We start from the raw sequence: 60,948 nt of genomic DNA, 5'->3' as shown, positions 1-60,948 counted from the left end.
ACAATGAACTTCATTTGTGGCTGTCCCTTCTTACAAGCTATGGAGATTCAGGAATAAAGAAACATCTAACATTACAAATAGAGAAAAGTGAGTAGTGATCATAGCTACAAACTTTCTTCCTTATGGGAGATAGTGTCCCTGCATGTTGGCTATTTAAAAAAAATTTTTTTGGTCAGGCCTAGGGCTTGGGACTCAGGGCCAGAGCACTGTCCCTGGCTTCTTTTTGCTCAACTAGCACTCTACCTCTTTAGCCACAGTGCCATTTGTGGCTTTTTATGTGTATGTGGTGCTGAGGATTAGAACCCAGGGCTTCATGCATGCTAGGCAAGCGCTCTACCACTAAGCCACATTCCCAGCCCCTACTGTATGTATTTTGTCTAGTTGTTTCACTTGAGCAGCCACCTTTCTACCTCTTACTGAGGACCAGGAACTGATGACAGGACTCAGGAGTCTGCCCCTCAAGAGCTTCCAGTTTGGAAGGGGGTGGGGGAGGAGAGAAGCAAAATTAGTAACAAGAAAATAGCCAAATACTGCATAGGTGCTATACCTAGCACTGGTTTTTTACTTTTTTATTCTCAAGATGATGTACAGAGGGGTTATAGTTACATACTTAAGGTAGTGAATACATTTTTGTCATACTTGTTAGCCCCTTCATTTTTTTAACCTTCCCAATGATGGACATTGTTGTTCTAGTCTACTATGCTTATATTATCAATAAAACAATTCCTTCCAGGCTGAGTGATATGTACATTTCTTTCCTTTTGCTTACTGTAATCTGTTCCTTCTTTCTCTCATTCCTCCCCACCCCTCCCCTCTTGAGTTGCTGAGTTTGCTTTCATCAATGTCCATTGCAACTTTTGGGGCCCCTCTACTGTATTTTTTTTCACCTGCTTTCCACGCATTCTGTGCCTTCCAGCTTCCCTCAGATGTGCACATGTATACACCATATGTGAAGTAAAGAATACAGGGTCCTCTAAATACTATAACGCTATTTAGGAGGAGGTCCTTTGCTTCCTTATCTTTGGAATTCAGTCTGGATATTATTTTAGGTACATATGAAGTAGTGTTTGGGTTTTACTTTTTGGTGCCTTTCTCCCAAGACCTTTTGTGGTCTTGCTGTGAATTGGTATCTTGGGTCCTGTTTTCTTTGTCATGTCTCTATTATTTAACTCTAATACCTGCATGTCAGGGAGACCATGCACTATTTGTCTCTCTATTCTTGGCTTGTCTTTCTCAACATGATTTGTTCTAGTTCTATCCATTTCCCTACAAATGCAATTATTTTTTTTATCATTTCTAATAGCTGTGTAGAATTCCACTGTATTCAGGTACCACATTTTTTTGATCCATTCACTTGTAGTGGGGCATCTGGGCTGTTTCCATTTCTTGGCTATTGTGAATAAATGGGCTAGCACTATTTTGGCCCTATTTTGTTTGAGTGCTTGCATGTTATTGCTGCTCTGACAGTCCTGTGAATTGTCTCATTTTACAGAGGAGGAAATAAGCACAGGCAAGTTGTGAACTAATGAGCATTGAGGGTATGTACAGTTTCAGGTAGAGTGGTGAGAGAAGATACTGGGCCACATCAGGTATGCTTTAGTTCTGTGATGAAGCTGAGACCTCTTAGCCTACATATATAGAGAGCCAATGAAGGGTATGTAACCAATTTAGACAATAAGCAAAGTAGAACATCTAAACCTGAAACTGATGTATTTTGTTGTGCCCTTCCCAAGCTGGCTTTCATGTGTAGGGTCTCACCCTACTTTGGACCTTGATAGGCTCCTATGAAATATCCATGAGATAGACTATTGTAGGCTGAACCTTTGTAGCATGCTCTTATGAAATAGGGCTCCATTTGCAGAAATGCATTTTACTCTGTAAAGTGCCAAGGCTAATAAAAATTAAAACCAAGGTGTCACAAGATAGTAAGCATAAAAAGGAAGGGCGTAATTGAATACCATTTGTACTTTGGGATATTGTTGGATTCAAGCAATCAACATTTACTGAACATCTCCCACTTTATTAGATTATATTTGTTCTTTGCTGGTGATGCCTCCCTCCCAAGCCTGGCGCAGGTCAGCTGGCTGACTTGCTGTTTTTGTATTGGCCTAGGAGGGTGTCACAGTTTTAAATGACTGAAAAATACCAAAAGAACATTTCAGGATTAATACATGAAATTTCAGTGCCTAGTGGAATCATACTGAACACAGCTACACTCACCCATGTAGGAGTTGTCTCTGGATGCTACTGCTCTACAACCAGAGTGGAGCATCTGCTCTTTTATGCAAGCAAATCTGGTGAATTAATCTCCTGCTCTAAAGAGTTCTAGGGGCTGGGGATATAGCCTAGTGGCAAGAGAGCCTGCCTTGGATACACGAGGCCCTAGGTTCGATTCCCCAGCACCACATATACAGCAAAATGGCCAGAAGGGGCGCTGTGGCTCAAGTGGCAGAGTGCTAGCCTTGAGCGGGAAGAAGCTAGGGACAGTGCTCAGGCCCTGAGTCCAAGGCCCAGGACTGGCCAAAAAAAAAAAAAAAAAAAAAAAGAGTTCTAAACACTGAAACTCAGTCATCTTTAAAAAGTTCAATGGCAATTAGATGGAAATTAGATTTAATGCCCTGAAAATGGAATGCATCTGCAAGACATAATTCTGGCTCTTTCTTGTGGCTGGAAATCAGGGTCTGGGCACTGTCTCTGAGCTTTTTTGCTCAGGGGTAGTGCTCTACCACGAGCCCACAGCTCCACCTGAGCTTTCTGGTGGTAAATTGGAGATGAATCTCAGGACTTTACTGCCTGAGCTGGCTTCAAACTGTGATCACACTGCAACCTGAGTAGCCCCAAGTACTGTGTGTAAAATTTATGTAAATAAAAGGATAAATTGCCCAGGCATCCTGCATCATTTAAATCATCCAATACACACATCCACATGTGTTCTTTTTTATGTTAAGTGGAAATACTGTAAATCTCCTGTTGGTCATTTATACATCCTGTGGCTTTACTAAGTAATAGTATCTTTGTTAAAATCTATAGCTTGTTTTTAGATAAATTTCTAAAGGCAAAATTGCTAAGTTTAAAAAGCATGTGCAGGGGCTGGGAATATGGCCTAGTGGCAAGAGTGCTTGCCTCATATACATGAAGCCCTGGGTTCGATTCCTAAGCACCACATATATAGAAAAGGTCAGAAGTGGCACTGTGGCTTAAGAGGTAGAGTGCTAGCCTTGAGCAAAAAGAAGCCAGGGACAGTGCTCAGGTCCCGAGTCCAGACCCCAGGACTGGCAAAGAAAAAAGAAAAAAGAAAAAAGCATGTGCAAGGCCAGTCACCATAGTCTACAATTCCAGCTCCTTGGGAGCCACAGGTATTTACAACGCTGGTTATCTCAACCATGAGATATCACTGCTTTTTTGTTGTTGTTTGTTTTTGCCAGTCCTGGGGCTTGAACACAGGACTTCATGTATACAAGGCAAGCACTATACCACTAGGCCATATTCCCAGCCCCATCACTGCTTTTTAAGGGTTTACTTATTAGTTATACAAAGAAGTTTCAATTCCTTGAGTTAGGTTATGAGTACAATGCATCACCCCTTCCATCATTCCCCCATCCTATCCCTACACTCAAGTTCCAAAGTTCATTTTTTATACAATATACATCGAATATAATGACTGTATTTGCTCATCCTTCTTCCCTCCGTGTGTACCCCCTCTTGTTGCTCTCTCCCTCCAAACATGTTTCTAATTCCTGGAATCCATTTATTGAACAGTTCAACAGTCCTGTTTTTATCTCAACGAAGATGTAGTGAGCCTACAGAGAATCTAAGCTTTCTTTTGTCAAGACAAAAGTAGATACTTAAGATACAATTATGTTCATGCAGGAGCAGAGGATAAAAATCACCCATTCTGTGGAAGGCAGTAAGAAGACAGCGCTGAACTAAAGTTTGAAGTACGAGGTAAACACCTATGGGCCAACAGGAAGAGCTAGTACAAACGAGTGGAAACTTAGGGATAGAAAAGTCAGCCAGACTTAGTTCACAAAGGATTCACCAAGGAGCTTAGCAAGTAACAGATGGACAGTGGTCAACCATCGGGTTTGCCTGGGTTCATCCGGCATTGTGGAGGGCTAGAGAAAGGCGGGGCAGAGGTAAAACGAGCCCTACCCCAAGAACCCCCACAAGAGGCACGGGTTTGGGCGCGGCCCCGCTGCTAGGACTGGGATTAAGGCAGAGGCCCCGCGGGCAACCTCGATTGGGCCTTTCACGGCCTGAGGAGTGGGGCCACACGCAAGTCCAAGAAAGGAAGGACTTGGGCTGGGGATATGGCCTAGTGGCGAGAGAGCTTGCCTCGTATGCATGAGGCCCTGGGTTCGATTCCCCAGCACCACATATACAGAAAACGGCCAGAAGTGGCGCTGTGGCTCAAGTGGCAGAGTGCTAGCCTTGAGCAAAAAAGAAGCCAGGGACAGTGCTCAGGCCCTGAGTCCAAGGCCCAGGACTGGCCAAAAAAAATAAAAAGAAAGGAAGGACAGCAGGCGGGCTGGAGATGAGGATCTGCAGAGTGAAGAGTGCCCTGAAGAGGCGCGGACGCGGCTCAAATAGTAGTGACGTCGAGGAGCGCGCCTGCCTGCCGCTCCGTCCCGCAGTGAAGGGCACCATCTTCGTTTCCCATCCCAGAGACGCCGGGACCCCTCCCCCTCCGGCCTCCCGTTCCAGAGACCCCCCCCCAACTCTGGCCTCCCTCCCCGGCCTCCCGTCCCAGAGACCTCGAGGCCCCCACCCCCGGCCTCCTGTCCCAGCGACCCCGAAGCCCCCCGGCCTCCCGTCCCAGACTCCAGACTACAAACCTCCTGGGGATCGCTCCGCAGGAAGCTGAGCCTCCAGCACCACAGCACGCTCATTTGATCCCAACTACGCCCCGCGGCCCGGCGTCGCACATCGTGTCATCGCTGTGCGCCCTCCCGCTCCCTTTCAAGCCAGGCGCTGCGCTTGACGTCATCGCTGTGCGCTGTGCGCTCACTCGCTCCCTCTTGGGCCACGCCTCCTGGCTTGGCAAGGCGCCTCGTGCGGGGCACTGACGTCTTGACGTCATCGGCATACGTCTCCCCGCCCCCTGGGCGTTCAACACCTAGCGCGCTAGGCCCGCGCTTCTGTCCTGACGCTGAGGCGGCCCGCCGCGGTGTCTTGCAGTCATGTTCCCGGCCGTCCCTTCTCCGCGGACCCCGGGGCCCGGGTCCAGAAGAGCCCCCCTGGCCGGAGTTGGGCCGGCGTCCACGCCTCGCGCGGCCAGCAGGAGAGGCCTGCCCGTGGGGGCTGTCGTCGGCTCCCCGGCGCTCTTCTCGCCGGTAGGCCGGCGAAGCTCTCTGAGCTCCAGGTAGGTGGTCGCCTGGCCGGGCGCCCTGCGGGCTCGGGGCTGTAGCCGGAGAGTGGGGTGGTGTCTTCGGAAGACTGGAGGGCCGGGCAGCGCGGGCAGGCGTGCCTTTACTTTGACTGGGCTACCAGTTTGAGCACTCGCTGCAATTCCCGTGTCAGAAACTTCATTTCTGCCCTCAGGTTAAGCTTTCATCTAGGTGAGAGTGAACAGAACTAAGGGCATTTTAGTGCTGCTACCCTCATTCTGGTGTTCCAGTCTTAATAAATCGGCCACAGTTTACAGTGCCATCATGATCAGACATTTCTGGTGTTTTATGTTGTTGTCATCATTCTATCCAAACTATTTGACTATTTGGCATTTGATGGATGACTACCTTCCAGTGGCTTCGTGAACCCAACTGACCAAAATGAAAATGCATCGCAAAATGAGGCAGATGAGGAGTCTCTGAAGTGAATACCCTGTTCAGTATTTCTTTTTCCAGCTCAGTCTGTAAGATACCCAATGTATTTATTTGTGTGCAACACGAGGTATTAGCAAGCTTTAATTTCCATTTCATGCATGAAGAGCAGGACACGTTTCCCTCTTTTTATCTCTGTACTTTAACCCTGTTTTACTAAAATCATTGTGAAAACTTTAAAAAGTCTCAGCAACTGCACAGTTTCCTCCTTGTTTACTAGGTACAAATTCTCACTCATTCTTGAATTTTATAGTGCTGGGGATCAAACCCAGTGCCTTGTACATGCTAACCAAGCACTCTATCAGTAAGTTAAATTCTTAGCCTAGGTAGCAGTTCTTTTTTTGCTTTATTGTATTTTTTGCCAGTCTTGGAGCTTGGACTCAGGGCCTGAGCACTGTCCCTGGCTTCCTTTTTGCTCAAAGCTAGCACTCTACCACTTGAGCCACTGCACCACTTCTGGCTTTTTGTCTTTATGTGGTGCTGAGCAATGGAACCCAGGGCTTCATGCATGCAAGGCGAGCACTGTACTGTTAAGCCATATTCCTAGCCCCAGCAATTCTTGCTAGGAATTCTTATACCACCACAGTGTTAAACTAAAAATGTTGAACAAATGGGCCTAGAAGTTTTAACTCTGTAAAAGGAGGAGTACAGTTTGAACTGTTGCATAGCTGTCTTGGAGATGTTGCTGCAGTTACCCACTAGATGTCTTAAGTCATGTAAAGGTTTGAGTTTAATTTGTCACAGTTTATCTCATCTGCGAAAGCTATTGATTTTAGAGTTCTGAATACAGCATATTCCGGTCATTAATAGACACAAGAGAAAAAGTTCTTTGGTAAGTTTCTCATTGTGCTAGACTTCTTGTTCTGAGGACTTGAAAGGTGTCCACAGCATGAAATGATCCACTAAAACTGGAAGTAGAGTTGTGGCTCAAGTCATAGAATGTTAGGCCTGAGCAAAAAAGCTCAGGGACAGCGTTCAGGCCTTGAATTCAAGCCTAGGACTGGCACACACACACACACACACACACACACACACACACACACACACACACAACAAATCCCATAACCCCTGAATAATTGTTACTTGCTTAATGTCTGATACACAACTATTTTGCTACTGTTTATTGGTAATTATCTGGCTTTTGGCTAAAAAATGGGGAAAAGTCTGAAAAAACAGGTAAGAGCACCAATCCATATCACTGATGGAATTTTGCTTTTTCTCATGTATATAATCCAGAACTTCAGAAGCAGGTGACATTTGTTTCTTAGTAGTTTGTTCTGCTCATCTTTTACTAGTGAATTTTCTCTACAGGAAAACAGTAAGCATTGAGTCTTTGATTTTTTTTTGTTAAAATTTATGTATATAAATTATTCAGCTAGACAATGGTAGATCATGCCTGTAATCCTAGCTACTCTGAAGGCTGAGATCTGAGGACTGTGGTTCGAAGCCAGCCTGAGCAGGAAAGTCTGTAAGGCTCTTATCTCCACTTAACCGCCTAAAGGCCAGAAGTGTAACTGTGGCTCAAGTAGTGGAGCACCATCCTTGAGCCAAATAGCTCAGGGGCAGTGTTTGGGCCCTGAGTTCAAGCCCCAGGACCAGCACACACAAAAAAGATAAATACGAATAAAGGAGCCTCCCCCAAGGGAAAAGAAAGAAAAAATATTTAGTCCTTTAAAGAAGAAACAATTATAAGGGAATATACTATACCCATGTGTTTTGAAAAGTGCTCTTTAAAGTGCTGAGCCTGAGGCAAGGCTCAAGTGGTGAGCATCAGCTGTGATAGGGTGTGTGGGACCCCAGTGAGAGTGCGGTTGAGTTCAGGCTCCAGTACTGGCAGAAAATGCTGATTTCCTGAGAAGAGACATACATTTATACATTTCAGTTACCAAACATATGGTCTGGAGCCAGGTTGTCCTGAATCCTGTCAGGTTATTTTTTGTTGTTGTTCATGAAAAATACACTTAATTCACAATACACTTGATCTTTTTCCCCCCACTGGTATACCACCATCATCTTGTTACCAAAAATCTCCTTACAGTGTGATCATGTACATAAAGACTAAGGTAGTATAAAATATTAATGTCTGAGTGAAGTAATATGGTGTCTTTTCTTTAGAGGAACACCAACACGGACAGTCCCACACCAGTCCATAATGGAGTTTGTGAACTATGATGTAAAAACATTTGGATCATCTCTCCCTGTGAAAGTCATGGAAGCCCTAGCCATGGCTGAGGGTAGGTGGCATCTTTGCTCCCATTAGCAATTGAAACAAAACCTGGGTCTTGCATGGAGGTTGACGTTTGGTCTTTCTCTGAGATATCCTCACCTATGGAGAGGAGCAGGGAACCTGGCTAATTTTTCACTGCAAATGAGATGTAAATTCAAGAAGCAGAATGAATTATTCTAACACAGCAAATTAAGTTTTTAGTGGTTGTGTCATTTCTGCAAAATTCAGACCCGTTTCAAAAGTCAATGAAGATTATTTTTTTTAAAACTGGGTGCAGGGGGTCGGGGGAGTGTCGGCTCAAGGAGGCTGGGAAGGTGGCTTACTGGTAGAGTGCTTGCCTAGCAAGCATGAAGCCATAGGTTTGATTCCTCAGTACCACATAAACAGAAAAAGCCAGAAGTGGTGCTGTGGCACAAGTGGTAGAGTGCTAGCCTTGAGCAAAAGAAGCTCAAAGACAGAGCCCCAGCCCTGAGTTCAAGTCCCATGACTGGCAAAAAACAAGCCAAAACCTAGTGCTTTGTGTGGGGGTTTAATAATGCTGTAAGCGTGAGTAACTAGAAGGAGTGAGCTAACAATGGGAATGAATGTGGAAGAATGTAATTGAAGTAGTTTGTTTTTAATGTAGAAAAATTGAACAATGAAATCTATTTAAACTGTTTTAAGAAAGGAGAATAAGGGGAAGTGTTAAGGGAGAGAGATGATTTATATGTGTGTGAAAATGTCACAATGAAGCCCTCCCTTGTACAACTAACATGCTAATAAAGAAAAAAAGTAATGTAGTAAGGTGAAATTCTACCTTCATTTCTGTATTCCATGTAGTATTTTAGAGGCTGTGTGTACCAATTCGTACCACTTCGAACATTCTTCTGGAGAACTAGGCATAGGAGTTGGGGGTGGGGAGTGGACCACATAAGAGTTAGCATAGGGAGACTGGGAGTGTCCATTGCCCTCCATTGCTTTAGTGCTTTTGTTCTTTTATTAAGAGCTCTAGGCCTTTGTCCTTTTTTAGAACTTTTTTTTTCTTTTTTGCCAGTCCTGGGGCTTGAACTCATGGCCTGAGCACTGTCCGTGGCTTCTTTTTGCTCAAGGCTAAGCACTCTACTCCTTGAGCCACAGTGCCACGTCTGGCCTTTTCTGTTTATGTGGTGCTGAGGAATCAAACCCAGGACTTCATGCATGCTAGGCAAATACTCTACTACTAAGCCACAGTTTTTCATAGTTGCAATTTAAGATTAATTGCATGCCTCATTTTCCCCTTCAGTTGATGATCCGCTGTCTGTCTTTGTGGATGAAAGTGGATGGGCTTATCTGGTTTGCAAAGAGAAACTCCTCATTTGGAAGATTACTCCATCACCTGTGACTAAGGTAAAGGCTTTTTAGAGCTGGAAGGACATGCAGAGGAGTTGATGGAACATGCTAGTATGAATCTGCACATGCATTATCTGTGATGTCAGGTACTGAGTATACATACTGATTTTTATGCTGGTTTAAAAAAAAGTTCTTTCAATATTTTAAAAACTTAACATCTGTAATTTCTTCTCTTCCAAAAACTCCTGGGCATCAGACTAAGTGGTGTCACTGTCTTCATAGTAAATGATGATCCTCACATTTCTCACAAGCTGAAGTTCTCTTGGTTCTGTAGCTGGGCTTAATCTGCTCTAATATTTAGCATCATCTTCCTTACAGTTTAGTCTTTTCTGGAAAATGGGCTTAGTCTGCTCACTACAGTGCTCTGCTTCCTGTCATGTACCACTTTACTTAGGCACACAGGGTCCTAGTTGCCTTTGTGTGTGTATCCATGTACATGTGCATGTGTGTGCCCTGAGGACTAATTCAGAGCCTAGTACTTTCTAGGCAAGCATATTTCCACTGAGCTAAATCCCTAACCCCACACAGAGACTTTTTCCTGTGCCTTTACTGTGTTGGCACCTACCACAGGGCTTAATACTCATCGTATCTGTGGAAGTGATGCCCTTGAGGCAACCCTTTCATGATACTTTATTTTCTTATGTACTGCCTCTCTGATCATGGACCAACCCATTCTCCTAGACTAACCAGCCTCATCTCTCTCAAAGGCGCTGGGAAATCTGCAAGTGTAGGGCCCTCTGGTGCCCCTAAGCCCCCTTGGTACTTTTATTATCAGGGCAGTGAGAGCAGGGGACTGAGCAAGGCATGGATGGCTGGGCTGGTGGGTCTGGTTTATCTTGTGAAGTTCAACTGCCTCGGGTCCTGAGGGCCACTTTTGGTAACTGAGGCTCCAAAGAATGGCTTGTGGTATAGGGGAGGAAATATAATCTTGGCCTTCCAAGTGTTAATGTAAAAGAATTTTTGTTTGGTTCGTTCTGCAGCTGTCCGTTTGCAAGGAGCTTCAGCTACCGCTTAGTGATCTCCACTTGAACACTGACCTGGTAGCCCTGTCTTACTCTGCTGCTTCAGGTGAAACACATTCCATTCAGGTAGGTGGCTTAAAAACTTACTGAGACCTGAAACCTTGAAGCTACTACAGGAGCAAGTAGGAAAACCATTACAACTTAATTTTATAGGCAGGTGTTTTCTCAGTAGAATTCCAGGGACTCAACATATTGGAGAGAGAATGGAGAAATGAGACTGCACAGCAATGGACAGAGTTACCAATCTAAAAAGATAGCCTAAAGAATGGGAGGTCTGGGCTGGGAATGTGGCTTTGTGGCAGAGTGTTTGCCTAGCATGCTTGGACCCCTGGGTTTGATTCCTCAGTACCACATAAACAGGAAAAGGTGGAAATGACAATGGCTCAAGTGGTAGAGAGCTAGCCTTGAGCACAGAGAGGCTCAGGGACAGAGCCCAGGTCCTGAGTTCAAGCCCCAAGACCCACAAGAAAAAAAAGGGTGGGGGGATCTTTACTAGCTATATATCTGACAAGGGCCTAATATCTTGAATATACAAGGAGCTCAAGAAACTAAACTCTCAAAGAGGAAATAAATCAAATAATAGATGGGCAAAGGATCTAAATGGAGGCTTCTCTGAAGAAATAAGAATAGCCAATAAACAAAGAAATGTTTAGCATCTCTAAAGGAAATACAAATGAAAACAACATTGAGATCCATCTCACCTTAGTAAAATTGGCCATCATCAAGAATACAAATAACAATAAATGCTGGTGTGGATGTCAGGGAAAGGAACCTTATTACACTGTTGGTGAGAACATAAACTAGTGCAACTACTTTGGAAGCCAGTTTGGAGATTCCTCAAAAAAAATAAACATAGAACTACCCTATGACCCAGCAATAGCACTCTTGGGCATCCAGAATATTACAGGTGAGGATATGCTAAAGACACTTGCACATCCATATTCCTTGCTGTATTATTCATGATAGCCAAGCTGTGGAAGGAGCCCAGATGCCGTACAATGGGTGAATGGATCAACACAATTTGACACACACAATGGAATTTTTTGTGTTGTCCTGAGTTTGAACTCGGGGCCTAGGCACTGTCCCTGAGCTTTTGTGCTTAAGACTAGTTCTCTGCTGTTTGAGCCATAGCTCCACTTTGGCTCGTTTGGTAGTTAATTGGAGTTAAAGAGTCTCACAGGCTTTCCTGCTGGGGCTGGCTTCAAACTTGGATCCTCAGTCACACAAAACTGAACATGAATGTGATACCAAAGCTAGAAACAACATAGGATCCTTTGGCAAGCCACACTCAAGGCATGAGCAATTTCCAATAGTAAAATGAAATGGCCCTTAGATGCTACAACTACCTGGATGAGCCTCAGCTCAACACAGCAACGAAGCCTGACTGCTGTGCTTTTCTATGTGATCTCATTGTTCTGTATCCTATAACTGTGGGCACTGGATTGTTAGGATTAGGGCTTGGCAGGGCGCGAATGCCAAGGGACAGTACTAGGGTGTTTGGGGGTGGCAGAACTGTTCAGTACCATTGTGGTATGCAGTTAATTACAACCCACATGTTAAAATTCACAAAACCATGCAAAAGAAGGGAAGTCAATTACCCAATTAGATTATTTTAAAACTAAGAGTTCTTGTGTCTGTTCTCACCTGTTAGATTCTCAGGGTTAGGCCTTCTGTGGTTACTGACTGTACTGTGGTTTTGTTTTCAGGCTGTAGCTGTTATGGTTGCCACCAGAGAGGGATCTGTCCGCTATTGGCCAAGCCTTGCTGGGGAAGACACCTACACAGAGACCTGTGTGGATTTGGGAGGCGATAAGACATGCATGTTTCTGACAGCAGTACAAGTGTGTGGTGGAAATACTTTTGTTTCTATGGGAAAGCTATGGCTCTGGTTGGCAGTAAAATCAGAATGATTGAACAGGGGCTCTGGCCATGGAGGCCAGGGAAGGATGGACTATAAATTAAGAACAAGGAAGAGAAGAGTGAGGGCCTGTGATTGGAGCAGCTGGGTGAAAGGAGCTATGGGCTTCCCTCATAGGATTAAAGTGTCTTTGTCTGGTAGGAGTGAATGGTGTTAATCTCCTTAAGATTGCTTTAGAGAGTAGCTTAGAAATAGACATTGAAGAGCTGGGAATATGGCTTAGTGCTAAAGTGCTTGCCTCAAATAGATGAAGCCCTGGGTTCGATTCCTCAGCACCACATATATAGAAAAAGCCGGGAGTGGCGCTGTGGCTCAAGTGGCAGAGTGCTAGCCTTGAGCAAAAAGAAGCCAGGGACAGTGCTCAGGCCCTGAGTTCAAGCTCCAGGACTGGCCAAAAAAAAAAAAAGGAATAGACACTGAAGCATGCATGCAAGCATCTCTAATTTTACTAAAGAAATAAAACATACTTAATTTGTTGAACTGCAATATGTTCAACCTATAATTTTAAAAATCAGAAAAACAGGAAACTTGCAGGTTTTTTTAGTTATCTTATGTTAGTTATACACAACTTTTATATTAGTTATACAGAAATGGTTATGTGTTCTTAAATTATTTTAATAAAATAGTGGTTTTTTTATTCTTTTAGATTTGTATAGCATGGGAATATTTTTTTCTTTGTATTAAAAAGTTTTTTCCTAGTATGGATGTTGAATTTAGGACTTTGTACTTGCTAGGCAAGTGCTCTACCACTTGAGCCATGCCTCAAGTACTACAACCATTTTTTTGCTAGTTCCCTTTATCATAATGTTAATTGTTTTCCTGAACTAATCTCACGGTATTCATTTACAGGGAGGAAGTTTTATCTTGTCCTCAGTGGGATGCCAGCTGATTCGGTTGATACCAGAAAGCTCAGGGAAGATTCACCAACATGTCCTGCCTCAGGGACAAGGCATGCTCTCAGGAATTGGCCGCAGGGTTTCTTCCCTTTTTGGGATTTTGTCTCCGAGTAGTGACCTCATGGTAAGTCTATAAAATGTCTGGCTTATAGTAAAATACTTGGTTTCTAAGTAAAGTCAGTGAGTTGAAAGCTTCCGATGAAGTTGGCATTGTCTCCATATGAATCAGAGCTATCTAGAGTGTGTATTTTAAAGATTAATTTGACTTTTTAGCCTTGATGAGAAATATGTCCTTTCTTCCAAACCTGGAAATGGCTCATATTTACACTTGTTGACTGGACTGCTGTCCCACTCAGCCTGGGGGAGGGAGGATAATGGGAATAATGCTTTAGGGAGTGCCTTCTCTTGGAGCTGCTCTGCGTTTCTCTTCTCTTCTCATCATAATGACTGTCTATGAAGTATAGCACTGTGTCCAGTTTGCCGACAATGAAGCTTTTATGACACTGTTCTTTGGGTCTCCCTGTCTGCTACAGCGCCTCAGTCATTTGCCAAGTGCCTCTGTCTGTCATGGCTCATTTTTACCCCTGGCTGCCTGTTCCTGTCTATATGCCTCTCTGTACTCTGCTATATCTTACCCAGGGTTCCATTCCAGTCCAGTTTGCTCACTGCCAGCCCTTCCTGCCCCATCATTGGCCAGAGTTTTGGAGACAGAAATAGAGACAAGAACTTCACTCAGAACTGTTATATTCATCCAGTTTAGATAACACATGTCTGCTTCATAAGTCAGTTCCTACTTTGTAAGTCAGCCATTAAACACTACATATGACAAATTTTACACATGCTGCCTCTTCCCCCAGACTTGTTTGAGAACAGGTCTGCTCAAAAGGCATGGGAAACACCCTGCTTGTTTACTGGGTTCATAGCCTTACATAAAATAATCCACTATATGTTTCTAATATTTTATTCTTTTTTTATTTCCTTATGTATTTATTTACTTTTTTTTTTTTTTTTGGCCAGTCCTGGGGCTTGGACTCAGGGCCTGAGCACTGTCCCTGGCTTCTTTTTGCTCAAGGCTAGCACTCTGCCACTTGGGCCACAGCGCCACTTCTGGCCATTTTCTGTATATGTGGTGCTGGGAAATCGAAACCAAGGCCTCATGTATATGAGGCAGGCACTCTTGCCACTAGGCCATATCCCCAGCCCTACTTATTTTTTTTATTGGCACTAGAGAATGAACCCAGATCCATGTGCATACTAGGAAAGCACCTTATATCCCAGTTACTTTCTCCCCCCCTTTATCTTTTTTATTAGAAGTACATGGGAGTTGTTGGGTTGTTTTTGTTTTTGTTTTTGCCAGTCCTGGAGCTTGGACTCAGGGCCTGAGCACTCTCCCTGGCTTGATTTTGCTCAAGGCTAACATTCTTATCATTTAAGCCACGGTGCCACTTCCGGCCTTTTTCTGCTTATGTGGTGATGAGGAATTGAACCTAGGGCTTCATGCATGCAAGGCAAGCACTCTTATCGCTAAACCACATTCCCAGTCCTGCCTTCTTAAGTTTTAAAGAAAGAACCCTTATTGTTTTTCCAGTTTAACAGGACTTGTTCCCTAGAGGCGGACCTGGTAACTTGCCCATCTCCCAGCTCTGTTCTTCCTGGTCTTTTTGTGCTCTGTTTCTTTCTGTTTGTGGAGGTCCTACTTTGTTTTCAAGGTCTTCCTTCAAATCTTGACTGAGGAATGCTGGTGGGATGAAAATTTAATAGCCATAAAGCATAAAATTCATGAATCCAGCTGGAATCCTGTTTATACATGTATTCCCCTTCACTGCAGTTGGCTGGTGTTCTTTGGGACAAAGGAAATTCAAGCTTCTATAGTTTGACAAACTCAAACATCAGTAAATGGGAACTGGATGACTCCTCAGAGAAACAAGCTCACAGTTGGGATGTACATCGAGCTCTGAAGGAAAACATCACTGATGCTATTTGGGTGAGGACCAATAATGTTTGTGTCTGTGGTTCATGTTTATGGTGTGTGATGGTTTATGGTATTCCTTTCTTATTTTTGTTTTGTTTGTTTGCTTATTTGTTTTGTTTTCATATAGTCTTGCTGTGTAGCCCAGTCTAGGCTCACATTTCTCCTGCCTCTGCCTCCTGAGTGCTGAGTTACTGGTATTATGCTACCACACCAGTCCTTCTGCTCTGTCTATCTGAACACATTTCTATATAATCTGGCAGGGCAAAGCCATCAAATAAGCCAAAGTAGTAGGATGTCCAATCTCAACCTGTATTGGAACTTACTGATTAGTTACTTGATGAAATTATTTTTCAAGTGTACATTCCTCTCAACAGCTGCTGCCACAGCTGTGGTGGTGGCACTTGACTGGGTGCTAGGGATACAGAGGTAAAAAGGTCGCACTTGTCCTAGGGATCTTATGTTTTTATATTTCCATCCAGGGATCTGAAAGTAACTATGAAGCTATTAAAGAAGGAGTCAACATTCGATATTTGGACTTGAAGCAAAACTGGTAAGCCGTTAATTTGTTGTAAGGAAATTAGATAACAGACTAGAGGTATATGGTTCAGCAGTGGAATGCCTAGCTAGTAAGTGTGAGGCCCAGATTTCAAACGCCAATCCTGTAAAACATGTATAAATAGGGCTGGGGATATAGCCTAGTGGCAAGAATGCCTGCCTCGGATACACGAGGCCCTAGGTTCGATTCCCCAGCACCACATATACAGAAAACGGCCAGAAGCGGCGCTGTGGCTCAAGTGGCAGAGTGCTAGCCTTGAGCGGGAAGAAGCCAGGGACGGTGCTCGGGCCCTGAGCCCAAGGCCCAGGACTGGCCAAAAAAAAAATATATATATATATAAATAATACTAAGTCATAACAACTTACTTGAGAAGTCAGTTGCACTAGCTGTTCTAGTGCCATTCTCAGCCTTCTGCTCAGCCTCCTGCATGGTCTTGCTGTTACCTAAATACTAATTCATCCAGGAACCTAAGGCTTTCCCAGTTGAAAGCAGTATGTTCTTACCAGGGTGTCTTTCTGTTAGAACTGTTGCTTGTCTACTCTCAGCTAGAGCAGTTCTTCCCTCACTTTGTCTTCAGGTGACACTAAGACTCTGCCCTTTTGCTGTCCTCGTGAGTATCCCAAGCTGTGGTCTGTGTCTTCTTGTGGTGACATTGGATACTTGTGTTCTGGTGCTGAGGGAGCTCTGATGGCCTAGCTAATGGCTAAGTTGAGCAGGCAAGGAATAGGACTAAGCTTTGTCTTGGTATTACAATTAGAACTTAGTCATAGTTTATGCTCCCAGTGAATTCCTCTTACAAACCATTCTCTAGCTGGTTGTGGTGGCTCACACCTATACTCTAGCCCCTGGGAGGCCAAAGCAGAAGTTGACTCTATTTCATATGTTTCAGAGCAGTCTTTACTGTGTTCCTATTTAGTGTAGCAGAACCAATTCTGCATGCAGGGATAATGCAGTAGTTACCCTTCTGTGTGAGTTTCTCTTTCTGCTGTTGAAGCTCTTGATGTGCTCCTCCCTCACTCACAGCTGGCACTACCATTTGAGCCCCGTCTCCAGTCCATCATGCCCCTTCCTACAGTCTGAAAGCCTTCTAAAAGCTACCAGAGAGGTGAAATAATAGTATTTATTTCCCACAAGCATTTTGGCTACATACAGTTTACATGTTTTCACATATCGTTAGTGGACTTTTGGATATAGAGGCCTACTGCTTCACAGTGAATTTTCAGATTTGGAGGTAGGTTGAAAATCGGGGACAGAACAAAATGTGCTTAGGAATTGCTGTTCTGGGGCTTGGCTCCCCAAGCATGCACTTTTTCTTTTTCTTGGTAAGAAAACAGTATAATTTAATGACTCTGAAAAGAGTTGGTCACAAGTTCTGCTTAGGATAGGTGAAAGTTTAAAACATGGTTTAGGGGGCTGGGGATATGGCCTAGTGGCAAGAGTGTTTGCCTTGTATACATGAGGCCCTGGGTTCGATTCCTCAGCACCACATATACAGAAAATGGCCAGAAGTGGCGCTGTGGCTTAAGTGGCAGAGTGCTAGCCTTGAGCAAAAAAGAAGCCAGGGACAGTGCTCAGGCCCTGAGTTCACGGCCTAGGACTGGCCAAAAACAAAACAAAACAAAACAAAAAACATGGTTTAGGGTAACAAAAAAATACAAAAACATGTTTGCCAACTGTAAAGAATGAATACATACACTCTTTTTCTAGCCCTTTCCCTTCTTAGATTTGGGTATAGTATGAACAAATTAACCAAATGTTCCATATGCTTTCTTCTGACCACTCCTTGCTAGGCAAGCGCTCTACTACTTCAGACATACCCTTAGCCTTAGTTCTCATCTTCTTTCTTCACATACTTCTTTTCTGGTACTGTCATATAGCACTTTTTCTTAAACTTTCTCTACCTGTGCTCATATGAATCTGCTCTCTCAGGTTGTCAAAGTCTGTGATCAGACATATGGAGAATTTGCCCCATGCATGAGTGTCTTCTGCTTAGGAGGAAATCCTGTCCTCCTGCAGTGTTACCTACAATCTGACAACCTGAATCTGTATTTTAGTGTGCAGGCTATCACTTCTTTTACTACATACTGATAAATTCCAGATAGGTATTTTCATTTTAAATGCAAGCTTTAGCCTTTGGACTTTTTTAATCTTAAAATTTTCACCTTTATTACTTCTCAGAATGTTACTGTATTTGACTAAAATAGCTTCATGACTTTCAAATAAGGCTTTTTTTTTTTTTTCTTAAATGAAGATGTCAAGGAAAACTGGTCCTAACCTCACTGTAAGGATGCTATTTGTTAGTCATGTCTCTGCTTGGTGGCATGGTGATATGGCCCATACAGTGTCCTCATGCAGTGCCTTCATAGACACTTCAGGACTGGTGCCCAACACTCCACATGGGAAGGGAAACCCCAGGGTTCTTTCCTCTGAGACCCCAGTCCAGCATTTCTTGTGCATAATGTTCTTAGGGGCCCTTTCAGACACTAGCAATACATTCCAAATTGGAGAAAAAAAAAATCTTGAATTCTCTTGAATTACAGGCTTGAGTCTGGCTTCTTTCTTAGTGCATTTGAAGTTGACCATGATTTTCTTTTCATTGCCAAATAGTAGTTTATTTTGTGTGTACCCCAGGCTTATTTACCTACTCAGCAGTTGAAAGACATTGGGTTAGCCTGGCACCCGTGCCTCACACCTGTCATCCTTCAGGAGACTGAAGTCTGAGGATTGTGGGTAGAAAGCCAGCCCAGGCAGGAAAGCCCATGAGACTTGTATCTCCAATTAACCCACAAAACACCAGAAGTACCTTATCTTTCCTACTTGCTCAGTATGTCAGCGTAGCTATTTTTGCCAGTGTGTGTTCATAATTCTCCTACTTTATGACTTTATTTCAGGATATGCTGTTGAGAACTAGTAGCCAAAAGTATTTAAATGGGTTTGCAATTGCAGTTTTCTTACATTATTAGGATGTCTCATTTTTCCTTTCGTTGAGTGTATAGATTTTGAATGTAAACTGTATGGTCTGTCAATCACAATATTAAACCAAATAACCTGTGTAAAACTGGTTAAGACAGGGCTGGGGATATGGCCTAGTGGCAAGAGTACTTGCCTCGTATACATGAGGCCCTGGGTTCAATTCCCCAGCACCACATATACAGAAAATGGCCAGAAGGGGCGCTGTGACTCAAGTGGCAGAGTGCTAGCCTTGAGCAAAAAGAAGCCAGGGACAGTGCTTAGGCCCTGAGTCCAAGGCCCAGGACTGGCCAAAAAAAAAAAAAAAAAAAACTGGTTAAGACAAAACAACTCATCCAGGGAATCCCTTAAAACAGTTTTGCTGATTATAGCAACCTGTGTGGACAATCATTACTAAATAAACGTTATGTCTTTGTAACAAGAAAAAAAAAACCACCAGAAGTAGAAGTGGTACAGTGCTAACCTTGACCACAAAAGCTCAGGGACTGAGCCTAAGTACTGAGCTCAAACCCCAGGACCAGGACACAAAAAAAGATACTGCGGGGCTGGGGAATATGGCCTACTGGTAGAGTGCTTGCCTCACATACATGAAGCCCTGGGTTCGATTCCTCAGCACCACATATATGGAAAAAGCCGAAGTGGCGCTGTGGGTCCAGTGGTGTAGTGCTAGCCTTGAGCAAAAAAAAGAAGCCAAGGATGGTGCTCAGGCCCTGAGTTCAAGCCCCAAGACTGGCCAAAAAAGAAATGGGGTTGTTTCAGTTTAGTCAAGCCACTGTAAATATTTGCACACGTGTTTTTATGAACAGTTTTTGCCTCCACTGTGTTAATATTTAGGAGTAAGATTGTTAGCATATGTAGTGAGTGTGTTTTTAAGTTTATAAGGATTTCCAGGCTGTTTCCAAAGAGGCTGTGGCCTTCTTTGTTTTGTTTTTGACTAGTGATGGGCTCCTGGTCTTGGCAGCAGCTTGGCACCCAGCTGACAGTCCCTGCCTCATCTACTATTCCCTGATAACAGTAGAAGATAATGGCTCCCAAAAGTCGGATGCAATCACTGTAGAAGTCACCCAGTATAACCCTCCTTTCCAGGTAAATTAAATCACAAAAAGGCAGCAACACATTGACTTTGTATAGCCGTTACACACTCTTGGAGGTCACATTCTTTGAGGTTCATCTGCAGGGCTTGGAAATACTTCCAGGCTGGAGGTTCAGTTTTGAGCCCTGCATATTACAGAAAAAGGGTTGTATTTGTAGACACTGGTGCTGGGAACTCCTCAAAGGTACACTAAGCTGAGAGGCAGGTTCACTGAGGTTGAGCTATGGACCGCAGTTGAATATGCTGCTAAGGACCCAGGTTCATGAGGGAGGCCAGGGTGTTCAGTCAGTCATGATCGCGTTTAGCCTTGTATTACAGCGCCTGAACAATTGTGTTGAATCTTTTTTCTTAGTATGACTTCCTTAAGCCTCCCAGCCCTCAAACCATTTTTTGTCAATTCTTTTGGTATTAATTGCTTTCCTGAATTGCAGGGAGGAAGGACTAATATCTCCACTAGGAACTTCGGAGAGTAGGTTTCAGCATAGGAATTTGGGAGAGGCAGAAGTGTGCCTGTGCAATATTTCCAAGTCTCTTGTGTCTTACTTTACAAATCACCATATGGGTAGTGTTTAGGTTTTCAGGAGAATCAGTGACTTAGCATTTTATCATGTTTTATGGGATAGCTTCCTGACAAAATGTGATTATAAAATCATACAAGTATTTTTATTTCATTTCTCTTAAATATAATTTTAATTTAACTTTCAGTCAGAAGATCTCATTATGTGTCGGTTGATGGTCCCAAATTTTTCAAGCCAGGCAGCCTATCTGTACACTGAGAATTCTGTTTACGTATGTTCCACGGGGACTGGGAAGTCTTCTCTCCCCCCAGAGAAAATTGTCTTCACTGCACAAGGTATTGGTGCCACTTTTCAGAGGCATGATTGGTTAGTTATTCCTGTTAGTTTTGTTACCTTTCCATATGTGTTGCTTCAGACCTGCTTCTTCTGGGTATCGCTGTGATGTTTAATACCAAGGTGCAACTGCTGACATCACAGCCCATCTGGAAATCAAAGGGAATGAGATTCCCAAACATTTATACTTATAGGCAAAAATAGTAATATTTTTCCGAGGGTGAATGGCGAAGAAGAAAAGGAATGACACTGAGAGAAGTAATTGCTCATTGGTGAGGTTGACTTATTTCTTAACTAGTTGGTCTAGACCCCTAGCAAGAAGAACCCCGGATTCCTGGGTTTGGAGCTGGGTGGAAGAAAACTCTGAAGGAGTTCAGACAAGTCCAGCAGATGTTCTGCTCAGAGGTTTATCTGAGGGGCTATGCAGAGGACAGTCCAGGTGTGGCCACAGAAAGAAGCCTGGGGTCTCAAGGGTGGGAGAGAGAGAGGGAAAATATGTGTGATGGGCTTTAGACAGCATATTGTACTCTGTGTGTGCATTTGTGCATGTACAGGTGCCTTCTCAGTTGGTTAAAGTTTGTTGTGCTATTTATGTCTTTTTTTTTTTTTTCCATTCTAGGAGATGGCATTTTGGGTGCTGGCTCATATGGTGGTGTTCCTGTCCTTTTCTCTAGAAATAATGGTCTGGTGTCTATCACCTCAAGGGAAAGTGTGTCCCTGTTAGCAGAGGACTTGGAAGAGTCCTTGGCATCTTCTGTTGCTGGACCCAACAATGAGGTGATATGGTTGCATAAGATTGCTTAACTTTTTTTTGTCTCTGGACCTGGGCGCTATCTTTGAGCTCTTCAGCTCAAGGCTAGTGCTCTACCACTTTGATCAACAGCATCACTTCTGGTTTTCTGGTGGCTAGTTGGAGTTTTTGTTGTTGTTGTTGTTGTTGTAAATATACTGGTCCTGTGGCTTAAACTCAGGGCCTGAGACTGCTGTCCCTGAGTTCTTTTGCTCAAGGCTAGTGCTTTACCACTTGAGCTACAGCTTCCACTTTCAATTTTTTGCTGGTTACTTGGAGATGAGTTTGAACCACAATCTTCAGATCTGTTTTCTGGGTAGTTAAGAGTTACCAGGCATGAGCCACTGGCACCAGGCTGTTTGACTTTTTTATCAGAGCATTTTATTCATATATTTCACATAATCTGACAGTTGAAGAGATTTGAGATAAAACATCAATTCTAGTCAGGCACCAGTGACTCAATGCCTGTAATCCTAGCTACTCGGTAGACTGAAGTCTGAAGATACAGGTTCAAGCCAGCTTGGGTAAGAAAATCTATTCAAAATCTGTTTAAATGGAAAATACCTCAATATATTGACCCCAATGTATGTAGACTTTTTGTTTCATTTTTACAGAAAGTAAAAGGCATTTTGTTGTTTGATCGGGTTGGTGGGGGAGGGTATGCGCTAATGCAACTTAAACTGTGGGCCTCATGTTCTCAGTCAACTTTTTCTCATGCTGGCACCCTACCACTTCAGCCACACATCCATTTTTTTTCTGGTTTGGAGATGAGTCTCTCACATTTGTCTGTCCTAGCTGGCTTAGAACCCTCATCCTCAAATCTCAGCATCTTTTTTTTTTTTTTTTGCCAGTCCTGGGCCTTGGACTCAGGGCTTGAGCACTGTCCCTGGCTTCTTCCCGCTCAAGGCTAGCACTCTGCCACTTGAGCCACAGCGCCGCTTCTGGCCATTTTCTGTATATGTGGTGCTGGGGAATCGAACCCAGGGCCTCGTGTATCCGAGGCAGGCACTCTTGCCACTAGGCCATATCCCCAGCCCATGTGTTTGTTTTTTTGTGTAGTACTGAGGCTCTGAAATGGGGGCCTTGCATTTACTAGGCAGATGGCGCCATCCCTTGAAACTGTTTTGTGCTGGTTATTTTCAAATTAGGGTCTTGCGCCTTGCCTCAGCTGACCTGGACTGCAATCTTCCTATTTCCCAAGTTGCCAGAATGATAGGCACAGCTCTTTGGGCCCAGCCATATGCTTCCCTGTAGCTAGGGATGACAGGTGTGAGCCACCATGCCAGCCAAAGTAATGTGTTTAAAAGTTTGTTTTGTAATCATGAGGTTATTACAGTTCTGCTGTGTGTTCTAAAGCTATCTTAAAATGTTCTATTTATTTAAAAAAATTTTAAATCCATGTTTAATCTCATAGTCAGCCAGAATGCTTAGTAGTGCACATTATAATTAGCTGTATAATGGGAAACCTATGAAAAATTATATTGATCATGATGAAATAAATCCCTAAACAGTTTTACTCATGGTATAATCCCTGAGTTATTGCCTTATCTGTAGGACTTTGGTAATTTGTCTGCTACTTTGAAGAATGTCTGAGTATGTAAACAAAATCATGTAGGCCCTTTAGCTAACAGCTTGCATGGGTGTCTTATTCCTTCATGGGGTAGTGTAGTTCTTCAGCATTAGGAATATTCTGGAATATTCACTTCTAACCTTTAGCTTGTTTTTTTTGCAGAGTATAGTTTTTGAGACCTCCATGAAGAAGGAAACTATAGCACAGGAAGATAAGACAAAGCTACTGAAAGCTGCTTTTCTGCAGTACTGCAGGTACATAATATTTTGGATTGTTTGAGTTTAGTATCCTAGCTGCTCCAATCCTCAGGTCCTGACCCCATTAACTGGTGGCTGATGCGTAGTGGTTCCTTACTGAAGCGCCCTCATGGTTTAACTCTGCCTGGGTCAGGGGCACTGTTAGTGTGATTTTGTTTTTAATTAAGTAGTAGTCTTAGCCAGACATTGGTTATCATCCTAGCTACTTTGATCCTAGCTACTAGGAAGACTGAGATCCTGAGAATTATGGTTCAAAGCCAGCCTGGGCAGAAAGGTTCACAAGACTCCATCACCAGTTACTAAAGATGCTGAAAATAGAGGGATAGAGGTATGGATCAAGTAGCAGAGTGCCAGCCATGAGCATAAAATCTGAACAGGAAGTCTCAGCCCTGAGTTCAAAGCCCCAGTACTGGTACACATGCACACATACACGCATGTATGTTCACACACACACACACACAAACACAAGTAGTTGGCTGAGTGCTAGTGGCTTGTACCTGTAATCTTAGCTACTCAGGAGGCTGAAATGTGAGGATTGCAGTTTGAAGCCAGCCCAGGCAGAAAAGTTCCCATGAGACTCTTACTTGAAAACTGGAAATGAAGCTGTGGCTCCAAGTGGTAGAGAATGGTAGAGAATTCAAGCCCCACAACAGACCAAAAAAAAAAGTAGTATACTTTTTCCCCCTTCCCAGTTATAGGGTTTGAGATTAGGGTATCACGTTTACTCATTTTGCTAGCTGACTAGCATTCTACCACATGAGGTACACCTGACATCTAGTTGTTTGCTGGCTAATTGGTGATGAAGTCTTGTGAACTTTTCTGCCCTAGTTGGCTTCAAACTATGATTCTCTGGATCTCAGCTGCCTGAGTGGCTAGGATTACAAGTGTGAGCCACTCACTGGTACCCAATAAGCAGTAGTTTTTTTAACTTATACAGTCTTGGGGAAAAAAAGGATTTTTTTTCATATTGCACGTTTATGCTTTAATTTCCATTCTCAGGTTTGATTAATAATGTAGCAAGTCTCCATAGTTCTTAAGTTTGTTTCTTGTAGCTTCCATAACAGATTGCCATGAACTGAATTAGAACAACAGAATTTTGGAGACCAAAGCATGAACTAAGGGGGTCACCTCTCGGTGAGCCCCTGCTTGTCCTGGCTGCTTGTGGTTGCTGACAGCTCTTGCCAAGGCTTGCTTTGTAGATGGCTTGCTTCTGTTTCCATTGTCACATGACTTCTGCTTACTGTATCTGTCTTCACATGACCTTATTGGGATTGGACATCAGACTAAGGGCCCACTTGAATCCTTATCCTAACTAATTCTGTCTACAAAAGTCCTCATTCCCAGTGTTGCCTCCTAAGGCTCTAAATGGGCATAATTGTGGGTGAGTGTGGTAGCCTGTCAACTCAGTGCCGTTGGCTTAAGGTCTCCTTCGCGGAAGGGGCCTCACTCTGGGTCTGTAAGCAGTCTCTGAAGCAGTGTCACAGGGCCTCTAGCATGGCTGTGCTCTTCACTCCTAGGAGCCATATGCATTCCACTGCTGGGGAAACAGACTCTTTGTAGGAGGGTCATGCTGCTTCTGAAATGGATCCTCAACCCCAGGTTCTTCAGGAACCACCTAGCTGCCTTATCTACCGTCTGACCTACAACTGGAAAGATCTTTTGGAAAACTAGAACAGACTGTGATACCTGCTCCCCTAGTCTTTCTGTGGTCCTTAGGTTTGAATGCAAACCCAGGCCATGGCTTACAGGATGTTATGTGCTATGGTTTTGTGGCTTGTTTCTTCTGAATATGAGCCACACTTGTGCCCCTTGGCACTCTCCTTGTCCTCTAATGGCTCCATCTTGTTTCAGCTTTACAAGAGTCTTCTTTGTGAGGGCTTGCCTGTCTTTCATTTTGTTGCCCTTGAACTTCTCTTCTAGACTATCCATCCTGGACCATCTGTTCCTCTTTCATTGCTTCAGGTCTCCCAGAGGTACAGCTTCCTTACGAGCTGACAGGTGTAAATGAATACCTGCCACCATTCTCCCATCTTCTCTTGGTCTCTTTCTTCCAGATCAAGCCTTATGTACACAGCATTCTCCAAGGAGTTTCTGGCAATTTTTTTCCCCTTCTGTGTGCTCAGTAGCCCTCTGTTTATACCTGTCCTCATGCTTCTCACAGATGTACCCTTGCTTTCCAATTGTCTGAGACTTTATAAAGTCTAGGATTGACTTCAGTGTACTGCTCATTCTGTGTTCAGAGCCTAGCATGCTGTAATGACTCAATGTTTTGAATTCAGACTCCACAATAAATTGTGTGTGTGTGTGCGTGCATGCATGCGTGTGCCCGTGTGTGTGCCTGTGCCTGTGGCAATGCTGGGGCTTGAGCTCAGGACTTGGGCACTGTCCCTGAGTTTATTTTGTTCAAGGGTAGCACACTTGAGCCACAGCTCCACTTCTGGCTATTTTTGAGTAGTATAGTGGAGATAAGAGTCTCAGGAACCTTCTTGCCCAGGATGGCTTCAAACCTCAATCCTCAGATCTCAGCTTCCTGAGTAACTAGGATTACTGGTGTATGCCACTGATGCCTGGCCAATTTATCCTTTTATTTACATAAATTTTACACACAGTGCTTGGGGCTACAACTTAATACATGGGACCTTGATTTCATATTTTTTCTGTGGTGCGTTTTGAAATGTTTTGCCTCTTTTCATGCAGGAAAGATGTAGGTCGTGCTCAAATGATGGTTGATGAGATGTTTTCCTCTCGTTCTGACTTGGATTCTGATTCTGAACTAGACAGAGCTGTGACCCAAATCAGTGTGGACTTGGTGGATGACTACCCAGCTTCTGATCCACGCTGGGCCGAGTCTGTCCCGGAAGGTAATGAGACCTTGATTACCTATCTTCAGTGTAGTGTATCTGAGGTAATACTGAAGTGATCTAGTTTAAGTAGAGTATTTGGTTATGTGTTCAATGTATCTCTCAAAAAATATTTTTTAAGGGGCTGGGGATATAGCCTAGTGGCAAGAGTGCCTGCCTCGGATACACGAGGCCCTAGGTTCGATTCCCCAGCACCACATATACAGAAAAAACGGCCAGAAGCGGCGCTGTGGCTCAAGTGGCAGAGTGCTAGCCTTGAGCGGGAAGAAGCCAGGGACAGTGCTTAGGCCCTGAGTCCAAGGCCCAGGACTGGCCAAAAAAAAAAAAATATATATATATATATATATTTTTTTTTTTTTTTTAAGCTGGGAACTGGAGGCTGAGATCTGAGGGTCATGATTCAAAGCCAGCCCAGGCTGAAAAGTCTAAGAGACTCTTATCTCCAAGTAACCACAGAAAGCCAGAAGTGACACGGTGGCTCAAAGTGGCAGAATGCTAGTCTTGATCAGAAGAGCTCAGGGACAGCACCCAGGCCCAGAATTTCATACCCCACGACTGCCAAAAAAAAATTTTTTTTTACTTGCTTAAGTAATTGAATATTAATTAGTATTCTTAGTAGGTTTTGAAAAGAGCTGAAAACAGATAGTACTATATCTAGATAGTAAAGTAGAATCTGAAAGGATATGAAGGCAAGTCCTGATTATTTTTGGACAAATTGCTTTGCTTTCTGAGCATCTTAATTTTTTTGATTTTAAAACTGTTATTATAAAGGTGATGTACAAAGGGGTTACAGTTATATAACTCAGGTAATGAGTGCATTTCTTTTTGGACAATGTCACCCTTTCCCTGACTCCCAGTTTCTCCCTTCCATCCCTGCTTACAAGTTGTGTAGTTCATTGTCAACTCAGTACCACTGCCACATTTGTTCACCCTTTGTCCCTCCATTTCTGTACCCTCCCAAAGACAGATAAATGAACAAGACAAAAAAGAAAGCAAAAATAACAACGAAGAAAAACCCTTTTCCAATTTCCTGGTGGGCATCTTATTTCTAACTGGAACTTGGCCATATAAGTAGGCATTTGGCTTTACCTCAGCCTCAAATTAACTTATAATTTTGGCATTATGAGTGTGTGAATAGTAGGGGTTTTACATCATTTCTTAGGAGTGGGAGTAGAGTGAGCACATCTCATCATACTACCTATCCAAGGACACTGTCCCCTTAGGTTGCTCTACATTCTTATGCACCAGGGACTATCTCAGATGTTTATTTCTGCCCAGTGATACTGCTTCAGTAAGTATGCTGACCTCACTAGGGACATCAAGGGATTGTATGCCAGCCACCTGCTTTCTCTGACTGTCCTTTCTGAGGTTTTGAGTTCCAAATGGAATAGGGACTAAACTGACCATAGTATACTTTTTAAGTAAATGTAGTATGAATGTTATCCAAACTTTTTAGTCATGTATATAATTTTACTAGGGTTCATCTTCTGCTCTTTTCAGATCTTAGCACTATTCGCTAGCAGCAACTGTTATAAAAGCACTATTTTGAGTATGTGTCTCTTGCTGTGTTCAAACAGAGGCCCCCGGGCTCAGCAACACCTCGCTAATCATACTCCACCAACTAGAGGACAAAGTGAAAGCCCACTGCCTCCTAGTGGACTTCCTTCACCATGTAAGATCCTGTGTGGGGCTGTCTGTTTGTCTGGGGTGTTTTCTTATGGGGACATACTCGTGTTTTCCCTGTCTGCATTTACACCAAAGTAAATAGTTCAGAGTCTATGGAGAGGCTGCATGAAAATAAGATTTAGAGAGGAAAAATGGCATATGTCAGCATAAATGTCAATTTAGCTTATGCACTATCATATCCATGTGACTGGCTCTCTTTTAAAAATAGTACTTTGTGGGGCTGGGAATATGGCCTAGTGGCAAGAGTGCTTGCCTCGTATACATGAAGCCCTGGGTTGGATTCCTGAGCACCACAAGTGGCGCTGTGGCTCAAGTGGCAGAGTGCTAGCCTTGAGCAAAAAGAAGCCAGGAACAGTGCTCAAGCCCTGAGTCCAAGCCCAGAATTGGCAAAAACAAAAATAAAAATAGTACTTTGTTAACATTTTCTGTATACTTTTATGTAAAAAAAATTGATTTCCATGAGTTGCCCTTTATTGTTAGAAAAAAAGAACTGGCATTAACTAACCAAGGGGCAGGAGACCCTGGGTAGAAGGGGTTAGAAGCTATCCTCCTCCTGATGGGGGGAGGGAGAAATCACATCAAAAGAGAGGGTGTGGTACTAGGTGTGGTACTGTGTGCCATGTGCAGACACCAGGTATAATATTAGGTGGGAGGGGACTCTGCCACGTGCAGACACAGAGTGTAGTATTAGGTAGGGGCTGTGTGCCATGTGCAGACACACTGTTTATCAGAGGCCATAGTCATTGAGGGTATGAGCCGCTGCATCTCTGGCCTGGTTCCTCTGGTGTGAACACTGACAGTCTCTGCTGCTGGCAGCCTGTGGCTGCATCCAGAGACCTCATTCTGCTAGAGCCTTTCTACTTCTGCTTCCTTTCTTCTTTGTGGCTATGTCACTGCTTAGAGCAAGTTCACATTAATTATGGGGAATCTGCAAGGCTAGGTGCTTTGTCTAGAGAAATGCTTTTGTAGGAGCTCTTCTTTCTCTCGAGCCTGGTCATTTGCAGTGAGGATGCATTCATGTCCTGGAAGGTACAGGAAGAGATATGACTGCTTCAGAGCACAGTGGAGGAAGCAAAGGTGGGATTAGCTCAGCTGTCTTCCCTGTGTGGTATTTTATATGGAACTGCTATCTTCCCTCCTTCAAACCAGAAGGTGAATCCAGATAAAATCACAAGAGATTGTGTAACTTTAAAAAATCATCATGGGGCTGGGGATATAGCCTAGTGGCAAGAGTGCCTGCCTCAGATACACGAGGCCCTAGGTTCGATTCCCCAGCACCACATATACAGAAACCGGCCAGAAGCGGCGCTGTGGCTCAAGTGGCAGAGTGCTAGCCTTGAGCGGGAAGAAGCCAGGGACAGTGCTCAGGCCCTGAGTCCAAGGCCCAGGACTGGCCAAAAAAAAAAAAAAAAAATCATCAGATGAAAAAAAATTGTATGAATTAAGTAAGATAGATCAATTCAGTAAAGTATTCCAGAACTGTTAAAAAAGCATTGATTATTCAAATATTATGGAAAAAAATAAGAAACTGAAATGAAGCCAGCTTTCGAACAGTATGTATGCCATGCCTTTTTGTGTTTAATAAAAAGGTATCTGGTGGCTTGGAATGTGGCTTAGTGGTAGGGTGTTTGCCTAGCATGCCGGAAGCCCTGGGTTAGATTCCTCAGTACCACATAAACAGAAAAAGCAGAAAGTGGTGCTGTGGTTCAAGTGGTAGCATGCTAGCCTTGAACAAAAGAAGCTCAGGGACAGTGCCCAGGCCCTGACTTCAAGCCCCAGGACTGGTCACAAAAAAAGGTATCTGAAGCTGGCACTGATGGTTCATGTTTATAATCCTATTGAATAGGCTGGGATCTGAGGACTGAGGTGTGAGGCCACTTGGGGTAGAAAAGTCCCTGAGATTTTCCATTTGACGAGCAAAAAGCTGTAAGTGGAGGTATGGCTCAAATGGTAGAAGGCCAGCTTTGAGTAAAAAAGTCAAAGTAGAGTGTGAGCCCCTGAGTTTAAGTCCAGTTCTGGCACACACCAAAAAAAGGACAACCTGCTAGCATCTATACATGTAGTGAAATCAGGATGGTTACTCATTAATGAAAGAAATTATTTATTTCAGTATGGAAAATTATTCATCATTTGTGCCTGAGTGTTGGCAGTGTTTTATCAATTCAGATAGTTAGAACAACTAGACCTTAGTAACTTACCAAAAGTGGCCATTGGCAAGGAGAAGATACAAAGGGCTGAAGACTCCTTTGCCACAGTCTGTGTTCTGGAAACAGCACTTGAAGATGGAGGTGCTGAGTTGTTAGTTTTGATAACCACAGAGAGCAATTCAACACCACAGGTGAAGCCATGGATAGAAATTCTGGGATAAACCTGAGGTGTAATGCCCACCCTGTGTGTGAGCATGTGCACATCAGTGTGTGGGGAGCAGCCAGAAGAGTGGCATCTGGGGAAGCCGCTTCCCTGGGGTCACATGGCTGTGCTGGTCTGTACCTTGCTGCCTGTACTTTTTGAGAACATGTGCTTGTGTTTTTTGCAAGGTTGGCTTGTTTGAGCGTTTGGGCACTTCTCCGGTCAGAGGGACATTGATGGCAACCCGGCTACTGCTCTGTGAGCATGCAGAAAAGCTGTCAGCCGCCATTGCTCTTAAGAACCACCACTCGCGTCTGCCAGATCTCGTGAACACAGCAATTCTGATTGCCTTGAACAAAAGGGATTGTGAGGTCCCATCCAGCCTGACTCCTGCTGATGTTTTCTTTCGAGAGGTCAGATGAATTCTCATTCTTGCCCTCCTGTGCCTCTCTACAGTTACCTCCATATGGGTTCTCTTACTGTTTCTGCATTTATGAGGGTTCAAACCTAAGTCTTTATAGTAGTAGACAAGTGCTCTACTACTAAAGTTACATCCCTGGCCCGTCCATGTTTTCATGACCAAAAGATAGAAAAATTAGGAGTTACTCAAGAGAAAGCTAGCAAGTTGGGTCATTATTTTAATCCTAATTAGTGTATTAGTTTAAGGTCTTACATTTAATGTGACAGTCAATTGTAACTGCTATTTAAATAAGTTGTGTTGAGCACTAATAAATCGTAATGTATTAATATTCCAGTTATGTAGAATTTAAGTTTAAAAATCTACTTGATAATAATCCAGATTTGACCATTTATGAGACTTAGTTATTTGGGCATTCAAACTTACAAACTAGAAGATTCTGATTTTGTTGTTGTCTTGTTTTTACATTTATTTTTGCCATTAACTGTCTAATGGTCTAAGGATGTAGCTTAACAAAGTCGTCTCCATGGTTTGATGGTAAGAGTGACTCTGTCTGCCCTCAGGTGTCCCAAGTGGACACTATCTGTGAGTGTCTGCTGGAGCATGAAGAGCAGGTCCTGAGGGATGCACCACTGGACTCGGTCGAGTGGGCAGAGGTGGCAATCTCTGTCAATACCGTCCTTAAGGTACTACATGCCCCGGGCAGTTCCACACCCTAGCAGGGAGGGACAAGAACATATCTCCCTTCTCCCCACTCTATTAAGCCAGTGCAGTACAGGGTTTCATCATTTGTTAATTCCAAAAGCTAAAGAATAGCATTCATCTGAGCAGCTAACAAAGGCTTTGAATATCTGTCTTGTGTGTATTCATACGTGTCTGTAATCCTTAGTTTCTGTTAGGTAAGATAAACGTTTTATTTCAAGATGGATTTTATATCACTGAAAAGGTATAGTGTTAATGTAACTGTTCTCCTTTTTCTCTCTTCTTCTCCCTTCTTCCCTCCTCTTCTCTTCCCCTCTTTCAGTAAGGTGGGCCTGGGCTCAAACAATTCTCCTGCCTTAGCATCTTGAGTAGCTAAGAGCATGGCCTGGCTTCTATTTTTGATTGCACAAACCTTGCTAGTTATTAACTAAAGTACTTGATTTAATTTCACATATTAGACTTGATTATACTCAGTTTCTAAGCTAGTAATTGAATTGTGGAGTAAGCCCCTTTTCCCCCCAGAAATACCACATATTTTATATATAGTGCTGGAGTTTGAAGTCATGGCCTCATACTTGCTAGACAAGTGCTCTACCACTGACCTGTAGGCCCAATATTTTTCTTACTCAGAATCTTCAGTGATCATTGCTTCCGTGTGTGACAGTACCATTTGATTTTTCTAGGATATGCTGCAGGCTGCTACTCATTATCGCCAGAATAGAAATTCCATGTATAGGCGAGAGGAACCAGTAGGGAAAGAGCCTGAGTATGTTCCATGGACAGGTAAGACGCCAAACAGTTACTCATGTTTGGAAGCTGTTACTCCCCTTAGTACAGCTTAGTAAAGGTGTGTAAGTGAAATGAGAAGAAAACTTGAATACCCTCTCCAAAATGAGCAATTCTTGCCAAAATTGCTTTATTTTCTTAGATATAGTTATAGCCTTCCCTATAATTCATTTAAATCTACTGTCTTAGTGCAAATACTTGTTCATAGAAGCAAGTCCTGGCCTCTGAGGAATGAGTTGTATTTTATGTTACTACCATGGAGAATGTAGCATAACATTAAACAAACTTAGAAGCTGGGCACCAGTGACTCACACCTGTAATCTCAGCTGGTCAAGATGCTGAGATGTGAGGATCAGGCTTTGAAGCCAGCCTGAGCAGGAAAATCCGTGAGGCTCTTACTTCCAGTTAACCACCAGAAAACAAAGTGGCACTGTGGCTCAAAGTGGTAGAGCACTAGCCTTGAGCAAAAGAGCTCAGGGATAGCACCCCATGACTGACAAAAAACAAATTTAGGAAAAGAACATATGTTGGCCTGTCTTGAGGGAATCAGTACAGAGAAGACGGGGTTCACGCAGGCATAAGCCATTATAACTGAACACTGATTTGTTTTTCCAGAGTGGTAAAGCAGCATAATTTTTATGCAGTTTCTCTCTTCCCTGGCCATCACAGAACCCTTCCTTACCAAATTGCTTTACAGCCACAAGTGGTCCTGCCGGCATCCGAACAGCAGTTGTACGCCAGCATGGGGTCATCCTGAAAACAGTCTACCCACAGGCAGATAGCAATCTCCGAAACATCGTGACAGAGCAGCTGGTAGCATTGATAGATTGCTTCCTGGATGGTTATGTTTTACAGCTGAAATCTCTAGACAAACCCAGCAACCAAGAAAGATACAGCAATCTAGAAGTAGAGTACCTGCAGAAAAGATCAGATCTCCTCTCCCCTCTGCGTGAGTACATGGTAATCAGCAGGGGCTTTGGTGTTCTGGGAGTGAAAGGAATGGAAGAAGGGGCTGGATAGCTAGAAAATGGCAGTCAGTGTGAAATTATTAATCCAGCTGTAGCCACAAAGCAAAAAGTGAAGGAAATGCAGATAGCTTTTTCAGCTCATATAGTTGGTCTTTTCTTTACTTACCAGGCATAAATACTGTGTATGATTCTACAGTTGACTGAAAAATAAGTGGCATGTTGTATAAACAGCACAGTGTGGCCATTGAACACAGGGCATGTTTTGCTAGTACAAGAAGGAAGAGAATCACTGGGGAGATCAACAGAGTAGTGGGCTGTATTTGTACCCTTAACAGGTTGATGCAGATCATGAAACTAAATGCAATGATTAGGAAGGCTTTCATTCCTATTATTAGTTCAAGTAATATTTTCATTGTGTATTTAAGTTTTTGGAATTAAAGTTTACCCATCTGCTCTTGTTTCTGCAGTCACACTAGGCCAGTATCCATGGGCTGCCTCTCTAGCAGAGAAGTACTGTGATTTTGATATTCTTGTACAGATGTGTGAGCAGACAGACAATCAGGCCAGACTTCAGCGTTACATGACTCAGTTTGCTGACCAGGTAACAACACATGGGCTGCAGGCCACTGTGGAAAGGCTCTGTCCTTTCCAGAATGTCACTGGTGCTTGAGAGGGAGGACACAAATTTTTTTGCAGGAAAATGAGTTGCTGGTTTAAATGTTGTTTCTTTGTCATTTGGCAGAGTACTTTTTTTTTTTTCTTTTTGGCCAGTCCTGGGGCTTGGACTCAGGGCCTGAGCACTGTCCCTGGCTTCTTTTTTGCTCAAGGCTAGCACTCTGCCACTTGAGCCACAGCGCCACTTCTGGCCATTTTCTGTATATGTGGTGCTGGGGAATCGAACCCAGGGCCTCATGTATATGAGGCAGGCACTCTTGCCACTTGGCCATATCCCCAGCCCTGGCAGAGTACTTTTAAAAAAATTTTTTTCTTTATGTAGTTGAAGTGTTTTAATTCAATAAACCAGTTTATAAGCACAGTGCACCTTGATACCTTGATTACTGTCACCCTTCCACTGTTGTCTCTTACCTTTCCCGGTTCCACCCATGTCCTTAAGTTATGTGGCTCCATTTTTCATATTGGATATACATTGAATATAATGACTATATTCACTCACTTTTCCTCTCCACTCCTCTGCCTGACAAGCGGTTCTTCCTGTTAGCACTGCTGAGTAGTTCTCTGACCTTTGAAGTAGTTGGTCTTTCACTCAGTTGTAGTTGGAAGGAGGTCACTTAGTGCAGGGACATGAGTGACACCTGAGGCAGAGGACACTGCTTCTGGAGAGAATCTTGTGTCCATTACTTCTCAATCAGAGTCACCCCTCCATCATTTTAAGTGCTTTGTGACCAACAGGTTTGTTTGTTTGTTTGCTTGTTTTTGTCGGTCGTAGGGCTTGAACTCAGGGCTTGGATGCTGTCCCTGAGCTTTATTTGCTCAAGTCTCGCCCTCTATTTCTTTGAGCCACTGCACCACTTCTGGTTTTCTGGTGGTTAATTGGAAATAAGAATCTCATCAACTTTGCTTCCCGAGCTGCCATCAAACTGTGAGCCTCAGATCTCAGCCTCCTAAGTAGCTGGGATTACAGGCGTGAACAACTGCTACCTAACTTATGAGCAACAATTTTTTTTTGGGGGGGGGGTTACTTGTGGGGCTTGAACTCAGGGCCTAGGTACTGTCACTGAACTTTTGTGCTCAAGGCTAGCACTCTACCTACCACTTCAGCCACAGCTCCACTTCTGGCTTTTGGGTAATTGGAGATAAGAATCTCATAGGATTTCCTGTCTGGGATGCCTTTGAATTGTGATCCTCAGATCTCAGCCTCCTGAATAGTTAAGATTATAGGTGTGAGCCAGCAATCATGATTTTTAAAATTCTTTGTATATATTCAGTGTATTTTTTGCAATTTGTTTTCTTCTTTGTCATATTAAGTAAAGTTCTTTTGTGTTTTTTTATTGGTTGTTTGTTTGTTTGTTTTGCCAGTCCTGGGGCTTGAACTCAGGGCCTGGAGCACTGTCCCTGGCTTCTTTTTGCTCAAGGCTAGCACTCTAACCACTTGAGCCACAGCGCCACTTCTGGCTTTTACTATATATGTGGTGCTGAGGAATGGAACCCAGGGCTTCATGTATGCGAGGCAAGCACTCTACCACTAGGCCATATCCCCAGCCCTGAAGTTATTTTGTGCTGTCTTCACAATCTAGTCATTCTTGCGTTCTTTGGTTTCCTGCTTCTGTGTTGCTTATTAATGCAGGGTTTTTTTTGCTCTATATGTCATGTGATTTTTTTTCATTGAGTTTCAGACATTGTATATAAAAGGACAGTAAGGATGAGAATGAGAGCCGAGTGCCAGTGGCTCACACACCTGAAATCCTAGCTACTCAGGAAGCTGAGATCTGAGTGTTGCAGTTCAAAGCCAGCCTAGGCAGGAAAATCCATGAGACTCAGCAAAAGCTGGAAGTGTATGCTATGGCTCAAGTGGTAGAACTCTAATCTTGAACACAGGCTCAGGGACAGCACCCAAGGCCTGAGTTCAAGCCCCAGGTCTGGCAAAAAAAAAAAAAAAGACTGGGAAGGAATCTTCCTTATCTTCTGGGAGGGTCCCTCTGTTCCTGTCTCTAGGAGGGTCCTTGCAGACAATTTGGATGAGAAGCAGCTGGCCTATAACATCCAGAACCAAGGTGGCCACTCTGGGTCTCAGCGTTTCCCATAGCCAGTTCACTTCTCCCAGTTTTTTTGGAGAAACAACCATTTTCATAGCTGGACCCCTGCTTTAGTTCACTTGTCTGAAGCTACAAACCAGCTTCCCTTCTATTTGGCCTCTGTATCACTCCAAAATTCAGTACATGTCCTGTTGGAAAAGCCACACTGGTTGGCATTGGGGTGTCTGGATTCCAATGTGTGACATGAGCCCATGTGGCCATCTGCACAGCACTGCTCCTGGAGGCCTCCCACCTGGGGTGTAATTCTGTGCAGTCCATTAGAACTCCAGAACTGGGAAGAGTTGTTTGTAGGATATCTAGGTGGGAACCACTGAACAAAAGTGACATACTGTAGCTAGTATGCCTAAGGACAATGGGATCATTAAACAGCTGCATGTGACCGACCAGTGGGTCCTACACTGACCATTGTACATTAAGTTCTCCCAATACCACCAGCGAACAAGCGTCCTGCTCCACTGTCAAGTGAGATGATTAGAGGTGTGACTGTCACTGTCAGTGTGGACTAACATGTAACTATATGTGTTCTTAGAATAGGAAACTACAAGCTTACAAGAAGATACTTATTTTGAGGTCTTAGGAAAGTAGGATTTGACTATCAAAAAAAGCTTTTAAACATCTATTATTAGCTAGATATGGTTGTATATACCTGTAATCTCGGCTCTTAGAAGACTGAGATCAGATCATGACTGTGAGGCCAGCCTTTTGTTATAATAGTAAGACACTGTCCCCAAAAGAAAAGTAAAGAGGGGCTGGGATGTAGCTCAGTGGCAAAGAGCTTGCCTAGCAAGTGCAATGTCCTAGGTTCGATCCCCAGTACCAAAAAAGAAAAGATAAAAAAATGCAGTTAAAAAAACCCAACCAAAAAAAGAAAAGTAAAGAGAAACTCTATTAACTAAATACTAATGAATTTTTGGTTATGTTCTTTGTAGAATTTTTCAGACTTTCTCTTCCGTTGGTATCTGGAGAAAGGAAAGCGGGGTAAATTATTGTCTCAGCCCATTTCACAACATGGACAGTTGGCCAATTTTTTGCAAGCCCATGAACATCTCAGTTGGTTGCATGAAATTAATAGCCAAGAATTAGAAAAGGTAAGAAGGATTCAGTTGTATGAAGCAGATATATGCAGTTTATTTAGATATTTTAATTAGTTTGGTTCTTAGTTAAAATACTGTTTACAGCCATATAGGTGATAAGATGTTGATTTCTAAAATATGTAGGGAACTCAGCTAAATAGAAAGAAAACATTAATAAAAGTGAGCAGAAGACCTGAATTGGCACTATCTCAGAAGTTGCATAGATGGCCAGTAGGTTACTTGAAAGATGCTCAACATCATTAATGAGGAAAAAGCTAAATAACTCATACCAATCAAAATGTCTTTTATCAAAAAGACAGAGATAGCAATTGTTGGAAATGGAGCTATGGCTCAAGTGGTAGAGCACAGAAGCTGAGATAGCACTCAAGCTCTGAGTTCAAGCCCCAGGAGGACCAGCACCAAAAATAAATAAATAAATAAATAAATAAATAAAAAGTAAAAACTATAATAATAATGGACCTTTGAACTCTGTTGATAAGCGTATATTTTAGTACAGACATTGGGGAAAACTGGAGGTTCCTCAGAAAACTAGAAATAAAACTACAGCATCAGAAGAAAGATTTTACTTCTGTGTATCTAAACATTTTGAAATCAGCATGCTAAAAGTAACATCTACACTCTTATATCATTGCATTATTCACAATATCAAAGCTAAGGAATCCATTAAAGTACCCTTCAATAAGTGACTAAATATCTTTATATCCATTCACATAGTATATGTACATACCATGTATTTGTACATACATAACACACAAACACTATTCAGCCTTTCTAACAAAGAAACTTTGGTCATTTACAACAGCATGGCTCAACATAGAGTATTAATGCTAAGTAAATCAAACCAGGTACAGAAGAGCAAACCCAGTTTGAGCTCAATTGTATATGGGATATCAAACAGTTGCTTAGGAACAGAGTGGAAGGTTTCTAGGAATTAGGGTGAAGGAAATGGGAAGCAGTAGGTATAAGGGCTCAGAGCTTGAATTAGCCAGGAGTAGTAACACAGTAACACAGCATAGTAACTATTAATTGTTACTAATGGTGTAATCATGTATTTCAAACTTGCTCAAGGAGCAAATTTTCAAATATCCTCACCACTTAAAAAAATCCTTGAGGTGATCAGTTAATTAGCTTTATTTATTCCACATTGCATGCTATATATACTCCTATATATAGTAGTATAGGAGTATATTATATATATACTCAAGTATATGTAGTAGTAATTTGTCCACTTACAGTAAAATTTCAAATTTTTAAATGACATTTATATAGATGGTTAAAATGCATATCATGTATACTTGCTGTCCTCACAAAATTTAAACAGAGGATTCTTTATTTGTGATAATGGTATTTTTATTACTTCTAAAATAAAGAACTGTAGGCCTTTGGCTACTATTATAATAAAGCACAAATATTTAACTAATGTTTATGTAAAATTCTTTATTATGAGGACTATGTTCTGATAATAAACATTTTAAAGTAGTAGTAAAAACTGCAAACTAAGGTGTACTCTTGTTGGATATTAGGCTAGAACATTGCACAGGCCTTTCCCTGTGCAGTGTGTCTGGCTAAAGTTGTGTCCTATATTAGTGTTCTAGTACTGTTCTGGTTTGGGGTTTTTGTCTCTCATTGATAACGGCTTGATAAAAGGCAAGTTGGGATGTACTGTACCTTTATGTCAAGGTCGAGTTGGTGTCTAGGACAAACTCAATACGGTTTTCATGTCATGTTTTGTTTATTGCAGGCTCATGCAACACTTCTGGGCTTGGCAAATATGGAAACTCGTTACTTTGCAAAGAAAAAGACCCTTCTTGGCCTGAGTAAATTGGCTGCACTAGCTTCAGACCTATCAGAGGATATGTTGCAAGAGAAAATTGAAGGTAAAAAAAAAATAAGAAAGGATTTGAGTGAGGAGACATAAAAATCAGAATGGTTTTACTCAGCATCCACACAGTCACACAGTCAGATACTTGGGATTTTTTTCTTTTAAAGAGAAAATTATTGATATTTAAATGGTTTTCACTGGATGACCGGCATAATACATATGTTGCAGAGGAATCCTAGCCTTCCATAAGACCTTTTTATTTGTTTTTTGTTTTTTTTTTTTTTGGCCTGGGCCTTGGACTCAGGGCCTGAGCACTGTCCCTGGCTTCTTCCCGCTCAAGGCTAGCACTCTGCCACTTGAGCCACAGCGCCGCTTCCTGTATATGTGGTGCTGGGGAATCGAACCTAGGGCCTCGTGTATCCGAGGCAGGCACTCTTGCCACTAGGCTATATCCCCAGCCCCCCATAAGACCTTTTTAGAGATGGTTGTAATGGTGCAGTAATCCCGAAAGTAAAATCCTGGGATAAAAATGGTTTTATTTCTGAGAATCAAGAAGGAAGTTACAAGTACAGAAAGAAAAAGAAAACCGTATGTTACATATTTGAATTAGAAATAACCAGGTAGGAAGGACCGAGTTGGTTTTTGTTTTTAATGTACATTTTGGCTCTTTCTATTGAAAGGGCTGTGGGTTCTACATTTTGGTCTTTAACCATTTCCCTATAGAAGAGATTGAGGACTATTTAAAAAAAATGACCTAGGGAATCTTGGGCAAGAAAGTAGAATGTAAGAGCCCAAGTAACAGAATAATTTGGATGTCACAAAGAATGTTGGTGAAAGATTACATTTTTTGGCCCACAGAAGAAAAATCCATGGACTTACAGTGATGCTCCAGAGAGGAGGTGTCTTTGAAATGCTTCTTTAATGAGTGATAACTGAGAAATGTAATAATGACAAATCATTTCATAACCACAGTGAATAACTGGCTATCACAATATGCTAAAAATCAGCTATTTATACACCTAAAAATCAGCTATACATACACCTAAAATAACCATAAATATGCTGTTAATATAATCCACAGCCAAGAAAAATAAAGCTAATAAGTCAAAACTATTGTATAGGGATAGGACTATCTTTAGAGTGCTTTCTTTTATAATTTGTATTTGTTTTGTGTCAGCAAAAATGAGTGTCTCCTCCTCCTTTTCTCTGTCTTTAAATACCAGCAATGGCTGAGCAGGAGCGCTTCCTACTGCACCAGGAAACTCTACCTGAGCAGTTGCTCTCGGAGAAGCAACTGAGTCTCAGTGCGATGCCTGTGTTGACTGCACCACAGCTCATCAGCGTAGGTGTCTTGTCCCCACCCTGCTTCCCACACTAGAGCCAGCCAGCATCTCCTGGGACATGTGGCGTAGCTCCTAAGTGGAATCCTTTCCTTACCTCCCACTCTCCTGAGAACTTGCCCCTAGAAAGACAGGTTGGCAGCTGTTTGGGTGTAGACAGGTATTGGCAGGTAGCAGCTATCCAGCCTCAGGTTCCCCAGACCCTTCCATCTGGTCCTCTAAGGCACTCATCCTGGTAACAGATGTAGTTTGACTCTAATGTAGGACTTAAGTGTCTACGCGGGACCTTACGTTTAGAAAGTTTAGTATAAGGAGCAGATAGAATATATTTCCCAAATGTGACATTGCTTTTGGTTACAAAAATAGCTCCCTGGGGCTGGGAATATGGCCTAATGGCAAGAGTGCTTGTATGCATGAAGCCCTAGGTTCGATTCCCCAGCACCACGTATATAGAAAACGGCCAGAAGTGGCGCTGTGGCTCAAGTGGTAGAGTGCTAGCCTTGAGCAAAGAGAAGCCAGGGACAGTGCTCAGGCTCTGAGTCCAAGCCCCAGGACTGGGGGAAGGGAAAAAGATAGATAGATAGATAGATAGATAGATAGATAGATAGATAGATAGATAGATATCTCCCTATGTCTTAGAAGAAGACGTAATGACTCTTTCCTTCATAAATTTGTCTAGTTCTATAATTAATAATCTACCTTTCATAACTTGCCACAGCTATACATATGTGAAGAAAACAGAAGAGCTAATGAATATGATTTCAAGAAAGCTTTGGACTTGCTGGAATATATTGATGAGGCAAGTAAAGGAGGCCTGATATCTTGGGCACTGAACACATATGGAAAGAGGGAAAATACTTCAGTCAGTTGTAACATTTACTCATAAAGTATTGCTGTGTTGGCTGTCCACTGGCTCTTAGAAGGTAGGTAGCTTTTTAGAAAAGCTTCAGGATACTCAAATTCCTCATACCTCTCACACATGGAAAACCACAGCTTGGGGGGGGGGGGGATGGTGTGTGTGTGTGTGTGTGTGTGTGTGTGTGTGTGTGTGTGTGTGTGTGTGTTCCACAGCGCTCACCCTAAGACAAGCTGTCCTCCCAGCTTTCCAGAGACCACAGCACGTGTGTGTGTGTGTGTGTGTGTGTGTGTGTGTGTGTTCCACGGCGCTCACCCTAAGACAAGCTGTCCTCCCAGCTTTCCAGAGACCACAGCACGTGTGTGTGTGTGTGTGTGTGTGTGTGTGTGTGTGTTCCACGGCGCTCACCCTAAGACAAGCTGTCCTCCCAGCTTTCCAGAGACCACAGCACGTGTGTGTGTGTGTGTGTGTGTGTGTGTGTGTGTTCCACGGCGCTCACCCTAAGACAAGCTGTCCTCCCAGCTTTCCAGAGACCACAGCACATATTCTGTGGGATAGGCAATTTTCACCTGGCTGTGCAAATGGAAGTCATTTGCTAGAGTTTTTAAAAATTATGTTAACTTTGCAAATCTTTTTAAAAATCTACCTCTCAAAGTTCCTGCTGACGTCAAATTACCCAAGAGTACATCTTCAAGAAGGGGAAAACTTTTAATTTATGAGTTACAGCAAGGTAATATTGTTTATGCAGGGTTATGAAGTGATGTAGGTAAAATTTCAATTGTAGGGGCTGGGAATATACCCTTGTGGTAGAGTGCTCGCCTCGTATACATGAAACCCGGGGTTTGATTCCCCAGCACCACATATACAGAAAAAGCCGGAAGTGGCGCTATATCTCAAGTGGTAGAGTGCTAGCCTTGAGCAAAACGAAGCCAGGGACAGTGCTCAGGCCCTGAGTTCAAGCCCCAGGACTGGCAACAAAAAAAAAAAAATGTATTCCAATCAGTCTCCCCTCTCAATGGGTCTCCGTCCCCTATTCCCCCTTCCTAGGACAATTTCAACAAGTTTCGATGTTCTGTTTTCATACATGCACATAATCTGCTATCATATTTCTTGTTCAAAGTCAAGGTTTAACCAGAGTGTTTTGGTTTGCTGTGAAGGAGGAAGATGTAAATATAAATGATCTGAAACTGGAAATCCTTTGCCGAGCTCTACAGAGAGATAAGTAAGTTTTTTGTTTGGTTGGTTGGTTGTTTGGGGGTTTGGTTTTTTTTTGTTTTTTCCAATCCTGGGGCTTGAGCCTCAGGGCCTAAGCACTGTCCCTGGCTTTCTTTTGCTCACGGCTAGCACTCTGCTACTTGAGCCACAGTGCCACTTCTGTTTTCTGTGTTTATGTGGTGCTGAGGAATTGAACCCAGGACTTCATGCATACTAGGCAAGCACTCTACCACTAAGATACATTCCCATCTCCAAGTAAGTTTTCTTGATTGGATCTCAGGTGCAGTGTAGGTAGCTGGTCGCCAAGTCAGCTGTAATGTCATGTGACAGATAGGTGTACAGGTGTTTAGTTGTTTTCTGACATGAATGTTGTGGCTGTTGAGCTGGTGACCCTGTGTTTTTAAATGGGTAATTAAGATCTAGGACCATGCTTTGGGAGGGAGCAGCTTTTGTTTTACTTTTATGGAGATTAAATGTAGGGCCTCTACTTGTTGGGGAAGCACTCTTCTACCTAAATGCTCTGATTACAGGCATGACCACTACACTAGGCTAATAAATAATAGGAGTTTTTGTTTGCTTGATTTTATTACCTTTTCTTTTTGAACCGGGACTTGAGCTCAGAGCCTTGAGCTTTGAACTCATAAAGCACTGTTTCTGATGATAACATATCGACCCTCTACATAGATGTGTGCATATTCCTTAATTTTACAGAAGTTGGGCCCATCTTGCCAGATGTACTCATTGGTACAATTTGCATTTTAAACACAAAGTGGTGGTTTCAGTGTGGATTTGTTACTCTGGTATCCATTTCCTTTCCATTCCAGGAGGGTTAAAGCTCAGCCTACCTTAGGCATAGCAGGGAAAGACTTCAGCTTGTGTGCTGAGATGCCTCCTACTCAGTTCCCTTCCCAGGAAGAATTCTATACCTGATATTCCCACCAGCTAAGGTTGTTGAGCCTGATCTTGGCATCCTCTAGAGTACTAGTACTGTGCCTCTTTGGTCCATTGGTTCCAGTCCAGTCTCAAAAGGATGCTGTCATTTTGACTAGAGCTGTTTGTCCTAGCTTATTTAAAATGTTAGAGTTTCTAACAACTCTGTGTTTGTGTTCTGAAAGGAAAAAAAAACAACAACAAAAACCTGCTCCTGTCCCCAGAAGGCCTTTGGTATGTTTGCTTTCAGGAAGACTGAGCGGGGAGCATTATAACCATTGTTAGATCTGTTACCTCCAGCACTGTCTTCAGAAGGATATAATTCTAGCTTTTTAGGAGGCTGAGATCTGATTATTGTAGTGGAAAGCCATCCTGGGAAGAAAAGTCATGAGACTCTTAGCTCCAGTTAGCCACCAAAAAGCCAGAAGCAGAGATGTGGCTCGAGTGGTAGAGTGCCAACTTAGACAGGAAAAGCCAAGCAAGCGCACAAGGCCCTGAGTTCAATGAGCTCCAGCACCAGCACCAAAAAAAAATAAACAAAAAAAAATAAAGGAAAGGAAGAGAGAATGAAAGGAACGGAAGGAAGGCAGGAAGGAGAAAACAAATGATAGGGGGGAGGGAGGGGCCTAGCAGTTTGTTGGGTGACTGATGGTGTGGGTGACTGTGGCCAGTGTATAAGACTTATATCAGATGGTTACCCTTCATTACAATAGTTTGGCACAATAATACACTGTTGGGGATTATTATGGCCTGGGAAAGACTGCCCTTCCACCAGCCTTGGGACAATAGAAGCCCCTCCCACCTTTTGACCTCCACCCCTTGGGAGGTGAACACGTGCGTGCCACCATGATGGGGTTGTCCCGCCCACAAAGGGAAGTTTCGTGATGTCACTTGATGAACGTGACCCCTAGCCTATGACTGACCCTTTGGCCAGCCCCCTTTCTTTCCCGCCATTACTTCTATATAAGTGCCCTTCCATATTAAAGTCTTTTGAGACGCATTCCACCACCGCAGCGTGTCCCTGATGCCTTCCTTTTCGCCTCCGCCCTCGGTAACGTGGGGGGACTGGGGGGAGGGGAAGCTTCAGCAACCCGTCCTCAACTTAGCGCTTGCCCATGTGAGCACGCCTTTGGCCTTCCGCTGGCGGAGGGCCAGGCTGAGTGCTCTTTCATAGAGTTTGTGGTTACCATTCTCCCCGTGGGGGGAGAAAGGGGGTGTCCAGAACCCCAACAATACACCTTTATCCTTCACATTTCATCCTCAAAGCCATGAGAGAAAACCACAAACAATAGTTTCTATCAGCTGTACTTTCCTTTGTGGTGACTTTGTTTTCTAGTTGGTCCAGTTCAGATGGTAAAGATGACCCAATTGAAGTGTCTAAAGACAGTGTATTTGTGAAAATCTTACAGAAACTTTTAAAAGACGGTAAGTTGCTCTTCAAAATTAATTGTCCTGTTTTAGAATCTATACAGTAATGGCTATTGCCAAAAGGTCAGATGACAGGGAAGTTCAAGATGAAGAAGTAGTATGTGCACATTTACACATTTGTTTATAGTAAAGAGAGCCTTTGTCTCTGGGCTTGGAGGAGCTTATGTCAGAATGAAATCACATGTCCCTATTTTGTCACCAGTCTCTCCGGTAGCACAGCAAACACTAGGTGATGCTAAAAATCTAGAATTATCGCTCCCCCCGACCCCCGCCGCCACTCCCCAGTCCTGGGGCTTAAACTTGGGGCCTGGGCACTGTCCCTAAACTTACTTTGCTCAAGAGTAGTACTCTACCACTTGAGCCATAAGCTCCAAAACTTCTAGCTTTTTTGTTTATTTATTGGAAGTAACAGGAAGATTAGTTAAATCTTCGCATCAAATTTAAAAATAGAGGGATGTAGCAAAAGGAAATACAGAAAGGGCTAAAAATATAGATATGGCTGTATGGATGTGATCACTTAGAGATATGTGCTTGTTAGAGCTAGTCTCCATCAGAGCTGCTAAATTACTGGAAAGCATTTGAGGCCAAATCAGACACTTTCCATTCTACATTTCCAGTAAAAGTGCCACAGAACTAAATTGTGTCTAAGTATCAGGCATTAATGTTTAAGGATAACTGAGTTTTATTACATTATAAAACAGAAAACGATACTGAAATGTTGTGATTTAAAAAAAAAAAAAAGATATAGAAGCATTTATTTCCGAGAGGTATGTTTTGTCCAGAGAGTGGAGAGCCGGGGTGGCCTCTGGAGGCTGCCGTGCTGAGTGTGGTAGAGGAACCTTGCGAACTGCAGTGATACTGACATCCTACAGAAGCCGGTGTGGGCTGTCAGTGATCTGCACACCCTTGAGGGATTTACAGAACCGACTTTCTTTGCAGGCATTCAGCTCAGTGAGTACTTGCCAGAAGTGAAGGACCTGCTGCAAGCAGATCAGCTTGGAAGCCTCAAGTCCAACCCATACTTTGAATTTGTTTTGAAAGCCAATTATGAATATTATGTCCAAGGATAAATGTAACTTTTTCTAAAAATGATCATTGTTTCTAAATTTTGAATAAAGCATGTGCATAAAAGTGTTTGGCCTTGCCTGGAGGTTGTGGGGTGGTAGTGCATACTGTAATCTCAGCATGTGAGAGTCTGAGTCAGGAGAACTGCCAGTTTGAGGCCAGCCTAGGCTACTTAGACTCTGCCTTGAAGCAAAGTAAAGGGTAAGTAGAAGTTGGTATCATTTTATAATATGTGCTGCTGATTCTTTGTCTACCTTACTTGGAAGCTAACACAAAATAGTAATTAACTGTTTCTGGTTTTCTTCCCACCTGAGTTTACCTGGACTGAGTTAACTGTGGCTTGTGCTCTGCTTGCTTGGTACAGGATCATGAATCTCTTCCTGTTGCTGCATCTCTGTGTGCACAAATCAGTTCTAGGTTCTAGTTCCTGAACTCTTACATGTCAGTGTGTACCGGGTATAATCTAAGGTGTTTGGTATGAGGAAATAACCTATGAAGCAAGATACATGTCCAATTTTACTACAGGACTGAAGAAACAGTGGGCCTAATTCATGAGAGTTTGGTAACTGCTAACTTACTAGGAACACTCTTAACTTTTCTACCTAGTTAATGAATGTGTACTGATGAAAATGTTTAGTGAATCAGGTGGCAATGTGGTTTTCTGGCAATCTAAATTGCTACTTCTCATAAGTATAGTACCAGTGTTAGGTATAATTACTCAGCACTGGGATTCACCCAGCCTCCTGTTCTCAAAATGATTTTAATTGTCCTGTCCTTTTACCACATTCTGCCCTAGTCACAGTAATGCGTAATGCTAGACCTACTGTGGGTTCTCCTAATATGGACCCTGAAAAGCCGTGTTCTTTCAGAGCTGCCTTGTCCTGACCAATCATCCATCACTTGCTGTAATCTGGCCTTAAATAAAAAGCAGAGGGTTAGACAGGGCATTGCTGGCATATCCATACTTTGGCCCAGTCAGTCACTCCACCCTAGCCAGCTTCCTGGACAGCTGAGGTCAGGAGTTAAATGTGGTGAGGTTTCCTGGTTTCAGAATCCAGCCATTGTGCCTCGCCCTGGCTTCCAGGGCAGCCCTTGCCTTGTTTGGAAGAGTAGGTTAATGAAGCAGTTCCTTTTATCCAAAGAAGGAAATTCACACTCTGTTTTTCTGTTTACAAGATACAGACATTATGAACTGTCAGAATTCTGATTTCAGGCCCTGAGGACTTTGCTATGTGGGCTGTGGCTGTGCCACCTGTGTAAGGGGCCTGAGCTTCTTGGGCATTGTCTCTTTGTCAGCACCTGGAGCTCTAGAACTTTTCTCCTAAGATTTTTGTTTTGTTTTGAGTTGGTGTCTTGTGCTGTAGCCCAGGCTGGCCTTGAATTTACCATTCATTTGCCTCAGCACTCCGGTGCTAGAATTATAGGCCAGTGCCTCCACTTCCAGCTTGCTGACAGGGCCCTTCTGTCACACTTTGCCTCTCCACTTCTACCACACTTTGCCTCTCCACTGTGGCCCCTCCGCTCCTCACACCCCACTCCACTCCTGTTCAGACACAGCCTTCTCTAGTCTCCTACTACTTTTAAGCATGAACAGGTAAAACACTTAAAAAGGCCTTCATGTTTAATCCTTCTCACTATTCTGAGGCAAAAGTGCAATGAGGAACCTGGGTCTAGGGAACAGGGCCTTGTCTCACAGCCATCCTGGCACCTTACTGGGTGATGGGGGCTTTCCGCCCAGTTCTGAAAAGCCTGAGGTAAAACAGGCTATTCTTTGAATTGCAGGTGCATCTTTCTTAGCTCCAGGAAAGCTCTGTTCCGGAGAATATGCAGATGTGTCCTCAAAGTTTTGTTACAAAGAATGCTTGCCTGATTATTCCTCTATGTGGTTTGCTTTGCTCATCCCTGATGGTTCCACTATGTGGTTTGCTTTTGTTGGGCCTGGGTCCCCACCTCAAATGTCATTTTTCCTTTAAAAGCTTTTTACAAGCTACTTTATGGGCTTCAGGTCTTCGGGATGAAAGTCCACCTGCAGTCACTGGCTTTCTAATAAGGACTCCTGATTTGATCTGTCAAGATGTGGCTTCTCGGGGCTGGGGATATAGCCTAGTGGCAAGAGTGCCTGCCTCAGATACACGAGGCCCTAGGTTCGATTCCCCAGCACCACATATACAGAAAACGGCCAGAAGCGGCGCTGTGGCTCAAGTGGCAGAGGCTAGCCTTGAGCGGGAAGAAGCCAGGGACAGTGCTCAGGCCCTGAGTCCAAGGCCCAGGACTGGCAAAAAAAAAAAAAAAAAAAAAAAAGAATGAAAAAGGAGAATTAAAATTTAAAGATGCTTTAAAAAAAAAAAAAAGATGTGGCTTCTCTGTTTCTTGTGAACAGATTCCCATATAACATTAGGACAGGTACTGTTCACCCATTTTCTTTTGCCTTTGTTGTACCATAACCCAGTCTCAGAAAAATAGAGAAGCCACATTTTGAAAGGTTGAATTGGGAGTCTATTGGAGAGCCAGCCTCTGCTGGTAGACTCATGTCCCAATGACACACAGCCCCAAATTGAGCCTGCATCAAGATTTTAAAGACAAAAACCACATGCTTGGAGTGGAGACCAAGCCTTAACAAAACCAGACCTTATCTGAAAATAGGTGCAAGCAGAACTTTCAGAACTATCTAGGAAGTAGCTCAGGTTCCAGCAGACCTTTTCCATCTAGGAAAGATACCCCTCAACCTTTCCACACAGGACAGCCTGAGGTGAATGAATCAACCCATTTAGAAGAAACTGAAGGCCAGTGTTGGCTGTGTAGCAAAAGCTCTCCTAAGGCTAAACAGCATGACAGCTGCAATTCAGTGAACGACCTTACCTCTAGGCTTCTCAGAGCTGGGTGGAAAGCCCTCTCCACCCAGCAAAGCACCAGGATGGCTGTGAGAAGTTACTTAGACTCAGCCTCCTCACTTCACCTTTTGCATGCAAGGTTTGTTGAGCTAGCAGCACACTCCAGGTCCCAAGCAAGCCGCTTCCCTGCTTTCTGGCTCTCCCCAACACTGGTGCAGATCCACAGGCAGAGAAAGATCCTCCCATGGTATCTGCCAGTGAAAAGCCAAAGATACTTTGAAACAGAAAGTAATGGTCTCCAGAATAACTGTTACCTCTCAGCTCCTAGAGCAGTAAGGGACTACCTGGCTGCCCTGACCACAGGGAAGAAAACTGCCTTCTCATAACCTCACCTGGGAGTGTCAGGGCTCTGGCCTCTCCCCCTCCTTTGCTGGAGCTACTGGTCTTCCCAGCCACAGCCTCTAAAAGCCAGGGAGTCAAGTGGCATCGCTGTCTCTCCAGACCACTCTGGATCTGCCTCCCCTGTGCCGCCACCTGTGCTATGTGGCCTAGGAAAGCCACTTCCAGGTTCACTGCTCTCAGTGTGGGTTGCATCTGCTCTGGGAGACAGACTAGAGATCATCTTGAATACTGAAGACATGCATTCCCAGTGGGGGCCAAAACCAGCTCTTGAGGGTGGAGGGATAAAAGCTTACTAGGTAGTCCAAGCTGGACTTGAAATTAAGATCTTATTCTCTTGGGCTGGGATTATATGTATATGTCACTACACACAGCTTTAAAAATATTACAAAAATGTGGGGGAAATTTTTAATACCTATTCCCATTTTGAGATGTATGTTAGAGTATGTTGTACTATATACACATCTATACTACATGTGCCTTTAATTCCAGGCCGGGGCCTGGTATTTTGAGGCATAACCGACACCTGCCTGGTGTTCACTCTGACAGCCCTGTGTGGCTGGGTGGACTGTGTTGTCCAGAAGAGAGTTGTAGGCATGTGTTCCTAGTCAGCTCTGGTGTGTTTGAATCTTAATAGACAGAGCTGAAAAGGCTTATCATTGCAGAGACTGCCAGTGCTGCAGAGCAAGAGTAATAATGACAGACCCAGCCAGACTTTGAGGTGTTTGCTCCTTCCTGTCTTTGAAGCCTGAGTGTAAGTGCCATTACTTACCCTGTGTAACATCTGCGTTACAGAGCATCAGATATTGAAAGTGACAGTATGTCCTTTATTTGCTCATCTCCAAAATGATGGCAAAAGCTAAAGGTGAAACCAGCCGTGCTTTAGGCTTGTGCTGACCAACGTAGGCCTTACTGAGGGTTTTAGAAATTGTTCGTGATACAGAGGGGCCTCAACAAATGATTTCCTTTTGGGGGGAAAATCTACACCTGTCCAGGTTGTAAACTTCCACCACGTAATAAGAACTTCAGCTGTATTGGGGACATTTTATGGCATGGCGGGGGGGTGGGGGGGGCGGGGAGTTCCCTGTGGCTCACATTCATTTCATTTCCTTGGGGCTTTCTTGCCAGCTTCCCACAGGTTGAGGCAGTGGCCTCTGCTGACCCCGTCCCACCTACATTAAGTACTTCTGGAAACCTAAAGGCAGCCCCTCACAGATGAGCAGTATAAATAGAACCCATGGAGGCCCTCAAGCAGGTGGTGGTTCTAAAGGGGAACTGGCAGACATCATCCTCTAAATATAAAGATGAGTCTTGCTAGTGTAGTGGCTTGGCTCTTCCCAGGGAGGACACTGGCCGCCTCCATCCTCACCCACCTCTTCCTTTCACCCAGAGAGAGGGACACTCAGTGTCCTCAAGAAGGTGGGCATGGTGCTCAGTCCCAGACTCCACAGCCCCCCCACCTCAAGGAGTATGCTGTGACTGGGGAGGCCCAAGGCCAGAGCCAGAGGGAGGTCTGCCTCCACCACTCCCTCCTCTCATCTCCAGTTGTCTGCGCAGGGACAGCTGCGGCTCGCCTGGGCCTCTGGTGGGGGAGGGACCGGCGGCAGAGGCCCAAGGCTCCCTCCCGGCCCGCCAGCCCGGGGGCTAGAGGCCTCCCCTTCTCCAAGGCCCCTTACACACTGGGACTGGGGGGGGGGGGGGTCAGCGTAAAGCAGGAGAGGCCAGAGGTCAGGCACGCTGGGAGAGCAGGTAGGAAGACTGGGGAACAGGTGTAGCTCGGGAAGCTCGGGCCACCCACCGCGGAGCAGGCTGTGACCTTTGCCCCACCCCTTAGGCCCGCACCCTGCCCGGTGGGCGGGGCCGACGGGCTGGGGAGACACTCCATCCATATACGGCCTGGTCTGCACCACCTGGGCCAGGGCCAGCCCACTCCTTCTTTGGTCAGCACAGGGGACCCGGGCGGGGCCCAGGCCGAGGACCGGCCGAAATAGGGGGGCTCGAGTGCCCCACACCCAAATATGGCTCGGGAAGGGCAGCGGCATTCCTGCGGGGTGGCGCGGGAGGGGGTGCCCGTGGGCTATATAAAACCTGGGCGCCGGACAGGCGGCCACGCAGCAGACGGCCGAGTGGAGCTCGCTGCCCTCCCGCGGTGACCAGGGCCTAGCCAGAGCGCAGCCGGTGTAGCCGCCCGCCCAGGTAGGGGAGGTGGGGAAGGGGCGGGCCGAGGACCCCCCAGGGAGCCCGAGGAACCGCCAGGCCTCCCGGCACGGCCCCAGCCTTTGACAGCCCGAGAGCTTCCGTGTGCTGGGGCCGGCTCGACGGTGCGGGGACCCAGACTGCGCCGCCCCGCCGGCCCGCCGGCTCCCACTTCCCAGGGCCCACTGCTGAGTGGACCCTGGTGGTCGCCCAGGCCACCGCCGCCCAAGAGCCTCCGGTGGCAGCTCCTAACCCGCACGCCGAGCAGCCGAGCAGCCGGCCCCAGGGCGGCCGGTTCCTCCTCAGCTGGGGTCAGGGGCGCGGACCGGTGCGGGAGCGCGGCCGGCTCCTGCGGTGGGCCCAGCCGGCGCCGCCTGCGGGCCCGGCGGGGAGGGAGGCCGGGAGCCCGGGCTGGGGTCCTGCTCCTCCGCAGGGATCCCTGGTCCTCGGGGGGGGGGGCGCGGGCGGCCTGGCCTCCCCCCACCAGCCCCTGCGGCCCTGTCCTTGTAGCCATCGGACACCATGTGCGACGAAGACGAGACGACCGCCCTCGTGTGCGACAACGGCTCCGGCCTGGTGAAAGCGGGCTTCGCCGGCGACGACGCGCCCCGGGCGGTGTTCCCGTCCATCGTGGGCCGCCCCCGGCACCAGGTCAGCCGGCCGGCCCGCCCGCCCGCCCCGTGGGGGCCCGCGCCGCCCCGGCCGCCCCGCCGGAGCCCCCTAACCCCGGCCGCGTCTCCCCCCGCAGGGCGTCATGGTGGGCATGGGGCAGAAGGACTCGTACGTGGGCGACGAGGCCCAGAGCAAGAGGGGCATCCTGACCCTGAAGTACCCCATCGAGCACGGCATCATCACCAACTGGGACGACATGGAGAAGATCTGGCACCACACCTTCTACAACGAGCTGCGCGTGGCCCCCGAGGAGCACCCCACCCTGCTCACCGAGGCCCCCCTGAACCCCAAGGCCAACCGCGAGAAGATGACCCAGATCATGTTTGAGACCTTCAACGTGCCCGCCATGTACGTGGCCATCCAGGCGGTGCTGTCTCTCTACGCCTCCGGCCGTACCACGGGTGAGTGCCGGGGCCGCGGCCCCGACCCCGGCCCCGGGCCCCGCCCCGCCCCGGCCCGGCCCCCTCCGCGGCCCCGACCCCGGCCCCGGGCCCCGACCCCGGGGCTCACGCGCAGCCGCCCCGCCCCGCCCCGCCCCCCCCGCCCCGCCCCGCCCCGGCCCGGCCCCCTCCGCGGCCCCGACCCCGGCCCCGGGCCCCGCCCCGGCCCGGCCCCCTCCGCGGCCCCGACCCCGGCCCCGGGCCCCCTCCGCGGCCCCGACCCCGGCCCCCGGCCCCGACCCCGGGGCTCACGCGCAGCCGCCCCGCCCCGCCCCGCCCCGCCCCGCCCCGCCCCGGCCCCCTCCGCGGCCCCGACCCCGGCCCCGGGCCCCGACCCCGGCCCCGGGCCCCGACCCCGGGCTCACGCGCAGCCGCCCCGCGCAGGCATCGTGCTGGACTCCGGCGACGGCGTCACCCACAACGTGCCCATCTACGAGGGCTACGCGCTGCCGCACGCCATCATGCGCCTGGACCTGGCCGGCCGCGACCTCACCGACTACCTGATGAAGATCCTCACCGAGCGTGGCTACTCCTTCGTGACCACCGGTGAGCCGGCGGGGGCCCGAGCGGGGGACGGGCCGGGGCGGGGGCCGGCGGGCGTCCCGGGCCCGCGGTGCTGAGGCCGCTGCCGCCCCTGCAGCCGAGCGCGAGATCGTGCGCGACATCAAGGAGAAGCTGTGCTACGTGGCCCTGGACTTCGAGAATGAGATGGCCACCGCCGCCTCCTCCTCCTCCCTGGAGAAGAGCTACGAGCTGCCCGATGGGCAGGTCATCACCATCGGCAACGAGCGCTTCCGCTGCCCGGAGACGCTCTTCCAGCCCTCCTTCATCGGTGAGTCCCGGCGCCAGCCCTCGCCCCGCCACGGGCCTCGTCCCCGACGCCGGCCCGCGCCCCTGCCCCCCATGGCGCCCCCGAGTTTCCCTGCCCCCCATGGCGTCCCCCTGCCCCTGCCCCCCAAGGAGTCCCCCTGCCCCTGCCCCCCATGGCGCCCCCGAGTTTCCCTGCCCCCCATGGCGTCCCCGCGCCCCTGCCCCCCAAGGAGTCCCCCTGCCCCTGCCCCCCATGGCGCCCCCGAGTTTCCCTGCCCCCCATGGCGTCCCCGCGCCCCTGCCCCCCATGGCGCCCCCGAGTTTCCCTGCCCCCCATGGCGTCCCCGAGTTTCCCTGCCCCCCATGGCGTCCCCGAGTTTCCCTGCCCCCCATGGAGTCCCCCTGCCCCTGCCCCCCATGGAGTCCCCCTGCCCCTGCCCCCCATGGAGTCCCCGAGTTTCCCTGCCCCCCATGGCGTCCCCCTGCCCCTGCCCCCCATGGCGTCCCCGAGTTTCCCTGCCCCCCATGGAGTCCCCCTGCCCCTGCCCCCCATGGAGTCCCCCTGCCCCTGCCCCCATGGAGTCTCCGCACCCCTGCCCCCATGGCGTCCCCGCGCCCTTGCCCCCATGGAGTCCCCCTGCCCCTGCCCCCATGGAGTCCCCCTGCCCCTGCCCCCATGGAGTCCCCCTGCCCCTGCCCCCATGGAGTCCCCCTGCCCCTGCCCCCACGGAATCCCCCTGCCCCTGCCCCCATGGCGTCCCCGCGCCCCGGCCCCCATGGAGTCCCAGCACCACTGCCCCCCATGGAGTCCCCGCGCCCCTGCCCCCATGGAGTCCCCGCTCCCCTGCCCCCCATGGAGTCCCCCTGCCCTCCATGGAGTCCCCGTGCCCCTGCCCCCCATGGCGTCCCCCTGCCCCTGCCCCCCATGGAGTCCCCCTGCCCCTGCCCCCATGGAGTCCCCCTGCCCCTGCCCCCATGGAGTCCCCCTGCCCCTGCCCCCACGGAATCCCCCTGCCCCTGCCCCCATGGAGTCCCCGCTCCCCTGCCCCCCATGGAGTCCCCCTGCCCCCCATGGCGTCCCCGCGCCCCTGCCCCCCATGGAGTCCCCCTGCCCTCCATGGAGTCCCCCTGCCCCTGCCCCCCATGGCGTCCCCCTGCCCCTGCCCCCCATGGCGTCCCCGCACCCCTGCCCCCATGGAGTCCCCGCACCCCTGTCCCCATGGAGTCCCCCTACCCCTGTCCTCATGGTGTCCCCGCGCCCCTGTCCCCTGGTGTCCCCGCGCCCCTTGAGTCCCCTCACCCCCAGGCTCCTTCCTCTATCCCCGTGGTGCCCGGCCCCACGCCCGGCCCTGGCTCACACCGTCCTCCGCGGGTCTGTCTCAGGCATGGAATCGGCGGGGATCCACGAGACCACCTACAACAGCATCATGAAGTGCGACATTGACATCCGCAAGGACCTGTACGCCAACAACGTCATGTCCGGGGGCACCACCATGTACCCCGGGATCGCTGACCGCATGCAGAAGGAGATCACGGCGCTGGCCCCGAGCACCATGAAGATTAAGGTGGGCGGCGAGGCGGGGCAGGACCCCGGGGGCGGGGGGGGGGGCGGCCAGGGCGAGGCGCGGGGCGGGCCGCTCATCTGAACTCCCCTCCGGCAGATCATCGCCCCCCCGGAGCGCAAGTACTCCGTGTGGATCGGCGGCTCCATCCTGGCCTCGCTGTCCACGTTCCAGCAGATGTGGATCACCAAGCAGGAGTACGACGAGGCGGGGCCCTCCATCGTGCACCGCAAATGCTTCTAGGCAGCGCAGGCTGGGGAACGGCCCGCCCGCGCCGGCTCCCGCGCGCCATCTCCATCGTACCTGACGTTCGTGTCGTGTACACACCTTAACTGTTTTACCTCATTTTGTTATTTTTAAATCGAAGCCCTGTGGAAGGAAATGGAAATCTTGAAGCATTAAAGCCAACCTTTCTGATTGCTGCGGAAGAGTGTTTATGGTCTTTATTTGGGAGTGAGGGGAGAGGGCAGGAAGGGGGATCTTTTGTGAAAGCTACCCCCCCCCCCCATTCACACGCAGTTTCCTCCGTGGATCCGTTCTCCAGCACCGGGAAAGTCGTGACGCTTCCCGCAGTGTGCCCGGCGGCTGCGCTGACCATGGTGCTGCCCGAGCCAGGCCTCTGAGCGCCTCCAGCCGCGGCCACGGCTCCCAGCAGTATCTGCAGGGTTGCCTTCCACATTAATGAACCAGTGGTCACTTTCTCTTCCAAACTGAAAAGCGCTATGCCTGGCTCCAAGCACTGCTGCACAAGGAAGTTGCCCTTCCTATCCGGCCCAGGATCGGATGGAAGGAGGCAAGAGAGGTCAGGGCTTCCAGAAAGGACAGCCTTCCATGTGTCCAGTAGTGCCAAGGGTAGGCAGCCCAGAAGAGGACACAAGCAAAGAGGGAGGGTAACCCCCAATAGAGGGTGAAAACAAAGCTGGATAAGAACAACCCCCAATGTTCCCAGCTAACATTTGCCAACATTGCTAAATAACATAAATATTGTAAACTCACTCAGAAAAACAAGTTTCTGGGTGGGATTGTCACACTGGCTGTGTGCTTTGCCACGCAGTGCCTGCTTACGTCTTCCCTGCTTGTTGGCAAGCTCCAGGAATCCTTGGCATCTCCGAGGTGAAGATGTTGCTCAATCCAGTTATCCAAAGAACTGGCCATTTAGAAAGTTCACGGCATAAAACAAGCATGGATACCACATTCACTGAGCATGAGGCATGTTTGCTCATGCGACGTGGACAGAAGTTTAACACTGGGCTAAATTCTAGATTTTCAGAGATACTCAGCTCTTATCAATAATACTGAACATATATAGGGACATCTGGTATGGCAATACATAACTATGTTGGGAGTACTGGAGCGAAGTGCACACCCATATATACGCATTCACATACACATATATACATACATACACCACACCACACACACACACACACACACACACACACACACACACACACACACACAGCCTGACCAATTTGGCAGCTAGCAGTCCGGACAAGCATTAGTGAGTTAGCTAAACTAGAACCACAAGTCATTGGCATCAAGACTGGAACTTGTTGAGTTTCTTAATAATGAGGTCTTCATCCGTAGTCACCATCAGTAAGTGACCCCAGTTTCTGCAGAGTTGACGGACCTTTGAGCATACACTGGCAGTGTGTCTGTGAGTGCCAGTCAGTGTCTATTCTGAAAAATATGCAAAAGTCATGAATTACATAGGAAAAATCATGAATTCACTGGAAATGTGCTTAATCTTCCTTTTCTGATATTTCTCTGAAAGGAAACAAATATCATGCATTTTGTTAGGTTTTTTGAAGTAGGTCATGCTAATGTGTACTAGGTAAATTGCATTATTTAAATGAGGACTGAAAGAATTTTTGTTGCAGTGCTGTGTGGGGAACAATGAGTCTTTAAAACTGGTCTGGTGGGGCTGGGGATATAGCCTAGTGGCAAGAGTGCCTGCCTCGGATACACGAGGCCCTAGGTTCGATTCCCCAGCACCACATATATGGAAAACGGCCAGCAGGGGCGCTGTGGCTCAGGTGGCAGAGTGCTAGCCTTGAGCGGGAAGAAGCCAGGGACAGTGCTCAGGCCCTGAGTCCAAGGCCCAGGACTGGCCAAAAAAAAAAAAAAAAAAACTGGTCTGGTAGTACTGGCTTGTAATCCTAGTACCTAAGGAGTAGAGGCAGGAAAACAGCCTCAAGTGCAGGCCAGTCTGGGCTACACAGCAAGACCCTGTCTCAAAAAGCCAAAATTGAAATGAGAGCCAAAAACAAAGTACTAGCGTGCTTACCTTATACTAATATACATGTTATTGTTATAAGGCCTTGGGTTTGAGCCCAGAAAAAAAAGATAAATAAATAAATCTTAAACAACAAAACACAACCCTAGAAAATATAGAAATAGTTGTGCTATTTAAGAAGAGAAAAACCAGTAGTTACCCATGTACTAGCCTGGGCTTTCCTGAGGAAATGAAGTAACTGCTTTCAGAACCAATACACTTGTTCCTCTAAGTTGTTTAGAGAACAAGAAAAAAGCATCTCTGGCACTATTGAGAAGGAGGAGGAAGAAGAGGAGGAGGAAAAGGAAGTAGAAAAAGAGGAGGAGAGGAAGGAACCTGTTTTGTCCATTTGCTATAGAGCACTCAAGGTCCCTCCTTCTCAGAAGAGTCTTTGGCAATCTCTGAAACCCTGCTCTACTCTCACAGGGTGAGAGGAATTTCCTCTGAACCTTACCGTCTAAATTTAAAGCTGTTGTCTTTTCCATGGTCCTAAACACACACTGATTCTGGCCAGTCCCCAGGACAATAGGGTGCCAGCTATGAGACTAGGGGAAAAAAGAATGAGGGGCAGAAAGGGTAATGAAAATAGGTCAGAGTGATAAATTACAAAGCTTGGAAGTGACTTTTTTCCTATCTTTCCTATCTTTTTCTTTTCTTTTCTTTTCTTTTTTTTTTTTTTTGTGCCAGTCCTGGGCCTTGGACTCAGGGCCTGAGTACTGTCCCTGGCTTCTTTTTGCTCAAGGCCAGCACTCTGCCACTTGAGCCACAGCACCACTTCTGGCCATTTTCTATATATGTGGTACTGAGGAATCGGCCTCATATATAGGAAGCAAGCACTCTTGCCACTAGGCCATATTCCCAGCCTCCTTTCCTATCATTTTTATACTTCATGTTTCTTTTAACTTAATATATTCAAAAGCATGTCATCTTAATATTTTATTTTATTTTTTGGTGCCAGTCCTGGGGCTTGAACTCAGGGCCTGCATGCTATCCCTGCGCATTTTTGCTCAAGGCTAACATTCTAGTACTTGAGCTACAGCTCTACTTCCAGATTTTTGGTGGTTAATTGGAGATTAGAGTCTCATGGGCTTTCCTGCATGGGATGGCTTCAACCTTTGATCCTTGGATCTCAGCCTCTTCATTAGCTAAGATTGTAGGTGTGAGCCACTGGCTTCTTGCCTAATGTTTAAAATATTAAAGTGAAAATGAATAAGTAACAGAAAGAAAAGGTCCTACTAGTAGTCCAGGAGCCCTAATTTTATCCCCAGAGTGAGGAACAGGTTGGGTTGGTCTTGGGAGCCCAGCTGGCTGCCCAGAGAGCAGTGGACAGAAGGAGGAGCTTGGGGCTGGGCTGGGAGGTACAAGGAGGGCCTGAGCAGGAAAGAGCCTGTTCTTCTCATGAGTCTATGGAGTCTGCACGTAGTCAGCGGTAGTGGGAAGGAGCTGAGTTCTGGCCCCTAATCAGGCAGCTAAGGTGGCCTGGGCTGGGCTTTAATGATGTCAGGAGGCACACAGAGGGTGGGGAGTGTCTGCAGGACATGGAAGAGTGTCTTGGTCCTCTCCCTGCAACTTCCTCTTGAGGTTCTCAAAGACCTTGGTGCCTCCTTTTGTCCTCCAGAAGCCAGGGTGCTCAGTGTGCCCCTTCCCCCTCCTTCTCTTCCTCTCCCCCACCGTTCAGTATCTATGAATCTGTGACTGGACTCAACTTCCAGAAAAGCTTATGGGGTGTGGGTCACTTCCCCTCTGTCTCTGCAGCCTAGCTTTTCTCTAATTTCCATTCCATCCCCTAGTGTTCAGCTCATGGCAGGCAGGTGAAGGAGAGAACGTGACTTGGGAGGGGGGCAGGCAAACTCATGCTGAGGCCCTGGTGTGTGTGTGTGTGTGTGTGTGTGTGTGTGTGTGTGTGTGTGTGTCCTCCAGACAACTTCCTTTCCAAGGGAGCAGAAGTGCTGGTGTTCCCCCACACCAGCACTGCAGGCTAGGAATTAGAAGACACCTCAGAAATCACACAAGGAATTCTCTCTCTCTCTCTCTCTCTCTCTCTCTCTCTCTCTCTCTCTCTCTCTCTCTCTCTCTCTCTCTCTTTCTCTCTCTCTGTCTCCCTACCCCTACCCCATGGCCAGTACTAGATGCAGCAGGGAGGTGGGAGCCATTGCTTCCAGAGTCTTAACCCTGAACTCAGCCTGCTCTTTCCCAGGGTGCCCAAGCATGGAACTGAGGAGGTAATAGGGATTTTCCTCCAGACCTCAGGAGAATCCCAGCCTCCAGCCAGGGAAATGTCTCCCTTTGTCCTCCACAAGACTCTTGGCTTGGGCTGGGGATATGGCCTAGTGGCAAGAGTGCTTGCCTCATATACATGAGGCCCTGGGTTCAATTCCCCAGCACCACATATACGGAAAATGGCCAGAAGTGGCGCTGTGGCTCAAGGGGCAGAGTGCTAGCCTTGAGCCAGGGACAATGCTCAGACCCTGAGTCCAAGCTCCAGGACTGGCCAAAAAAAAAAAAAGACTCTTGGCTTTGTGTCTCCAGATGATCAAGATACTTCAAATCTTTTTTTTTTCTTTCCCTGTTTTTATTTTGATTGATTGATACAGCAAATTGTAGATAGGCAAGGGCTGCCCAAGGACTTGGGGGTTTGCACACAATCATTTAGAAAAACAATATTGTGTTCCAGTTCTTTTCAAGATACCCCAAATCTTGATTTAACTCATGTTCCAGAGATCCAGAACTCCTGTGCCTACTCTCTGCTTATTGGTACAGGCTCTAGGCCTCCACTAGTTTATTTAACAAACTTTTCTGAGTGCTTACAGTGTGCAGAAGATACATCAGTGTCACAAAAGAATCAGGACTTTCCTGGCTCCCTGGACTCCTGTGGGTGGTGGGAGATGGATGCTAATCAAACAGTAACCCAGCCTTGTGTTTGCAAAGGGGAAGGGACATCCTGCCAGTGCAGCAACTGGTCCTGGAAGGCCAGAGGAGCTTGGAGGTGTCTGGAGTGAAGGACTCCAGCAAGGCCCAGGCTGAGCTGGGACTCCTCTCCCACTTGCAGGTGGTCTTCCCTGGGCAAGAGGGCGCAGGGGGAGTCCAAGCAACTTCATTCATTGTAAGAACAGTTGGAAGATACTGAATTGTTTCAGGCAGGGGTTACAAAGGGGGCTGGCTGGGACTTGGGAATTGACTGGTAACCAACTCTGTGATGCTCTCCTGGGGGAGCAGGTACACTGGAGGGGGGAGGGCAGTGGACTGAGGCCCTGGCATGGGGCTTATCCTGGCCTCAATTCTCTCATTTCCTCTCACTCTTTCAGAGTCTTGGGGCTGGCAGAGGGGATCATTTGAACAGGAATGTTCTTCTTAGGAAGCCCAAGAAAGCTCAGGAGGATGAGAGGCAGCAGGGGCTGCCTTGGCCTCTTCCTGTAACAATGCAGGGGATGTCAAAGGACAAATGGGGCCTGTAGGGTTCTCCAGAAAGGAAACTTGCCACATGGTTCAGGCAGAAAGGAGTTTACTGGTGGGAAAGTAAATTGCCAGCACACACAAGATGGAGGCATGGGGAGGCGGAGGGGAAGGAAGAAGGGAAAAAGAGAAAAAAAGCAAGAGAGAGTAAGACAGTAAAGGAAAGAGAGTGGGGACTGTGTTGAGCTGGAGAAAAGGTGGGAGATATGGCCAGGTGGATTGGATGTGACCTCAGAGAAGGAGGAGGTAACTGCCTCCAGGCTCCAGGTGTGCCAGTTACCTAGGTAACTCAGGTACAAGGCAAAGACTTAAACAAGTGGGGGGCATCTGGCTGGAGCCCTCCCTGGTGTGGACCTTACAGGACCTTCCTCACCTACTGTCTTATCTGAGGCAGGGGTTCTGGGAGGCCAAAGAGGAGCAGGAGAGACAAGAGAGGGGGAAGGGAGGAGAGAGAGAACAGGCCAGGATAGTGGGAAGGTAGGGTAGGGAGAGGAGAAGAGGAAGGAGGGGCATTGGCAGGAGTAGGAGGAGGGGAGAGGCCCAGGGATGATGGGGGGGAGGGAGGACACAGGGGTGGTGGGAGCAGCTGGGATGGAAGGAGGGGGGCAGACAGCAGCTGTCTGCAGAGCCCTCTTCTGCCTGCCTGCCGTGGTGAGTCACCACACAGCGCCTACTGCCTGCCTCTATTTTTATGTCAGTGCCTGCTT

At 46.2% G+C, this 60,948-nt stretch overlaps 2 protein-coding genes across 2 annotated transcripts; both read left to right on the top strand.

Annotated features, from left to right (window-relative positions):
- Positions 1-5,102: 5,102 nt before the first annotated feature.
- Nup133 (nucleoporin 133) lies at positions 5,103-45,671 on the top strand. Its single transcript, XM_048367837.1, has 26 exons — positions 5,103-5,362; positions 7,935-8,053; positions 9,308-9,411; positions 10,395-10,502; positions 12,143-12,277; positions 13,204-13,374; positions 15,079-15,234; positions 15,702-15,772; positions 19,687-19,834; positions 20,547-20,694; positions 21,312-21,469; positions 23,215-23,306; positions 26,007-26,170; positions 27,748-27,842; positions 30,394-30,618; positions 31,187-31,309; positions 32,009-32,108; positions 32,809-33,060; positions 33,547-33,680; positions 36,783-36,941; positions 38,689-38,824; positions 39,993-40,111; positions 40,828-40,908; positions 42,123-42,187; positions 44,447-44,535; positions 45,478-45,671. Exons 1-26 carry the CDS (start codon positions 5,181-5,183, stop codon positions 45,606-45,608), a joined length of 3,465 nt encoding a protein of 1,154 aa, XP_048223794.1. The 5' UTR covers positions 5,103-5,180; the 3' UTR covers positions 45,609-45,671.
- A 5,260-nt stretch (positions 45,672-50,931) lies between these two features.
- Positions 50,932-54,941, top strand: Acta1 (actin alpha 1, skeletal muscle). Its single transcript, XM_048367799.1, has 7 exons — positions 50,932-51,029; positions 51,540-51,680; positions 51,778-52,102; positions 52,526-52,687; positions 52,782-52,973; positions 54,335-54,516; positions 54,613-54,941. The coding sequence occupies exons 2-7, from the start codon at positions 51,552-51,554 to the stop codon at positions 54,754-54,756; spliced, it is 1,134 nt and encodes a 377-aa protein (XP_048223756.1). The 5' UTR covers positions 50,932-51,029; positions 51,540-51,551; the 3' UTR covers positions 54,757-54,941.
- The last annotated feature ends 6,007 nt before the right edge of the window (positions 54,942-60,948 follow it).

Source organism: Perognathus longimembris, chromosome 18 (genome assembly GCF_023159225.1).
Source record: "Perognathus longimembris pacificus isolate PPM17 chromosome 18, ASM2315922v1, whole genome shotgun sequence".
NCBI classification, from domain to species: Eukaryota; Metazoa; Chordata; class Mammalia; order Rodentia; family Heteromyidae; genus Perognathus; species Perognathus longimembris.
Note: the sequence above shows the minus strand (reverse complement) of the source record. Positions and strands in the feature narration are given on the sequence as shown.

Coding starts and splice junctions, on each gene's coding strand:
- Nup133 (XM_048367837.1), top strand. CDS start 5,181: ATGTTCCCGGCCGTCCCTTCTCCGCGGACCCCGGGGCCCGGGTCCAGA. Junction 30,619..31,186: donor CTGATGTTTTCTTTCGAGAG/GTCAGATGAATT, acceptor GTCTGCCCTCAG/GTGTCCCAAGTGGACACTAT. Junction 40,909..42,122: donor TGCTGGAATATATTGATGAG/GCAAGTAAAGGA, acceptor TTTGCTGTGAAG/GAGGAAGATGTAAATATAAA.
- Acta1 (XM_048367799.1), top strand. CDS start 51,552: ATGTGCGACGAAGACGAGACGACCGCCCTCGTGTGCGACAACGGCTCC. Junction 52,103..52,525: donor CGCCTCCGGCCGTACCACGG/GTGAGTGCCGGG, acceptor CGCCCCGCGCAG/GCATCGTGCTGGACTCCGGC. Junction 52,688..52,781: donor CTACTCCTTCGTGACCACCG/GTGAGCCGGCGG, acceptor CCGCCCCTGCAG/CCGAGCGCGAGATCGTGCGC.